This window comes from Phragmites australis, chromosome 1 (assembly GCF_958298935.1).
Source record: "Phragmites australis chromosome 1, lpPhrAust1.1, whole genome shotgun sequence".
Classification (NCBI taxonomy): Eukaryota; Viridiplantae; Streptophyta; class Magnoliopsida; order Poales; family Poaceae; genus Phragmites; species Phragmites australis.
In genome coordinates this window covers 55,387,960-55,459,130 of record NC_084921.1, presented here as the reverse complement: position 1 = coordinate 55,459,130, position 71,171 = coordinate 55,387,960, and the positions used below count along the sequence as shown (strand labels likewise).

General features: G+C 45.8%; 5 protein-coding genes and 1 pseudogene across 5 annotated transcripts in view; 3 read left to right on the top strand and 3 right to left on the bottom strand.

The window, feature by feature from the left end:
* Nucleotides 1-1,651, top strand: part of LOC133928986 (cell division protein FtsY homolog, chloroplastic) — a 2,985-nt gene extending 1,334 nt beyond the window's left edge. Inside the window, exons 6-11 of the mRNA XM_062375549.1 lie at nt 182-302; nt 399-467; nt 555-637; nt 814-882; nt 976-1,038; nt 1,123-1,651. Coding sequence (XP_062231533.1) covers nt 182-302; nt 399-467; nt 555-637; nt 814-882; nt 976-1,038; nt 1,123-1,236 — 519 coding nt within the window. The 3' untranslated portion in view covers nt 1,237-1,651. The remainder of the gene's footprint in view (nt 1-181; nt 303-398; nt 468-554; nt 638-813; nt 883-975; nt 1,039-1,122) is intronic.
* A 25,161-nt stretch (nt 1,652-26,812) lies between these two features.
* LOC133928970 (probably inactive leucine-rich repeat receptor-like protein kinase At3g28040) lies at nt 26,813-30,841 on the bottom strand. The gene is made up of 2 exons (XM_062375524.1): nt 28,582-30,841; nt 26,813-28,498 (listed from the first exon to the last, which is right to left on the bottom strand). The coding sequence occupies exons 1-2, from the start codon at nt 30,351-30,353 to the stop codon at nt 27,004-27,006; spliced, it is 3,267 nt and encodes a 1,088-aa protein (XP_062231508.1). The 5' UTR covers nt 30,354-30,841; the 3' UTR covers nt 26,813-27,003.
* An 83-nt stretch (nt 30,842-30,924) lies between these two features.
* On the bottom strand, nt 30,925-37,532 carry LOC133928978 (probable NAD kinase 1). Its single transcript, XM_062375537.1, has 10 exons — nt 37,357-37,532; nt 35,931-36,114; nt 35,684-35,803; nt 34,133-34,425; nt 33,917-34,011; nt 33,491-33,597; nt 33,297-33,370; nt 32,261-32,339; nt 31,776-32,083; nt 30,925-31,631 (listed from the first exon to the last, which is right to left on the bottom strand). The coding sequence occupies exons 1-10, from the start codon at nt 37,381-37,383 to the stop codon at nt 31,326-31,328; spliced, it is 1,593 nt and encodes a 530-aa protein (XP_062231521.1). The 5' UTR covers nt 37,384-37,532; the 3' UTR covers nt 30,925-31,325.
* Nucleotides 37,533-42,347: 4,815 nt separating this feature from the next.
* Nucleotides 42,348-45,324, bottom strand: LOC133886414 (disease resistance protein SUMM2-like; annotated as a pseudogene).
* A 3,177-nt stretch (nt 45,325-48,501) lies between these two features.
* Nucleotides 48,502-50,580, top strand: LOC133928964 (xylan glycosyltransferase MUCI21-like). Its single transcript, XM_062375512.1, has one exon. The coding sequence runs from the start codon at nt 48,700-48,702 to the stop codon at nt 50,197-50,199; it is 1,500 nt and encodes a 499-aa protein (XP_062231496.1). The 5' UTR covers nt 48,502-48,699; the 3' UTR covers nt 50,200-50,580.
* Nucleotides 50,581-52,074: 1,494 nt separating this feature from the next.
* LOC133891108 (U-box domain-containing protein 4-like) lies at nt 52,075-53,598 on the top strand. Its single transcript, XM_062331826.1, has one exon. The coding sequence runs from the start codon at nt 52,099-52,101 to the stop codon at nt 53,311-53,313; it is 1,215 nt and encodes a 404-aa protein (XP_062187810.1). The 5' UTR covers nt 52,075-52,098; the 3' UTR covers nt 53,314-53,598.
* The last annotated feature ends 17,573 nt before the right edge of the window (nt 53,599-71,171 follow it).

The window sequence follows — 71,171 nt, the reverse complement described above, 5'->3', positions numbered from 1 at the left end:
AGCACATTGTTGCTAGGGTGGAAAATCTAATTATAAACAGCGCTCTCTCAGATTTGTGCACTGTCATGTTTGATGATGTAATAATATACTGCTTGCCTTCTATTTATAGTTCTGGATCAACCATGGTTTCCCAACAAATAAAGTTAATGAGTTTACATTCCTGCCTTGAACCATAATATAGGTATTGATGGCAGCAGGTGATACCTTCAGAGCAGCGGCTCGTGACCAGCTAGAAGTTTGGGCTGAGAGAACTGGTTCAGAGATTGTCATTGATAATGATAAGAAGGCACAACCTCCAGCAGGTATGGCTTTATGGTCTGATGAGCACTATGAAAGTACTCTTCTCTCTCATACGGAGCTCTGCTCTTATGTTTCATCTAATTTGACTTGCATGGTAGTTCTTTCGCAGGCAGTGAAGCGTGGGAAGCGTGAAGGATTTGATGTGGTTCTATGTGATACGTCAGGACGTATGGTTATTTTAAAAGATTAGAGCAGAACATATCTAATTACTTGCTTGTTGTGAACACTAATTATGTTTCAACATTGTTCTGCAGGACTTCATACAAATTATGGTCTGATGGAAGAGTTGGTTTCTTGCAAAAAAGTCATAGCTAAAGCCCTTCCTGGTGCTCCTAATGTATGTTGTACTCTCAACTGTAAAAAAATAGTTTGATGATGATAAGGCCAACAACATTGTTGCTTATTACTTTGTTGGCAGGTTTAGTGATGCATAATTCTTACAAATATCCTGATACTTTATTCTTTCCACATGTTTTAGTTGATAACTACTATAATGTAGTCCATGATCTACAGGAGATTTTACTGGTTCTCGATGGCACAACTGGCTTAAACATGCTACAGCAAGCGAGGGAGTTCAATGATGTAATCACCATACCTGCTGTTTTGGAGCTGAATTTCATATTCTATTTATCAATAAGATTAGTGGTAATATGAACCTTCTTGGCTTAATACCAGGTTGTTGGAATCACTGGATTCATCCTGACTAAGCTAGATGGCACCGCACGGGGTGGTTGTGTGGTATGCACTACTTTCTTGCAATATGCAAAATTGAATAGTTGCCGTCACTGTCTAACCTGGATTTTTTGCTTGATGTCTTGGCAGGTCAGCGTTGTCGATGAACTTGGAATTCCAGTTAAGTTTATTGGGGTCGGTGAAGGGATGGAAGATCTACAACCTTTTGATGCCGAGGCATTTGTTGAAGCCATTTTCCCATGAGTTTGCATTTTGGAGAAATAAATATGCTTCCGCTGCAAAGTTTTTGACTCTTGTCATTATTTTGGCCTTCCATGTAAGAGATTTTTGTGGTGTCCGCCATGGCTACGAAGCTGCAAAAGCGAAGGAAGCAGAAGGCTGGAGTCAAGATGTACTGTCAAGGAGCTAAGATGGGAGACCGATAGCTGGGCTCGACATTAGTTCGATTTCGTGGAGCACGACTGTTGCCTGGACCATTCTGTGAGAGATTATCTTCCAGTCTGTTATGAGTAGAGTTGTTTGTTGATGGAGTATATATTACAGCGGACCCCTTCTGTAAGTCGCTGAGGCTGGGAGTTATGGACTTGTGAAACTGAAATGTATCGGGAGGATTCAGAGAAAGAAACGTGAAAGATATGTATCCATATCTGTTCTCTTCTCTGTCCCCCAATCCATTTTACTACCCCAGTTCTTACTGATTCTTGGGTCGCGATCTCATCACGGATGAGCCGTTACAATTTTGCAAACATGCTTGAAATTAGAAGCAAAATTTTCAAGCATCACAGTTTTGTTCAAACCTAGTGTAACTTCTGAACTTCTGGCTTCTTCCGCGCATCCTAATTGTCCACGCACAGCAGGAAGATAAGAGACGGTCTTGGACTTTTGAACTTAAGCAAGAATATACCAGCATAATAACGTTGATAATATTAGATACCCCTGTACAGAACACAATGAAAAAAAAAAGAAATTAACCCCTGGAACAATTGTACTAACCTTCCCTATGAAATGGTGCTTTGTAACTGATGACCATGGTAATATCCCACTCATGATATCTGCTTGCAAATTCAATAGTTTTTCTGATTGCAAAGAGGTTATCAATAATACCTTAACAAAGCCCAAAGATGCCGAAAACCACAAATCAGATATAACAAAACATCAGACCGTGAACAATAGATTTTTTTAAGATGGACACACAGTAACATAACTCACCTCAATTACTTCAATAGCTTTATGTTGCAGCAAAACTAAAACTGAAGGTACCAGGTTTGGAACTTCCATGCAAAAATTAGCATCATTATATATAAGCAATGATAGTGCACCTACTGCTCCACTCACTACGTGAGGAGATGTTCAATAAACTTCAACAATGAAACTTCCATGGTTGCATGGACGTTGTCTGCCTACCAAAGAGGGGGGGGGGGGGGGGGGCTTGAGCCCCCTACCACCTCGTGGCAACGGTGGTGTGTCCGCTTATATGGCGAAGGGGCCAACCGTGATCTTGGCGACCACCATTACCTGGACACCCCGGTTTGGCGCAGCCTTCTTGCCCTTCTACATTATTTCAGGAATGCCACCTCAGTTATCCTTGGCAATGGCGATTACACCTCCTTCTGGGAGGACCACTGGATCGGTCTTGCACCTCTGTCTCAGCTGATGCCAGTTGCCAGCCCTCTACTCTCATACCAAACGGAAGAACATCTCCGTTGCCACTGCTCACAGTGATGGCTCCTGGGACCTCCAGCTCCAGGCCCGACTCACCTCGGCGGCCACCTCGGAGCGCAACAGCTTGCTCACAGCCCTGCACCAAGTTCACATGCATCCCATGACACCGGATGTACACCGAATGAGGAATGTGGCCTCTCCTTTCTCTACCGCGCTCGCCTACAACACTGCCATGTCCGAGCACACCGATGACACTGCCATCGCTCAACTCTGTGGGCTTCCCTCGCGCCTCCAAAGTGTAAGCATTTCCTTTGGCTTATCCATCGCGCTCGCCTCCCCACGCGTGAGCTCCTCCACCGCCGGCACATCACTGAGGATCCAGACTGCCCTTTTTGCGGCAGTGTCGAAGATCAGGAGCACCTCCTCCTCCATTGCTCTCACGCGCGAGCAACCTGGTAGCGCGTTGGAGCAGCAGCCGTTACCCAGTGCGGCACCCTAAGCTAGCGGATCTTTGGAGTGCCCCGGTCATTTGGAACTCGGAGAAGGGGCGCATTCGAGACACGGCGATCACTGCCATCTTGTGGAATATTTGGAAGAACCGGAACAACAGGACATTTCATAATGAGGTGTGGACCGTAGTTCACAAACGGCCCGTCAAGCAGCCGCAGACGCCATGTGGGCTCACCGTGCTGCCAAGCCGCAAGTGAGGAACTCTCTTAGATTGTGGAGTGAAAACTTGTTTCATGTAATTAGCTCTTTTTGATGCTCTCTTCACCCCCCCCCCCCCTTCTTTTCACAAATCCTGGATGTACTGTACCTTCATCCGTTAATGGCAATGTTCAGGTCGGCCCTGCCTAGCGTGGTTTTCCTTAAAAAAAAGAAGAAGAAGATGGTCATCTTATGCACTTGCCATGTGGAACTACTTTGCTTCTTCACACCATAAATCAATATTGTGATGTGCCTTATAGATATTACAAGTTTACTAACATTTCTGAACTGAAAAAAACCAAGATCAGTTGATTAGCTACTGCTGTAGTCGCTTCATTGTGATGCTCTAAGGGCTTGAAGTTTCTTTATTCATATATAATTTATAATCAGATGTAAGCTCCATGTGTGGATTCTGCATATTCGTAAGCCTTCATAGTTTGGAATTTTTCTTGAGATTTATTCTTATAGACTTAATGCGATAAGCATCAAATCACACTTCATATCACCAACAAATATACTAACAGTTAAAATTAAAACTGGATAGAGCATGCCCCTAGATTTATTTCACGTAAAAAAAACAAATATTGAGTTGCAATGATTAGAAGAAAATGAAAAAAAAGTAATTTTTGCCTTTGGATAAGGCGACATCAAATTATTAGATTAAAGTGTAAAACAAAGGGCAGTATCTTGCGAGTAGAAAAAATTTCTAACACAAACCCTAGCCAAGAAAAGCTGTGTAGTCAAGAACACGATATATTCCTTTTTGACACAACACTGTTTTATTGATTTCCCGCGCAATTACGCTCTTAGATGGTAGTATATAAGAAATAAATGTTACTCATAATGTACATAGTGAATTAATGATTTCCGTTGCAACTAGCCTGGATTATTAATTTTCCAAATGTAGGCCCGCTTGAATAGGCTATGATTTCGGAGCTTCTAGCTAGCTGAGGAAGCGGCTGTGATTGTTGATTTTTGTTTATTAGCTTTTATAATAAACTTTTAGCTTTTCAATACGCCCAAAAGCCAAAAAAGCCAGTCAGAAAATATTGCTTCTCAGTTTAGTTTATTTCAATCACATCCATTATCCTCAGTTAGCCAAAAGTCACCAGAAGCCGGAACCAGAAGCCAGCTGTTTAGATATCTTCTGGCTTTTTTCAGAAAAAAGCTGAAAAAAGCATATCCAACCTGGGGGTAATTGGACAAACCTAACTAAAATTTAAGTGTGCGTGCACACACACATATATAATTGCATGGCATAATTTTTGACTATATAGAATAAAAAAACAAACACGAGCTAGTTGAATCCTCCACATATTTTTTAATTACCCTAGCTTGTCAAATACTAATAAAAACTCACAGTTTCCAATTTATAAATTGATAAATCAATATATTTATTTGAATTTGACCCGAATTTGTAGGTTCAATATATTTATACTAATTCCTTAAGGGTATACTTGCGTATGGAGCTTTTCGGCCCAGAAAATTGGACGGCTCCGTACTACCAATGAAGAATGCATGTTGTGTGTTATTGGGGAAATACAAGTCCATATGGACTTGTGGACGTTTGACTTATGTTAGCCGTTTATTTATCTCATCTAATATTTATTCATCATTTTTTTCATATATCTTATGATTTTTTCAACTACCTCTTCAGCACGAATATCAATACAAATAAATAATTTCGATAAACCATATGTGCATAAGAGCTAGTGGAAAATTCCCTTATGTGTTGCTGGCGACTTGTGGATAGACCTTTTTGCAGCGGTGCTGCATGCGTTCAAGACATACAAGTACACGAGACCAAAGCATGAATCTTACATTTCATTATTTTAAGTTCAAAGTTCTTGACTTATGAATGTGGTAAAGTATTTATATGCGTGTCAGCTGGGTTTGGTCTGTTCTAGTTAGGGTTCAGCAATATACAAGATGTAAACACAAAATAGTTTTCCCTGAAGAAATGTCTAAACACGAAGAGAACAACGACCTTGTCAATCAGAGCAAATTTACGGGTAACCTTCGGGCCTGTTTGAAAAGGTGGTTTGCGGATCCAAATCCATAGGATTTAGTACAAATGTGAACTAAATCTTAAAATCTCCTAGAGCAATCCAGATGCATGGAAAACTGCTGAAAATACCGAGGAATTTCCATCTCAACTTCATGATGATGTCATGTCTTATTCCCCAATTAGCTGGACTGCTAGCTTGTTGTACGCTGTTGCATTTCTCCAGCCCAAAATTCCATCTCAACTTCATGATGATGTCATGCCTTATTCCCCAATTAGCTGGACTGCTAGCTTGTTGTACGCTGTTGCATTTCTCCAGCCCTAAAGGAGTTGCTTCCAACCAAAGATCAGTTTTTCGACCGACCTGTCTCCAACTTGCCCATGCATTCACAAATCACTTTTTGTTCTCGTCGAGCCGTAGGAGCACGACGACAACCGCGCACACAACACGTACGTGCACCTACAAATCCAAAAGATTTGAAATTATCCTGTGTTTGTAAACGTGTGAGGTTCAACGAAATTAATCTGCCAAATAATACGGTGCACAGAAATTGCCAGCTCCACTAGAGGCCATTTCTGGAATCAGCTGAATGTACAGAGAACGTTGTTGGGTAGCTAATTAATCCTCTCCATGCATGCATGTACAGTACACTAGCCAGAGGCCACTTCATCATCACTTGCCAAACACAACCTGGTGCTCGCTATATATTTACTCCCCCACACACAGTGCACGACTCATGTCCCGATCGACCAGCGTCTGCAATGGCAGACTGGTCTTCACTCCCCAGCGACCTCATCTGCCGTGTAGCCGACCGTTTCCTTGCCGCCGACGACCTCGACTACTACGTGGAGTTTCGTGCCGTCTGCCGCAGCTGGCGGTCCGGCACCGGAGACCCCAGGGCGGACTGCACAAACCCCCGCTTCCATCCCAAAAGGTGGGCCATGCTCAAGAAATGCGACGACGATCTCAGCTGCAATGTCGTCGTCTCATTCGTTAACCTTGGCACCGGTCGCTTCCTGTGTAAGAACATTCCTCTGCTTCGCAAGTACTTCCTTGTCGCCACCACGGATGGAGGCCTCCTTGTCCTGGGAGAGCTAGAACCGCCCTACGGCGCTCGTGTGCTCAACCCCTTCACGGGCTCCGTGGCTCATTTCTCGGTGCCCATTTTGGAACATGACGTTAGGATGGTTGCTGTGACGACGTCGCCAATGATGCTTTTCATCTCCGGTGTACGTAACAACGTTGTGGGGTGGGCGGATCAGAACAGCACAAGGTTTCACGAGTTCTGGGTACAGTACCCGGACGACCTTCTCAGCATGACACCCTTCGCCGGCGATGTCTACGTGACCAATCGGCACGGATCCATCGTCTCCACCACGGATGTCGTTGTTGATGGAGGCAACCGGAGACGCTCGCCGGGGACTATCACGATGACCACCACTATTCCGTCGTCGTCGGAGGGTGTCGCTTCTTACTATCTTGTGGAGTCTGCAGGGGAGCTTCTGCTTGTGAGCAAGCGATGTACCGCTGCTGGTCGTGTTGTAGCTCTTCACAAGGTGGACACCGTGAGGAACATGCTTGAGCCGGTGACGAGCATCGGCAGCCATGCAATCTTCACCAGCCAAGTCAGGTCCTTCTCCATCGACGCCGACATGTTCCCGACCATCGAAGCTGGCTGCATCTACTTTGTGGAACCAACCATAGCTTCCATCACCGAGCACGGTATCGTCGTCTCCTCGCTTCGCCTCGCGGACCAAAGTCAAGAGAACATCATAGAGTGGGGGTCACCACTAGCAGGGCGTCGTTTTGGGCCTTCCACTCTTGTTCAAGTCCTTGGAGATTACTGCAGGCACATCCCAATATCTGAACTGGAGCTGATTCTTCACGGCAGGGATGATGACTCCGAAGGCTATGAATCGGATGGAAGCTCCTAATCAGATGGCTGAAAATGCATGGGCTCCTGCTAGCTTCTACTAGGCTTGATGTGTCTTGTTCTTGATGTCGCATTGTCGTGTGTACCCTTCTTTGTGATGTAGTCCGCAGGACACAATAAATGTTTAATTAAGTCCAAGGTTTTTGTCAGCTATATTTGTATTTTAAGTTTTAAGCGTAAGATGTCTAGATAAATTCGAATTAGCAATTTATATGTGTTGCGTACTGTTTGCTTCATTATTTATATGTGTTGCGTACAGTACAGAAAGGATGGCTGGTGTCTAAAAGTTATACGTCTTTCTTTATTTCTTTGGAAAACGGCTAAAGTTTGCAGCATCTTCACCTGAACTAATGTTCTAACGGATCATCAGGGACGAACTGCATATATGGTTAATAAGAAATCTTGTCCGGGCGGGGCACTCGACGAAAGGGGGGCACACTGAGCAAGTACGAAAAATTTGCAAAAATTCCTGTTGTAACATTAAAATTCATGTAGTCGATCAGTAGAAATGTTATCTTCAGGTACTAAAGATGATCTTAGACAAATGACAGAGGAACTGGACATTAAACATACTCCTGTTATACCCATCAGGTAGAAGTTTCTCTAGAAAAAAAGAGAAATAATACTATGCGTAGGATTGACCAGAGTCGAGCGAACAACAACTGCCATCAACAGTGCTTCAGTAGTGCGAGAGAACAAGCATATTCCTTCACAGAAAGGTATACTGTAATTTTTGTTAGATACTTTTTTTTCTCATACATGCATATGGAGCACTTCGAAACTTATGAAAACCTTTTGTTCAAAAATTTTAATTAACGAAAATATGAGCAATTATGAATTTACGTGTCTTAAAGAAAAAATATTAATTTCTAAAACAGCCCAGCCAAGAAAAACTTTGTAGCTAAGCACGCAATATATCCTCATTCGATTCTGTACTAGATGATTAATTTCCCACGCAATTACACACTTATATTAATTTTCCACGCAATTACCAATGCACATAGTAAATTAGTGATTTATGTTGCAACAAGTGCATACTATTAATTTCCCAAAAGTAGTTAGGGTGGGGGGGGGGTCTAACCAAAACACCATTCAACAAGGTTAATCATTGTATGGTGTAATTTTTAACTTAATAGAATCAACAAATTAAAACGACCATGAGTTCAATCCTCCACATATTTTGCAATTAACCTTGTTGATTCTTAATGAAAACTCTATGTTTCCGTTAAGTTTAAGATACTCTATGTTTCCGTTAAGTTTAAGATATAGATACATTAGTTTATATTTGGATTTCACCTAAATTCGTCAGTTTAATTGATTTGCTAATTAAAGTATTGCACCAGTTATTCATTAGAGTTATATTTATAATCCACACAATTGGGCTGGAAATTGGCCCCTCCGTATATATATTCTCCCAACAGGAGGAATGCGTGATTTGCATACACACACACACACACACACTTGTGCGGATTGAGCTTTTGGAGCGGTGCTGTGTTCAGCCTGTAGGGGAAGTTGCATTGTTTTTTCAAGACATACAAGTACATTACTCCTAAACATCTTGCCTTTTAATATTTTTTCGAGAACGTTACCTTTTAGTATTTAACTTCATATAGTTCTTGACGTATATACAGGGAAGAGAGAACGAAGTGTAAAATATCATGTGGTAAAGTATCATGTATGCGGTTGAGCTGGGTTTGATCTCTAGCGAGCTAAAGAACAATTAACCATATATAAGATCTAAGTTTCCCTAAAAAGATATATCTAAGCACAAAGATAACGACCATGTCAGTCAGAGAAATTTTCCTGCTAAGCCGTCCAGATGCATGGAATCCTGATGGGAAACCGAGGAACTGCATGCATCTCAACTTCACGATCATGTACGTCATGCCTTCTGCTAGTTGGCCGCTACCTTGTCTAAACTAATATATGCACCAGTCAAATATATCTACACCCAGAAGCTCTCTCTCTCTTTTCTTTTTTTTTTCTTTTTTTTTTTTACAATATGGCCTGGAGCTGCATCCTAACGGCTACTTTCTCTTTCTGGTCATTTCTTAGTCTAAGGTCAGAGAATATAAGATCACAGCTTATTTTTGCCTGACACTGTGTATGTCCTTGTACCAATTGACACATCCCTTTTACCAATTGACACGTGAAAACATCATCCCAAGTGAAGATATATGTACCAACGAAGTACTATAATTTAAATTCATGACATTTGAAAGCTAAGATTGCAATAATGAAGTAGCCGACACAAACATGATCGAGAGCTATATATTGAGCCAGTAGAGATCGACTTGGATGTTCCCCGGCCTCCTCTAGAGAGCAGAGACTTTTTCACTCGTCGTCGGATTCGGAGGAGGATCCTTCGTCAGATTCGGAGTTAGCCCAGAAATCTTCCTCGCCGTAGATTATTTGGCCTAGTTCAGGAGGATATTGGATGAACTTGCAGTAATCCGCGAGGACTTGGGCGAGGGTGAATGGGCGGAAACAACCTCCGACACTACCCAGACCCAACGACATGAGCTGTTGCACTCCGTCAGCGACGCGAACGCTGGTCATGGATGAACACCCGAAATAACCGCCTCCAGTTAGGATTTGATCCACAAAGTAGATGCAGCCACCTTCGACGGTCTTGAACTTGTCGGCGTCGACGGAGAGGCACCTGATATTACTGACGAAGAGGGCACGATTGCCGATGCTCTTCGCCGGCTCAAGCACATTCCTCATGGTGTCCACCCGATGGACTGCTAGCTGTTCGGGTATGCCGTACCTTGGTCTAGTCACAAGCAACAGCTCTCCCCCAGACTCTACGAGATAATAGGAACGACCACCCTCCACCGATGCTGGACCGAGACCAGGAATGGTGGTTGCCATGGAGATGGTTTGCGCAGAGCGTCGAGCTTGTGCGCCTTCCTCGACGGCAACATGGACAACAGTCGACAGGATGGACCCTTCCCTGTTGCAGAGGTACACGTTGCCGGCGAAGGGCATCATGCACACAGGATCGTTAGGGAAGTGGGCAACAAACTTCTGGAAATACTCGCTATTCTGATCCGTCCACATTATGGTGCCTTCAACTAGGCTGGAGATGAAGACCATCATCGGTGATGTCGTCACGGCAACCTCCCTAGCCTCTCCCACGGGTATGGGCGCCTTGAAACGGGCGATTGAGCCCGTGAAGGGGTTGAGCACGCGAGCCTGGTAGGGATATGCCGACTCCCCGAGGAGGATGAGGCCGCCGCTGGTGGCGCCGACGAAAAAGTACTTGCGGAGGAGCGGGATGTTCTTGACGAGGAAGCGGCCCGTCTCGACGTTCACGAGCGTGACACGGTCGTTCTTGACGATGAGATCCTGGTGCCGCTCGAGCAACGCCCACTTGCTGGGCTGGAACCGGCCGGGGACTGCGCAGTAGTCCGCCTTGGGGTCATCAGTGGCGGAGCGCCAGTCGCGACAGACGGCGCGGAAGTCCATGTAGTAGTCGAGGTCGTCTGCTGCCAGGAAGCAGTCGCCTACAAGGCGGACGACGTCGTGGTGGAGCGAGGACCAATCGGGCATTGCTGCAGCCGCCGCTCGGTGAGTGCGAAGCCTTTTCTGCGTGGACAGCATGGTGGCCATGCAAGCTTATGCTTGTGCAGATCTGCTTATTGTATGCGTGTGTGTGTGTGGAATTCGCAGCGGGTCTTAGTGGGTAACTGGGCGGGCATATATAGTCTCAGGGGCACCGCGTGTTTTAGCAAGTGTTTGTGTAGTTCCATATATAATCTGTGTGGAAACCTCATGATAGTTGCTGCCTGTATACATGTTCTCACTTGTCAACGTTTGTTCGCTCTCATTCCTCTCCAAAAATGGCGTTGGTGATTTTGGTACAGGTTAATTGGTATAGATCGAATGCGGTTTCACTTTCACACGCGTCATCTTTTGGATCTGGAGGTGGCGGTTAACGGATTTCTTGTTTGAGTTTTTTTTTTCTTTTTTGAGGGAAGATTGCTTGTTTCCTTTAAGTGAAACAAACACGCGGTTTGGTAAAAGAAAAAATCGAAACCCATCACAGGCCGGCTTGGTATGCTTAGGAGTTAGGCCCAGTATTATTCGAGCCCACTAAACTTGTCCGGCTCGCTACGTGTTTTCGGCGGCCGTGTTGCTTCAAAAAGAAAAGGAAAAAGAAAAAACACAGTGCCCTTTTTTTCCTTCTCGTCTGTGCAATGCAAGTACCCGCCAAAGCCAAATAAACCTCATGGCCGGTCCACCTACAAATCTACAAAATAGTACGAAATTAATTCGCAAAACAAAAAACAAGATAGTACGAAATTATCCCGCAAGTGTGCGCTTGTGAGACCGAGTCAAATCTGCCAATTAATATGGCGTACAAAAATCGCCAGCGTCGCAACAGGTCATTTTTGGAAACACTTTAAAGTACCAAAATTAATCCTCTCCATGCATGCATGTACAGCTCAACGAAACCAGGTTTCCACACACTAGCGAGGCCACTTCATCGTTACTTACCAATTAAAATAGCCTCGGACTGTAAAAATAGGTATCTTTTTTCTTCTGAGAAACCCCAGTATAAGTCGTGTACACACAGAAGCACAAACTCAAGTTCTCTCCACGGCGCTGTGACGACGAAGGCGCCGATGATCGATGCTCTTCGTCTCCCTCCGGCCTACGTAACAATTTTGTGGGGTGGGCAGATCGATCAGAAAGAGCTGCATGCGAGAGCTTTCAAGAATTTTGGGCACAATACCATGATGACCGGACCTTCTCAGCAGCATGACACCCTTCGCCGATGATGTCTATGTGACCAATCGGCACGGATCCATCGTCGGATGCCCTAGCTGTTCTGTCTCGCCGGGCGAGGTGCGAATGCCCTGGTTGTGGAGTTGAGGTGTGAGCCTGTATTGTCATGTTGCTCTATTCGGGTTAAAGGAGTAAAGGTCCAGGAGAGTAACTCCATGAGATTCTAAAATCTCCTACGTGCTCCACAAGCTGGATCCAGTGGACCGGAGGCGGCGGCGGCTCACCGTTGTTCAATACTCCACATATTTTGCAATTATTAATCTTTGATTCTTAATGAAAACTCTCAGTTCCTGTTTTAGACAGAGATAACTTAATTTATATATTTCGATTCACCTAAATTTGTCGGTTCAATCCATTAACTAATCAAATTATTGTGCCATTCATTCGTTAGAGGTATATTTATAACCCACGCAATTGCGCCGGAAATTGGGCAACTCCATAGTCCATACTACTGACAGGAGCAATGCGTGCATTGCAGACTTGTGGATTGTGAGCTTTTGCAGTGGTGTTGTGTTCAGCCTGGAGGGGAAATTACCATTGTTTTTCCAAGACATACAAGTGCACAGCACCAAAACTACTTTTGGTACGTTGTTGCATTGCTCCAGCAGTCCAGCCCATAAGATATTCAGATGATACAAAACCTTGATCACAGTTCTATTCCTTTTTTTTGGTCTAAATTAAGCACCACGCAATATTTCTACACCCAGAAGCTCTGTTATTTTAAACAGCATGGGCTAGACCTGCATCCCATCAGGTTCACGTTAAAGAGGCTTATATTGGCTTCCAACTCCTCACAGACTGCATGCTAATGCAACAATGGGCCAACGGCTACATTCTCTTCGTCATTTCTTTGTTTAAGTTCAGAGAATATAAGATCACAGCTTAATTTTGCATGACACTGTGTATGCGCACTTCTCCCAATTGACAAGTGAAAACATCATTCCAAGTGAAGATATATGACGCTTAGACACCATAGTTTCAGCAATCGATGTACTACATATAATTTGAGAATTCATGACATATATGAAAGATATGATTGAAACAATGAAAACACATGGCCGAGGCCCCAGTATATTGAGCCATGACTACATCCCAAAGAGGATTACACAAGCTGCAACATTGAAGAATGACCGACTACAGATTAAAGAGAGATAGCTAGCTAGCTGGAAAAACCGAATAACTTAACAGCATATGAAATGTAGAAATAGTAGTAGTATATATAGCAGACTTGGAGCGGTTCCCTCCTCTAGACAGTAGAGGCTATATATGCATCTTGCATGTAGCCTTTTTCCCATCGTCAGATTCAGAATCATCCGAGAAATATCCCTCGGTGTAGAACATTTGGCTTAGTTCAGAATATTGGATGGACTTGCAGTAATCTGCCAAAACTTGGGCGAGGGTGAATGGGCGGAAACAACCTCCTATAGTACCCAGATCCAACACGAGCTCTTGCGCTCCATCAGCGACGCGAAAATGGTCATGAATGGAGGCTCGTGATCGCCGTGTCCAGTTATGACTGGATCCACAAAGTAGATGCAGCCACCTTTGACGGTCTTGAACTTGTCAGCGTCGACGGAGAGGCACCTGATATGGCTGACGAAGAGGACACGGCCGGTCGCCCATGCTCGTCACCGGCTCAAGCACCTTCCTCATGGTGTCCACCCTACGGACTACTAATTGTTCGGGTAAACCGTAGAATGGTCTAGTCACATGCAGCAACTCTCCCCCAGACTCCACCAGATAATAACTGCCACTCTCCATCGATGCTGGGTGACTTGTGTCAGGACTAGGAATGGTGGTGGCCATCGAGATGGTTTTCACAGAGCGACCTTGCTGGGCGGCGACATCGACAACACTCGAGAGGATGGATCCTTGCCGGTTGATGAGGTACACATTACCAGCGAAGGGCATCATGCACATAGGATAGTTAGGGTAATTGACCCAAAACTTTCGGAAATCCTCGCTATTCTGATCTGTCCACATGATGCTGCCTTCAACTTTGCCGGAGACGAAGACCATCATCGGCAATGTCATCGTCACGGCAACAGCCCTAACCCCTCCCATGGGTATGCGCGCCTTGAAACGGGCGATCGATCCCGTGAAGGGGTTGAGCACGCGAGCCTGGTGGGGACATACTGTCTCCCCGAGGAGGATGAGGCCGCCCCCCGTGGCGCCGACGAAGCAGTACTTGCGCAGCAGTGGCATGTTCTTGACGAGGAAGCGGCCGGTCTGGATGTTCACAAGCGTGAGAACGTCATCCTTGACGACGAGATCCTGGCGTCGCTCGAGCAACGGCCACTTGTTGGGCTGGAAGCGGCGATCAGTGAAGCCACCCTTCTTGGGGTCGTCGGTGGCGGAGCGCCAGGTGCGGCAGACAGCGCGGATGTCCATGTAGTAGTTGATGTCGTTGTTGGCCAGGAAGCAGTCGCCTACAACGCGGACGATGTCGAAGTGAAGCGAGGACCGGTAGGGCATCGCCTGAGCAGGATGAGCCCTCTTTTGCTTGGAGAGAGTGCAAGGCATGGTGGGCTAGCTCTACGCGGCTCCTGCTTCTGCTTCTTCGATCTGTTTATGTGTGCGGAATTCGCAATGGGCGTTGGTGGCTAGCTGTATATGTTATCTTTTGGATTTAATTCTGGTTGTGGGTCTTGGAGACTCGTTTTACGCGGCTCGGAAGCAAGGAGTCGTAATCAAGTTAGAGTTTTAGTTCGTATGTGTTTAGGACTTCGTAATATGCGGTGTGCACGGGTCTAGTTCAAGTTGTAATTAGAGTCCCGAATCAAAGATCGTGAGTCTAGTTTTCTAAACAAGACATGGAGTGGTACAAGTCATAAGTTATTAGAGTCGTAAATTTCCTCCAGAGAGAGTTTTTGTTTGAGGTTGTTCTCATCGAATATTGGTCTTTGTGTTCTCGCCGGGAGGCTCGCGTGGTCGAGCAAGGTGTTGGTTGTGAGACTGGTCACTCTCTCTACGTAGTCGTGCCCGACTGGTTGCTCGTGCGGTTGAGACGCGTATACTAATCGGAGGCGTGGTCGCTCTCTCGTACTCGTGGATCACCGGACTGCTCGTGGTTGGATTTTGCTGGTTGCTCGCGTGATCAGCAATCACGGGTTGGTTGTCCGTGTGGTCATGCGTGTGATCCTGTGGGTTGGTGAGACCCAACATCTGGTATCAGAGCCGGTAGGGTGCAGCACTAACTCGTGAAGATGTTGATCGTTCCTTAGGGCAAGGCGGCGCGGGAGAGTGGCGGTGGGCCGTTCCTGTACCCGCAGTTGATGGTGACAAACTACACGAGCTGGGTGATTCGCGTGCAGGCGATGATGGAGGATCAAGGCATCTGGGAGGCAGTTAAGCCAGTGGCCAGTGCGGCCGTCGAAGAGAATAAGGACAAGAAGGCGAGGTCGCATCTCTTCCAAACGCTCCCAGAGGATCTCCTGATGCAAGTGGCAAGGAAGAAAACTGCAAAGGAGGTCTGAGACTGTCTCAAGACAAGGTTAGTAGGCGCGGATCGCGTCAAGAACGTGCGATTGCAGACGCTGAAGAGCGACTTCAACAGCCTACTGTCATGAATACTTGTTTACTTAGTTCGAGATTGAAGTTTGTTAGTTTTAATGCCTGTATTTCCTCGGCACAAGTGGATGTTTATGTGGTGATTGCTTTTAACATGATTCGGCTTTATGAACTTAAATGCGCCAATAATTTTTGAGGATTAGCTTGCATAGCTTCATGCGCTTGTGACACTGTATCTTTTTGAGCCTTTGTGCGATTGTGAACTCCACATTCTACTTTCCATAGCCCTTTGATGTTTCTAGCATTTGCAAATACTTTGTGGTATACTTGTGAAAGTTCATTATGATTGCATATTCATACATTGCAAGGTGTTTTTGTCCTTGATGTTTGTATTGCCAAAAGGGGAGAAAATATACACTAAATCACAAAGAACAATGTTGCGTAAAGAAAAATGCGCATTCATCAAGGGGGAGTTTTTGCATTTTTAGCTTGTCTTTGCTTTTCCTTGGGCTTATGTAATCTTCTTATACCAAGTGACATCAATTTGCTCTTTCTTTAGCTTTTGGTTACTTGGATGAGCTTCTCTTGTTATAATTTTTTTCAAACTAAAATCTTTGTACTTTGAGAGTTGTCAATACACTCAACAAGGGGGAAATTAAGAAATCAAGTTGAAATGTGTCTTGTTTTATTTGTGATGAGTAATTGACAAGGTTGATTGATTTGGTTTGATGATTTTGAGATTGTATGAGTATGTCTATATATTGTAATTATGATCATAACTAATCAAAGTTGCGGAGAAAATGGAGTTGGTGTTTTTTTTTATCTCTGGTCCCCTCAAAGAGCGGCAAGGGTGCTAACCGCCCTCTTTGGGGCGAGTAGGGCTTGTGAGGACGGTTAGCAGCCTAGCCACTCTGAGGGGTGATAATAGCATATTTTTTGCTGAAAATTATAAAATTTTGTGTTTTTTTGTCAAAATTTAAAATAGGGAATTTACAAAATTTGGAATTAAAAAGGTTAAAGAGTAGTGCAAACAGTATACTGAGGATGCGAGAATTTGGAGTAGGTTACGTAATTGTCGGAGAATAAAAAATCAGTATTTGTGAACAAATTGTATATGTGAAGCACTCGCAGCATATTACGCGGGTATGAGGTTGCGAACAGCGACAAACATAATATTAAACATATGATGAAAAATATTACATGAGACTGTAACCACGACGACACGACGAGGAAAAGAAGGTGGCATGCACGGTTCGCACTAAGACCTACTTATTAGTGCGCCGCTCCTAATCATAACATGCTTTAGGGAGTGAAAGTATGTCGAGTTACATTAGATACTCTCTACTAAGTGCATTTAGGATATTTTCCTTTTTCAGGGGCATCGGGACCTGCCGCCTTAGCACAGCGGGCTCTCTCCCGCTTCCTTGCCCTCTTAGGCTCCCAAGCTTGAGCCACGGTATGGTCGTGCGCCTCTTTCCTCATGCGCTCTTTTTCTTGCCGCTTTAGGCGAAGTTCCTTTTGCTGTTGCTCGTACTCCTGACGTGCGTAAGCTTTTCTTCTCCACCTCATATTCATATCGACCTACTGCTTTTATTCCTCATTTTGCTCATTATCGAGCCATTGAATAAAATCACAGAGCGGTGGAGGGGACTGAACAAATAGAACAAGATGAGCGGTTAGTAAAACAGGGTGCGAAATCGGCAAAGATGTGACTGATATTTGTTGCTATACCGATGTATACTCATATGTTCCATGTTGAGACTTGTAATATTGGTAGTTGGCACACATGAAGAAGCGCAACCCATAGGTGTATGAGATGTCCTACGGCTCGCGGAGCCTGCAACGGTCACCACAGAAGCACATCGGTGGTTGGATACCTTGAGGGATGAAAATCCCCCAATGTTTCTTTGGTGGGCTTGGTGGAGCTGAGGAAGACATTGCATTTGAGAGATCTGAGAAATGAGTGATGCATCAACGTATGGAGGTTCGACTATTTATGGTGGGGGAAGGCAGGAGCATTGGATTCGCTCTTAAAGAAATGAGTGAGTGGAAGGGCTTAGAGGGTGGTAGGAGCATTGGATTCCATCTTAAAGAATAGGAAAGTTGTGGCATTGATGATGGACAAAGATTCTATGTGTATTGATACATGTGTTGTCATTTAGTGTGTGGTAAAAGCTGTTCGGTGTTGTCACTTCTCGTCTAAAGCCTGTGCAAGAAGACATGTGTTGTCATTTCATAGTTAAAGTTCAGTAGTGTGGTCACTTCGTGATTAAAGTTACACTCCTGACAGAATAAGCGAGCAGTCACTTCGTGATTAAAGTTACACTCCTGACAGAATAAGCGAGCAGTCACTTCGTGTATCTGTGTCTACCCAAATGCCGACAGTCTTATCAGCTATCAACTGGACCGACACCCATATCTGTGTTTACCCAGATGCCTGTCGGCACGTGTAATGACATACTTTAAGCATTTCGTGTGCTGACAAATCCCTAGGCCCAGTGACATATAGACTGTTGACATACAGAGTACCGATAGATTCTTTGTCAGTATTTCGTATATCGATAGGTAGTTATTTTTGTAATTTATTTTTCTCACAATTATTTTTACAATTTTTTAATAAAATAATATTATTAGAAAAATTCCTGCTACTGCATGTGGACGTGAAACCAGAGGACGGGCCATAGAAAGAGACAAGCCGCCTCGCCTCGTTCATTGCCACTAACCGGTGGAGTAGCACTTTGATATGGCGTTACTCCGTTGTCTGCATTTCAGTCAGAAATTCTGTCATTCTGTGACTCCCCCGAGTTTCGAGATGTGATCACCCTCGCTGCCTTTGAAATACCCTCGCGCCACAGATCACTCCATTACCAACAAGACAGGAACCAATGCCTGACAGGCCTCTGCCATTTCTGCTGTCGGTCTCTGCCTTCTTGCGAGCGAACATGCATACATCCTCGCATTTACCAGTTTAAACCGGCCTTCAACGTTACTTTGCCTCTAGTTTCGATTCAATCTGCTCCAGTACAGACGGTAAAACGATTTCAGCGCTTCTTCACAAAACCTGTAAATGATTCAGGTGTAGTACTAAACTGACATACCACTGTACAACACTTGTTTGTCAGTACTGAAATTAAGTCCGAAATCATATGCATCTCGACTCTCGATGCGACTGTGATTTGGATATCCTAAAACTACGGTATGGGACTAGACTGTTTGCCGACTTGAATAGAAAACGCTACCAAAAATAGATAAATGCACGCCATGCTCATGAAGCAGTGCAGATGCTGATCGGACGCTTTCAGTACTAGATCAATGTTGCACCCTGTTGCATACGCGCAGCTGAGTATGGCAACTATTTGCAACTAATCGCACAGGTACGGGGTCAATGATAAGATACTAAAACACTGGCAGGCATGTCAAAAAGGGTAAACTGACAGGTCAAAAAAAAAAAGGTGAAGTGGGATCGGATCAAATGGCACAGTGATCTGAGTATGGCGCCCACTAAAAACAGGTCCACCGGTGTCTTGGGTTACATGAGATTAACCCAATAAAAATACAAGTACCAAAGGATCAGACAACCCTCAGAACATAGTGTACAACTATAGCAAAACTATTGCCCATGTAGTTAGGAAGTACTGATAACTCTGTTCTCGGCAAAACGCATGCAAAAGCTCAAACTGTGCATTCACGTGATTGTTATAGGAGAGTTTAGGCGTATAGTGCCACGTTGTTTGGATTTGAGATTATCTGCTGTTTTTCGGTTGGAACTGTTCACCATCCAATAGCATGCATCAGTGTATATATAGACATGTAAAGTCTGGAGTTGAACATATATAGAGCAATATACCAAAATTCCTTGTTATCTTTGCATGATATCAAAGCCTCTCTTCTATATCCAACTCAATGTCATCCTTCACCTCCTCCTCCGGCGCGCTCGCTGTCAATGGCTCTACCACGACTAGAATCATCTTCTCTGGCTTCACCACTGTGTCATCGATCGGGCAGATGATCACCGTCAAGCTCGCCCAAGAAAACTATCTTCTTTGGAAGATGCGGATCGTCCCCATTCTCCGCGGCCATCAACTCCTTGGCTATGTCGATGGGACAAACCCCGCCCCACCAAAGCTCGCTCCGACCTCTACGTAGGAAGGAGCCAAGATGGTAGTCAATGCAACATACACGACCTGGTATACTTAGGATCAGCTCATCCTTGTTGTCATTCTATGCACGCTCTCGCCAGAGGTGCTAGCGCATGTCCATGGCCTATCATCATCGGTCGCGGTTGGACAGCCCTTGAACGCATGTTCTCGTCACAACCCTGTGCGAGAGTCATGCAGATCAGGAGGCAACTTGCCTTCACTCAGAAGGACCTGAGCATGGCCAAATACTTCGGCCGTGTGAAGTCCATAGCGGACCAATTTGTCATCATTAGGCACCTCATGGCTGATGAAGATGTGATGATCTACATGCTCACCGGCCTTGACAGCTCGTACGACGCTCTTGTCACCTCCATCAATCTCAAAGGTGGAGACATGACTCTCAACGATCTGTATGCCCACATGCTCAACAATGAGGTTCTGTGCGACACTGCCAACAAATTACCAGATCACCGCGAATGTTGTGAGTCGCGGCAATGGAGGGAGTCATGGGTGCAGCCGCGGCGGAGGCTGTCGCGGTGGAAAAGGAAATCAGTCCGATCAAGGAGGAGGGCGCGGACAAAACTACAACAATGCTGGCAACAACAACAAGAAGAACACTGGGAATCACCCAGTGTGTCAGATCTGCAACAAGGCTGTGCACGTAGCATGCAAGTGCTATAGCCAGTTCGACCACAACCTCCAACCTGAAGAAGCTCGGTTCATCAACACAGTGTCCACTGGACATCCAAGCTTCGACGCGGCATGGTACACTAACTCCAGTGCCACTAACCACATCACTGGTGAACTTGATAAACCACATGTACGGGAACAATATGCCAGGAAGGATCAGGTGCACACGACTAATGGTATTGGTATGTCAATTGCTCACATTGGACAGTCTTACCTTCATACACCACACAAGTCTCTCACTCTGAACAATGTTCTTCATGTACCAAACACACACAAAAATCTTCTTTCCGTTCATCGACTCACAAATGATAACGATGTCTTTCTTAAATTTCACCATGATTGCTTTCTTATCAAGGATCGAACCACGAAGAGGATTCTGGCTCGGGGACCCAGTGAAGGGGGTCTTTATCCCATCTCCAGCAACCAGTTCGGCCAAGATAGGATAGCTCTTTCTGTCACTAGCGAGCCTAGTCACACTCGGATGTTGGTTTCATCTCAGTTTCATCAACGATTTCAGCAAGTTTACTTGGATCTTTTGTCCCAGACACAAAAGTGATGTTGAGCTTGTCTTCCTTCATTTTCAAGCTCATGTGGAGCGGCTCCTTAATAGGAAAATCTTGCAGGTACAAACCTATTGGGGTGGTGAGTACGAGAAGCTCAACTCATTCTTCCACAAGATAGGCATAGAACACCACGTTTCATGTCCATACACTTACTAGCAAAATGGATCTGCAAAACGGAAACACCGCCATATAGTTGAGACTAGACTCACACTCCTAGCTCAATCCTCCATGCCCAATCGGTTCTGGGATGAAGCATTTCAGACCACGTGTTTTCTCATCAACCGAATACCCAGTAGAACCATTAACATGTATAGTCCACTCACACGACTTTTCGGTGTTCAACCCGACTACTCTTTCCTTAAAGTATTCGGGTGCGCATGTTGGTCGTGCTTACGTCCATACAACAACAAGAAACTTCAATTTAGATCCAAAAGGTGTGTGTTTCTTGGGTACAATAGTCTTCATAAGGGATACAAATGTCTCCATGTCTCCTCCGGGCGGGTGTATATCTCACGAGACATGGTCTTTGACGAACAAATTTTTCCATATTCTAATAATCCTTCATCATCCGCACCAGTTGTGATACATGAACAGTTGTTGCTCCTTCCTACTTCGTTTTCATATGTCCAACCAAATCATGTGAGAATTGAAAGAACTGGCCAATGATGACCAGCCTAACCATGTCTCACTTGATCCGATCATGTTTGCTCCTGTGCAGGATACCATTGCAGAATCGATGCCTCCCTTAGCTTGTGTGCCAAATAGATCGACATCCACATCCTTTGATGTCGCACCTCCAGAACCGGTCGTGGAATCATCCGCAATCGACCCCACTACTGAAAGTGCATCTAGGCCCCCTAAGTGGGTTTTGGCTTATTAATGACAAAACGATTAAAGAACTAACATGCTTTGTGAGTATTGAACAGGTATGAGCATTAGTTGTGAAGGTAAATGACGTTTGACGCCCGTCGAAACAATTGAAGAATCAACGAAGGATATAAGATAGGGCTTAAATTCTTTTTACTTTTGCAATTGAGTCTAGGATAGATTTTTTCTTAGATGGATGAATTTATTTGCTTGATTAGTGTCTCAATGCTCAAGAGATCCTTTAGAATCACCCAATTGAGAGACACATTCACTCACGGACACGAAACTCTTTCTGAAAATCTTCTGAGTCCGGAGTCTCCGGTGTTCACCGGATACTCCGGTACTCAGCGTTCAGCCGGAGTCTCCGAGCTAGCCTCCGGCAGAGAGTCTCGGTTACGGGTTAATCTTTTCAAGAAAAAGACCGGAGTCTCCGGTGTTCACCGGATACTCCGGTAAAATATTTTGTGTGCAGTCGGAGTCTCCGAGGTTGACTCCGGCAGAGGCTCTCGGTTAGCTTTTAATCTTTTTGATAAAAAATAGTAAAGACCGGAGTCTCCGGTGTTCACCGGATACTCCGGTACCTGGAGATGCCGGAGGATCCGGCTAGTCTCCGGACTTAGTCTGTTTTGGAAAATCTGTCAGGACCGGAGACTCCGGTGTTCACCGGAGACTCCAGTAATTAAACAGAACTGTAACGGCTAGTTCTGACACGTTCGTGAACGTTCTGACGCCGTTTTTGGAATTAGGACCGGAGACTCCGGTGTTCACCGGATACTCCGGTAAGCTCTGACAAAAACAGTAACGGCTAGTCTGTGAGAGAGGGCTATAAATGCCTCCTCTCTCCATATCATTTAGAGCTTGCTGTGGCTGGTTTCCTTGAGACCTCTTGAGCACTTTAAGAGCATTCAAAGCCTCTCCAATCATCTCTAGAGCCAAATTTGCACAAATTTGAGAGTGTGTGTTTGGAGAGGGTTCAAGCCACTTGAGCATTGATTTCTTTATTGAGCATTTACTGCGATCATCTCCTTTGAAGCTTTGGGTTTCTAGAAGGAAAGGAGTCGCCCGAAGAGCACCCAAATCTTGTGGTGTGCCTCGGGAAGTTTGTAAGCATCTTCATAATTGAGTAAGAATTTCTAGCTTGATCTTTGTGGTCGCTAGAAGAGGATAGGGTTGGAGAAGACCCGGCTCTTTGTGAGCTCCTCAACGGAGACGTAGGCACTTCTTTGTGAGGTGGCCGAACTCCGGGATATTTTCTCGTGTTCTTACTTGTGAAATTTACTTGATCGTATGCATTTGATGACTTGTCATTTAAATTGCTATAGTATCAATCTTGCTAGTTTTAATTGTTATTCTAGCTTAGTAATATCTACTTGATCTAGTGAATCTCATAGAATCTAGCTGTGATCTTTAGTTCAAATTTATTCTAAAATTTCCTGTCAGGCCGAAGACTCCGGACTAGACCGGATACTCCGGACCATACCGGAGTATCCGATCTTCACCGGAATATCCGGCAGTTTAATCCGCTGTTTTTAGTTTTAAATTTCAGAAAAGCCTATTCACCCCCCCTCTAGGCACTTTCAACTACCTCAGCAGACACACCAGCATCGATGTTGACCCCGGCACATCCAATGTGCATGCGGACGCGTGATAACACCTAGCGCACTAAGGTGTTCACAAATGGGATAGTTCCTTATGATCCTGTGCGACGGCGTGTGTTGGTGACACAGGAACGGGGGGTCCCCGAGTCCCGAGGCCAAAACAGCAGAGTGACACGTGGCACCCTCCCTTGAGGGTTATCTCCCCGAGGTCCAAGAAGACCAAGTTCCGGGAGAGGGTGTTCGGGGCCATGAACAGTGGTCCTCGAGTGCCCGAGTCCCCCGATGACCCGAGAAGACCAAATGCCGAGAAGAGGGTGCTCGGGGCTGCGAACAGTGGCCCCCGAGCACCCAAGTTCCCCGATGATAAGAAAAGTCAAGTTCCGGGAGAGAGTGCTCGGGGCCGCGAACAGTGCCCCCCGAGCACTCGGTTCCCCGAGGACCCAAACAGTCAGTTCCGAGAGAGAGTGCTCGGGGCCATGAACAGTGTCTCCCGAGCACTCGATTCCTCGAGGACCAAGAAAGGGCATATCCGGGAGAGAGTGCTCAGGGCTGCGAACAGTGGCCCCCGAGCACTCGGTTCCCCGAGGGCCTGAGAGGTCCTTCGCCGGTGGTCCCTATAGAGGCCCAGCGGTGAGGTGTCAACTGGTGAGAGGCCCGACGCTGCATTTAAGAGGGCGCGTGGCCTGTCACCTCCAACTGCTCCCCCCACGCTTGCTGTCAGTCCCTGCCACGGCCTAGTAGGGTAGCGTGGGACATTTAATGCACGGATCCCATCGCGCGTCATCCGGCGCGCCTCGGGATAGCGTCGTAGAGCTCGAGGCACCCCGCCTGCCGCGCTGCTGTGTCAGACCTGCTTTAACCGAGCGGGCACGCCGGGCTGCTCGGTGGCTGCCCGGTGGGCCCTCACCGCGGCACCTGTTGAAAAGCGGCATGATGACGAACCAGACTAGACGAGGGCGCGTTTTCAACCCTCTCCGTCACCTCGCGCAGCAGCCCATGATGGTTGCTTTCCATTTATGGCGCCTTAGAACTCGCGTCATCCTTTCTGGGTACGCTACCGCCCTGACGGGTATATTAGCGGGGCGGGCTCCCCGGAGAAAGATAGTTGAGTTGAGTAAAGACCAAGATAACGCCGAAGCACGGAGCACATCAACGAGTCCCGAAGAACAAGGAGCACGAAGCTCTAGACTTAGACAAATATTTTTGTAACCCAGTAGATCCTCAGAGAGACATTCTCAGAGCATTTATAGCATACACACAGGAGTAGGGTGTTACGCTCGGTGCGGCCCGAACCTGTCTAAAAATCCCCTGAGCATTTACTCCTTCCTGCATCCGATCATTCCACCTCCAACTGCATCTCATTTACTCCTATTTATTTCACCTACGAAGCGGGTTCAGAATCATCCCCCGGCCGAATCTCAAAGGGGGTCCCTCCGGATCCCCGCTTAAGGAGTTCACCCTCCGACAGCATGCACATCTTGTTGTCTTTGAGCCGATTGAGTTGACCAACTATTCAGAAGCTGCACGCAACATTCACTGGCGCCAAGCTATGGATGATGAGTATCAATCTCTACTCAAGAATCGAATGTGGCATTTGGTACCTCCTCCACACAGGTGCAATCTTATTGACTGCAAATGGGTGTTCAAGCTCAAGCGTCAACTAGATGGATCTATTGACAGATACAAGGCTCGCTTGGTTGCTAAGGATTTCAAACAACGGTATGGTGTTGATTATGATGAGACGTTTAGCTCTGTTATCAAGCATGCCACAATCCAGCTTGTCTTGTCTCTTGCAATCTCCAAAGGATGGTGTCTTCAACAGTTGGACATACAAAATGTGTTTCTCCATGGCATTCTAGAAGAGGAAGTGTTCATGCGTCAACCTCCTAGGTATGTTGATCCTAAGCTTCCGCACTATGTTTGCAAGCTGGATAAATCTCTCTACGGGCTCAAACAGTCTCCAAGGGCGTGGTATGCTCGTCTCTGCTCCAAACTTCTTGAGCTAGGATTTCAGGCATCTGAAGCCGACACATCTCTTTTCATCTATCAACAAGGGGGTGTCGCCATCTAAAAGTTGATATATGTGGACGATATTATTGTGGCCAGCTCTTCTTCTCAGGCATCTTATTCAGGCATTGTAGGATTCATTTGCGCTGAAAGATCTTGGTAATCTCAATTTCTTTCTTGGTATTGAAGTCACCCGACAACGAGATGGAGCTATTCTTTGTCAGGCGAAGTATGTCAATGACCTGTTACTGCAAGCCAGAATGAAGGATTGCAGGCTACCTCCAAGTCCTATGTCTACTTCTGAAAAACTCTCACGAGATGCTAGCCATGCCCTCTCTGAAGCAGATGCTACTAGGTACCGAAGTATCATCGGTGCGCTACAATACTTGACCCTCACACGCCTGGACATCTATTTCGCTGTGAACAAGGTCAGTCAATACCTGCATGCGCTAACCGATACTCAATTGACAGCGGTAAAGCGAATTTTGCGCTATCTAAAGAGAATATCTGACATAGGATTGAAGATTTGTAAGTCTGATTCGACTCTTCTCAGTGCGTTCTCAGACGTAGATTGGGCTGGCTCAACTGATGGAAATCTAGTTGCAGCAGGCATCGATGTATATATAGACATGTAAAGGCTGACGTTGAACATAGAGAACCATATACCGAAATTCCCTGCTATCATTACAGTGATAAGAAAAGAGTGACTGTCACAGAATTCTGCTGATTGACTTGGACTTTTATGTGGACCTGACTTTTTGAAAGGGTGCATTCGATTCGACCAATTCTTTGATTAACCAACCGCATAAGATGCAGTACGGAACATAAAAATATCACGTCCCGAAAAACTCACATGATCTATTCGTTTTCTGAAGGCACTTGTGCTAGCATTCAATCAGTTTGTCACATGTAACGTAACTTTCACAAAAGAAAAGGAAAAAGAAAGTGCCAAGGCTGCATAGTTGACCCGAGATCCTTCCTCTTCCTGTATATCCAGGACCCAGTTGCAGGAAAAGGCTAATTTATCCATGCACGAATCGATCTGTTCATATGATACCCTGATGCCGCCGGCGGTGGACCCCGAGTTTCGCTCACGCTTTCGCTGTGCGCTCACATGCCTCATGGAGCTCAAGTTATGGGGGCCGCGAGAACCGAGCAACGCAACGCCGGAACCATCCATCGGTGGTCACAGTCGCAGAGCAACGCGCCAACTCTGCTACAACTCATAGGTGGAGGTGGCCTGCGTCGATGCATACAGACGCGCAAGTGTGATAACGGTTGAAATCGAAGCAGAGCATGATGAATCGATCATTTCCAGCAGAAAACTGCATGCATGTGGTAGTGGTACAAGGAGGCGTCACCATTTTACATTCAAAAGTGAAACAAAAGCTGAAAAGAATCAGCACGCTGGAGTACAGTACTGGGACCTTTCACTAGAGAACACATGATCAAGGGAAGGAAGCATCAATGCATGCACCTAGTACTCGCGGGCTGCTGGATGCTGGTCGAGCCAGATGCCAATGGACGACGGTGTCAGAAGGCTTCCATTCTGCCGCCCACGGGTGCCTTGATGACCTGCAGTATCTGGACCACCTCCGCCATGGACGGCCGGTTCGACGGGATCTGCGACGTGCACACCATGCCCAGCTTCAGCACTGGCAGCACCTCCTCCTCCGGGAACTCGCTGCCCATGCCCGGGTCCACGCACTCCAGCGCGTTGCCGTGCTCCAGCAGCACCCGGACCTGGTCGATCAGGATCACCACGTCGTCGTCGCTGTACTCCACGGCCTTCCGCCCCGTCACCAGCTCCAGGATCAGAACGCCGAACCCGTAGATGTCGCACTTCTCGTTCACCCGCAGGCTCTGGCACGCCAGCTCCGGCGCCACGTACCCCATGCCGCCCTGGAACCGGCTGCTCAGCACGTGCTTGTCCAGCTTCGGCAGCAGCCGCGCCAGCCCGAAGTCGGACACCATCGGGTTGCACTGCTCGTCCAGGAGGATGTTGCTCGGCTTCACGTTGTAGTGGATCATCGGCGGCCGGAACGCCTGGTGCAGGTGCGCCAGGCCCCTGGCCGTGCCGGACACCACCCTGAACCGCTCGGCCCACGTCAACGGCGGGAACGCGCCGGCGTCGTTGCCCTGGAGCCGCGCCTCGAGGCTGCCGTGCGGCGCGTAGTCCGTGATCAGGAGCTGCAGCTGCGGCGTCCAGTAGTAGCCCTTGAGCGGCATCAGATTGGGGTGCTTCGCCTTGCCCAGGATGCGCACCTCGCGGTCGAAGTCGTCGCTTGACTGGACGATGTTCACCGTCACGAGCTTTTTGATGGCGACCACCCTACCTTCTCTGACCGACGCCCGGTACACCGTGCCGAACACGCCGCGGCCGATCTCCGTCGCCTTGCTCAGCAACGTGTCGGCACCGCCGACCAAGTCCTCCGAACGAAGGCTGCTTCCTGGCCCGAACGTCACCATCTTGCCGGCGGTGAGCTTGCCGGACTTTGTCGAGCTGGTGACGATGCTCTCCAGCTCCTTCTCCGTGACCGCAGCCTCAGCCCTCCGCCGTGCCGACATGTTGAGCAAGGTGACCACGATGACTCCGAGGATGATGGCGATCGCCGCACAGATGGCCACCATTGCGGACACGCTCAAGAACCGCCGTTTCCTCGGTACTCCCGCGCCGCCGCCGCTCGTCACAAGGTTGTTGTCGCCGCCGCCGTGCGTGTACTCGTTGGGGTCGAGCACGAGCGGCTTGGGCACGTTCATCCTGCACGGTTCTGTGACAAGCGGGCTGCAGATACCGAGGTTGCCCTCCAGCGCGCTCGCGTCGAGGCTCTGGAACACGCCCGACGCCGGCAGACGCCCGACGAGGCGGTTGTGCGAGATGTTCACCGCAAGGAGGTTCTCCAGCCCGCCCAGCTGCTGCGGTATCTCGCCGCTCAGGTTGTTGTACTCCAGCCGCAAAATCTCCAGCTTCTCGAGCTCCGCAATGCCCGCCGGTATCGGCCCGGTCAAGCCGTTGTGCCCCAAGCTCCTGCATGTTCATTGCAAAACCGTCAGACGTGACACATGCAAATGCAACGCAACACGAGAAACAAGGTTAAATTTTGGACTTACAGTAGGTACAGAGCAGAACAGTTCCCGATGCTGTCGGGGATGGGACCAGCAAGGGAGTTGCCGTCGAGTTGGAGCACGGCGAGGCTTCCGGACTCACACAAGTCGCCGGGCATCGATCCGTACAATCCGGTGCTGCGGAGGTCGAGCACCGTCAAGTTGCGGAGCAGGCCCAGCTCCGGCGGCAGCTGCGTGCGGAGGTCGTTCTGGGACAGGTTGAGGTATCGGAGCTTGAAGAAGAGCACCATCTCGGCGGGGATGACGCCGTTCAGCTGGTTGCTGGAGAGGTCGAGCCACTGCAGGGTCTCCGCCAGCCTCGTCGAACCCGACGGCAGGACGCCCGAGAGCGCGTTCGACGACATGTCGAGCGTCTCGAGCCCGACGTCGAACAGAGTATCCGGGATGCTGCCGTTGAGGTTGTTGTCCCTCAGGTGCAGCTCGGCGAGCTTGGTGCACCCGGACATCGAGTCAGGAACGGAGCCGGAGAGCTGGTTCTTGGACAGGCTCAGGTACTTGAGGGCCTTGAGCTCGCCGAGAGAGTCCGGCAAACTGCCAGTGAGCTCGTTGTCGGATAAATCCATGTGCTGCACCGCGGTCAGCTGGCCAAGCCAAGCAGGGACGTCGCCAGAGAGCCGGTTGCCGGACGCAGAGAGGTGCACCAGCGAGCCGAGCTGTCCGATGGAGTCAGGGAGGTGGCCGTCGAATGCGTTGGAGCTCAGATCAATGCTGCTCAGGTGCGGGCACAGGCCGATGTCTTCCGGAACGGCGCCGAAGAACATGTTGCCTCTGAGGTTGACGGTCTTGAGGTTGTGGAGCCTGGCAATGCCGTCGGTGACGGGGCCAGAGAGCTGGTTGCGGGATAGGTCGAGCGTGCGCAGCCGCTCGAGCGGCCAGAGCGCGCCCGCGAAGTCCGGCGAGCCGGAGAGCTGGTTGCCGGACATGTTCAGGTGAAGCAGGAGCGGGCTCTTGGCCAGTCCCTGCGGTATCGGGCCGGAGAACTGGTTGTCGGACAGCATCAAGAACCGGATGATCGGAGGGAAGGAGGCCGGAAGCGGGCCAGAGAATGCATTGCCTGTGAGGTCAAGGTACCGCAGTGAGCCGAGCAGCCCGACGTCGTCGGGAAGCGGGCCGGAGAAGGAGTTGTAGGAGAGGTCGAGCGAGCGGAGCGACTTGAGCAGGGAGAGACCCGGCGGGAGCGGGCCAGAGAGGTTGTTTCGCGCGAGGGAGAGCTCCTGGAGTGCAGGCAGGCGGTCGAGGCCCCGCGGCATGGGGCCGGAGAGCGCGAGCCCGTCGAGCGCGAGGCGGAGCACGCGGGAGGTGGCCGGATCGCACTCGACGCACGCCCAGCCGCACGGCGTGGCGTCGGACTCCCTCCACGTGGCCAACGCGCCGGACGGATCGGAGAGCGCCGACTTGAAGACCACCAGCCCCAGCACCTCCTCGTTGACCGGCACAGGCATGTCGGCCGCGCGGCCCGGCCGCATTGCCGCCCCAATGAACAGCAGCATCAACGTGAACAGCTGCTGGAGCAGAAGGACAGGGGTAGGGGCTGCCATTTCTGCAGCTGCTGCTAGCTGCCGCGTGCAGAATGTTTCCGAGACGGGATAAATATGGTGGCACTGGCAGAGTGGTGAGGTGGTAGATCTAGTGGCGAGGAGGAGGAGGTACAGTAGCCGAGCTGTGCTTTTAGTCTGTGCATGGTGGAGGCGCTCGGAGATGGAGGGCGTCGTTGGATTGGCGTGGAAAGAGAGTTCCAGCCCGTGACTCGTGATCATGAGCGGGGATAGGTTGGACAGATAGAAAGCAACAAAATACTTCACGTTCTCCGGTCCTCGGGTTGGCCATGGCTGCCTTGCTGCCCCTCTCTCTCTGCCGCTGGACGGTGGGGTCGCCGGAGGAATCCAACTCGCCGGAACCCGACACCGCACGGCAATCGAGGCGAAGACGCGCGCACTCGCTAGCTAGCAGAGCAGCAGTGGAATGGTTAAAGAATCATTGCACCGGTCGTTTTTATACTCGGCTTTACGCACCGTGGCCAAAGCAGCCGAGAATCACATCGAAAGCTACTCAACTTTTATTGCACCCCTAAATCCTAATCACGGATTCAAAACACATCATCGCCCCCAAGTGGACAGGTACCCATTCTCTGGCCATCACAACTTCACGAGAGCAACAGACCAGCCCTCAACCGGGAAAAAAAGAAGTAATCTGAGCAACAGATCATGCCCACTCCATGACCCCATTCATCAGTTCTACGTATGGATCGAAGCTCGGAAAGCATCAAGCTGCCATTTCACAGATTGATGATCAATATATATATATAGAACTGTTGATAAAAGCCTGATGTTTCACGAGGAACCAATTATTTCATTTCAGATCATGGGGGCACATAACACACATACATAAGGTGTATTCTACATTTTAAGTTGTTCCCATCCATAGCTACTCCCCCATGCTTTATCCGAATCAGTGTATCGTCCGGCACATGTGCTGTTATCAAGTTCAAAAACCTGTACACGCTCATGGCCATCATATTTGGAACTGCTCTACACCCCACATCTAAACGCAACCTTCTATATGTATGGAATGGTAAAGGAAACGACGTATTAAGAACAAACTCGCTTAGGTACAGTTATCCTCTCCATGCTGGCCGGACCTGGAGGAAATCTTCTGAGAGAACAAATCCATCAGCGACCTGACCAGCTCGAATTATGGCACAAGACTGATATAACTTAAAAACTGTTGCATCAATCACGCGGGCCATCAAATGACTGGGTCTTCCTCAAGTTCCAGTGGAGACCCTCATGGATGCTGCGGAGGAAATCGGTTGTTGAATCCACCAGGCAAGCTGTGGGCACAGGCCAAGGTGAGATGCTGCAGATCAGAGCATCGCCAGGTGAAAGCTGCTTTCGATCTTTGCCATCGAAAGATGCCCAAGCTTGCCCCCTGCTATTAAACGGCACTTGTATGCGCAGAGTCACATATTCAGGCAGTATCAAAGGTCTGAATGACAGGGAATGCGGACAGATAGGTGTGAAAAGGATCCCTGGGACCTGCATACACAAGCAAAACATTAGATGCCACAGCCATATAGCAGGGTGGACAAGTAATGTTGAGCCGCTGATCACTCCAGCAATCCGAACAAATGACTGTAATGTAACAGAAAGTAAATATATTTGATAGCAATTAGGGCATGCCTGTGGATGAACCATGGATCCTCCAGCTGCTAATGAATATGCTGTGCTTCCAGATGTAGTTGATATGATTAGTCCATCCCCTTGTACACAAGTAACAAAAGAACTGTCACAGTAGCATTCCAGGTAGGTAAGGTAAGATGATATTCCACGGTCGATTGTAACTTCGTTTAACACTAAGATTGGCTCCTCAGTCACGAGTTCATCCTTTGCTGCATCACGGATTACATGACACTGTAGACGGTTTCTCAGTGTGATGCTAAATGGTCCATTCAGCACATTGTCCAAGCACTCACGATATTGCTCGCTTGCTGAAAAACATGTCAAGGACAACGGAATAGATAAAAATGGCACTGTCAATAGGAGAGAAGAAAGCTTCATGTGTGATTTATTTCCCAACAGAAATGGGTTTTCTGAGACCAAGAAAAATCCAGCCATTCTATGCTATACATGGTATAGAGCATTTTGGTAATTATGGTAAAGGATACGGAAAGGCGTCATGAAGCCCAGTGATCCAAGGGAGAATGCAACAACTGGAGGAACTGGTCCTTTGAACAATGATGCAGCCTGTTAAGAGGGACCCAATCAATACCTAGTGTCAGTAGCAGAGCAACAGACCAAATTATGTTACTGAAATTACAAATTCAAATCAGAATATGAGAAGCAACTACTTTTAAGCAGAATAAGCATTGTCTGGGCCAGAAGACACAAGTGGTTGAGACAGGCAGACATCATACAGAATATTCAGATTAAAACATTTAAAACATGAAGGAACAAAGCAATACACATCAGGTAAGCTACTAAGGTGGTTGTTATAGTGATCCTCCTAAGACTCCGAATATTCAAAAACTCACCACAGGAGTAATCATTTGTATTCGAGAATTAAACTACGTAGGCTGAAGCTCCACAATGCCTGACCAGGAAACCAATATCAACCTCAAAGAAAGAAATGGTGGTTGCTTGTATCACCTATGAACTTATGTGGCTGAAAGCTGAATTACTTGTCATCAACATCAGTTGTAATTGGAAGCATTACTCTCCAACATTGTTTGCATCTGAGTTTGTCGGTTATCCATGATTGTTCAGCATCTCTTACTTTGAAGTTCACGTTACACGGATAGGCAAGGGCAGTCAGGGGACAGGGAAGATTCAGCATAAACAACTCTTGCTCGCAAGGATGCATAAGATAGATGCATGGACAAAACAGGTACCAGATTATTTCTTAGCTGAGTTATTAAACCTATATGATGCAGGGTCCAACTAGTTCCGAACAACTGATGGACAAAACAGGTACCGGAATATTTCTTATAATTTATAAATCTCGGTGACTGCAGATAGTCAGTATATTTACAGGTAATGTAGTATGAATGTAAGTTATCATCTAGCTAATCTGGACTAACTACCGCATAACTGAAGGTGTCACTATATCAAAATGGATATTAAAGAAAAACTTTTAGAGTCTATATAACATTCTGTAAGGATGCATCACAATCAAATTATTTAAGCAATGGAGGATTTGCGTACCCACAAAACAGTTCCATCACCGCCAAGAGTTACAATGAGATCAATCTTCGTGTGTAACAGCTTCATGTCTTCATCTATAAGCATTTTCTAATTAGTTGGGTAGAAATGGGGACTGCTAGGCGAATAAACTAATTATAACAAAGATATAAATAGAACCCAAACATGATGTGCATCACTTCAGTAAAATCTCTTACCATTATCCCATGTTTGGATGAAGTCGTAGTAGGAATCCTCTGTTAGAAGTCCCTTGCTAACACGTGGCTCCACAAAGACATTTATATTTTTATGCTCCTTAAGCCATCTGCAGAAAAATAATTGACACTTTATAGCGGTGCAAGTACAATACATATATTACCCTGTATGATGGCATATAATCCATGTAAGTTGTGACTGCATCAGTCTCAACAAAATACTCACTGTATCTAAAAATGTTAAATTGTACTATTTATGACAAGTGGCTCCTTCTCATACTGGTAAATGCATGGCAGCATGACCTTGCGATTAAGAAAGATGGAAAAGTTACATATTCTTCCTAAGTACGTTCATGGATAAGGCCCACATAATTAAAGCAAGACTCTTGTAACAAGTCGTGGCAGTGCAAAGAAGGGAAGAGAACACACCTGACCATTTCAGCACAAAGAACACGCACAGAGTTGGAATTAGGTTTGGTTATAAAAAGCACTGTTTGTGGTGGTGATTCCCATTTCAGTAAGATCTGAAAGCAAAGTTGTCGTCAGCATCAAAAGAAAGAAGGGAGAAAGAGTAATAACTGTTTCGTCAAGTGATTTCAGCTACTGGCTATCCCAAAACGGATCAAACAGAACAAGAAGACCAACCTGCTTATTGCTGCGCTCTGCTGTTGTTATATCTCCTTTTTCAAAGGACACAAAATCATGCTTATGTTGGCCATTTTTATCCCCATTACATCCCCATGAAAGTTTAAATGATGCCTTTCTCCCCACTATCTTGTGACTAGATCTTGGGTTAGGTCTGGGAACTTCGTCCTGGAGAACTTCATGTGAACATATACCATGTTTTCCACAACATCCTGTTTGATCAGAAACTGACGTGTCCAGTGTTAGTTGGCTGGCCAGTTTGGCTAAGTCATTACTGGTACAACTGCTGCAGCCTGCACAAATTGATGGGTAGCGGGTTGCTCATGAGGAACAAATAGTAAAGATTGGGAAACCACAGTAATACAGCATTCCACAATGCAATATTTGTACGAAAACTTTGGGTCCATCCAATGATGTTATGAGACCCCTCCCTCCAGTCACAAAAGGCACCCCTATGCTACATGTTGTAACAACCCAGGGGCCAGGGCCCAAAAGTGGCTAACCCTGCACCATGCGCGGTGGGCCTATGCACATGTAGAAACTGATTTGGGCTTTTGTGCTCGCTTCACCCAAAGGGTTAACCTGGAGTTGCTGCGTATAGATTTTGAAGCATTATATGATACTATTTACACTTTAAACTCCAAATGTGAAAATAAACCTGACACTACCGCAGCTTGTGCCTGGGGGTTAAATGTGCTGTCAATTATTAGCAACTTTGACCATCAATGTCTTCGGCAACTAGATTAACCAAATATTTGCAACATTAGATTTGGCATTAATAACGTATCCAAAATCATAATTCTATAGCCTTACAAATATATGATGGTAAAGAGTAAATAATAATGGGAAGGTACAATGCAATGAATTTGGAAAGTAAAAAATTGACCCTTCCTTTGTGACTAGAGCTAGTATGCATTCTTCTTTTACTATTTGATGACTTAGGAGTGAAAAATGGTTATTTTTATTTGATCTTATAAGATTCTAAGAAGAGACATCCCAACATCTTCCAAAAGTGTGCCTAGCTCATTTAGGGTGTGCTACCTTTTACAAGACTCGTTATCTTTGTCCATGGGTCACTATGGGTGGTTAACGAGACAAATGAATTTGATGAATTAGAAAGGAACACAACTTCAATGGGAACATGTGGTCACCTTGTGTTTTTTTTCCTAATTAGGGTGTACATGTCTAAAATATTAAACAACAAGCGTAGATAGTATTCCTGTTTGGTTCGCGCCTAAATTTGCCACGCCTAAGTGTGGCTTACCACAAAAAGTATGGCTAACAAATTCTTAGCCACAAATGTGGTAAAATTATAAAAAATCTGTGTATGATGTGTGGGCCAGGGGGCTAACAAAGTGTGACTTGCCACAGTTGTGGCAGTCAACCAAACAGTTGCTAAAAATCTATGGCATGACTAATCTTAGGCCTGACAAACTTAGACACGAACCAAACAAGCCATATGTTTGCAAATTTGCAATACTAAACTAACTGCCTAAGTTATGAGATTATTCAATAAAAGTAAAACCATCAATAAAAATGTATAAATCTGACCTTCAATTTTACTCTGTTGTTTGTGTGCCATCTCTAATTCATATTTGTACTTCCACCCTGTCGCTTCTGCTTGAGCAGCAGCCTTCCCTTCTGCTACTCGTCGCAATGCTTTTGCAACAGCTTCAAATTCACATAATTATACCAAATATTATTTTGATAGCAAGTAGAAAACTCCACATATGTATGTATTTCTGTTGCACATTTAGCCTTCATTTAAAGTATATCTATGTCTATACTCTATCCTTACTTCTCATAGCCTCTGAAAACTCAACAAGGTGTGCATCGGTTGACTTGATAGGAGTTTGAGGAAGGAGTTCATAGGCTGCTTTATCTGATTCTACTGAACTAAATGTAGAACTGACTGTAGAGATGGATCCGTTTTCACTTTGAAGTGAAGCCATGACATCTACATTTACTCCCTCATCAGAAACCTGAAGTACAAGCATGGTTTGTCAATAAGACAATGGGTAGTATGATAGGGGTAACAAAGTCAACATTTCTGCTTTTATTTCCAAAGCAAACAAAAGGAATGTATCCAGAGTTTTAAGATTATAATGACATATTTAGCTTACTTTAGCCACTCAAAGTTGGCTTAATGTGTTAACATAGCTTAACCACAATTAATCAAATTACAAGATGAAGCCCTGAGAAAAAATTCAGATAAACTCAAGATTTAGACCCATATAAACTTTTAAGCTCCATAACACACCCCCTACTGGCTTGAAGTTTCCTTTGAAAGGGTTGCTTGAGGTTAAAGTTTAACCCAACAAAAATGCTGATCGGGATTATTTAACAACTCAAAGCAGAAATGTGCTGATTTTTTTTTTTTTTTTGAGCTGTAAATGTGCTGAATTGGCTCAAACAGCAAAATGGTCCAATGTTAAATTTGGAAAGTTCTCCGAGAAGATGTTAGCTTTTCAACATGTGACCAAGTGGTTTAGCCTCAAGCACTTGCACTTTTCAGGAGCCTGATTGGGATTTGCACTCGGTGCAGACATTAGCTTTCATCAACTAGAAATCAAGTCATCAATTCAAGAATCAAAGTGTCCTCTGATGGAAATGTTAACACTTAACACAGTATAATAGGGGGAAAGCAGCTCATGTTCATTTGCATTTTTTTGTACCAAAAATTCTCCAACTTGCAAGATAAGTTAGTTACTAAAAAAACTTATAAGACAAGACTTTTAACTGAGTCCTTAAAAAGCAAGACGTTTAACTCAAGATAAGTTGGTTATCGTGCTGCCCTTACATATTATTACGTAATCGAGAGAGGAACAACGAGGCGACCTCTAAATGGGCACACAGTCTAGCTATCTACTTGTCCGCACGTACCGACTCGACCAATGATCTGAAGCTTGGTGCGGTTGGAATCGGAATCGGCCCTGGGTTAAGGCTCCGGAACCTGGAATCCGACTGCGCGAACTGAATTGCCTCGGTGGATGGCAAGCTCCTGGCACAGAGAAACGGCGCATTCATCGGCACCAGCAGCCAACCAAAAACACTTGGCAGAGTTCGAAAGTTCAAAACTAGCTGCGCAATTCGAAGCAATCACGAAGCATACAGCATACCCAAAACAAATTGAGCCCCAGTCGGGCAGAATTCGGGCGCCCAGCTGCCCGAACCCCAACTGGACACGCCCCAACTAGCTCGGCGGATCGGGCGCGCGCGCATACCTTCTCGGGGAGCTCGTCGAGCGACATGGCGCCGCGATCCAGCCCGCTCCGCCTCCTCGCCGTCGCAGGAAACCCGTACTTGTTCTGCTCCTGGTCTGGGTGGGTAGTGTACGTGGTCTCGGATTTGCGTGGGGGAGAAGGTGGGTGGGTGGGTGAGAGGCGACGAAGGCGAAGCCGGTGAGGAGGAGCACCACCTCCGGCCCGCCCGGCTCGGGTATTTATCGGCCGGCCCCAGGGACCAGGGTTGACGCCGACGGGCGCTGAGCGGTGGGGAATGGGAAGGGGAAGGTGGGGCTCTGTTGCAGTGAGACGCTCCGCTTCAACCTCATGGCGGTTTGCCTTTTCAACCTGCTTTTGGGAATTAATTAATCAATTAACCCCAACATTTGGGAGAAAATTAAGTATCTGTAGGGGAAAAAAAGAAGCGTGCATAGCTGCACGGAGGGCATTTCACTGAAATTCTGGGTTAATGTTAGTCCAAAATAGATCTGAAGCTCTTGTCTGTGTATATTTATAGGCTACTCCCTTCGAACATAAGTGCATATCGTTTAGTCTCCTCTACTATTTATTAAATGTATGTTGCTCTAGAATTTCAAAGTAATTTTTCTCTTTTTCCATGTGTTTTTTTCTCCTCTTTTGTTTCTTCGTTGAATGTGCTCTTTTCTTTTCTTTGCTCGGTAACCTTGTAGTCATCAATTAATATTATTTCTCCATTGGTGTGTGGTGTATAGGAGAAGAGAGATACTACTTTTATTTTCTTTTACTTGTTATTTAGAATATCGACATACTCTTCAATAAGCACGTTTAATCATTACTTTTAATAACCATCTATTGGTAAAAGTTAGTAAAAATTAGATGATGTCAAAGTATTTTTTATGACATATTCGCTACTATCATTTAAATATGATAAATCCTAATAGTTTTGTATATATCAGGGATCAAAGTTTCTAAAATTTAACAGCACGTATTTTAGAACGATATCTGTTTAAGAACAAAGGTAGTAGTATTTTTACACCATTAATTGCACACTTTGCATTATAGTAATTGAGGGTAGCTTGGTTATTTCATGAACCTACTTATTCTTGTGTTCAACTTTAAATGACATACATGTGTGATATGAGGGAGTCTGAAAGGCATAAATTTTATAGAAAATTATCCACTCCTATGGAACACAATAAATTGATGATTTGCAACTCAAAAATTGACTTTTTTATTATAATGTTACTCATGTAAAAAAAATACAAAAACATCTGAATCAATAATTATATTTTAAAATAATAATAGGCGAAATCATTTCTTAGTGGTGGAAAAAAATCAATTAGCTCTCGGAGATGGTCGATCGTGCAGCCACGGCTCCTCTGACTTTTTTTTTGGCAGAAAAACGCCGCAACAGGTGGTGGTTGGCTGGTTGCCACCTGCGTCAAAGCGTTCGTCGCCCGCCGGACGGCGTCAAAGTCAGCGGCAGCACGAGGGGGAGGCACGCATCATCGCGCCGGAGACCCGAGGTCGGATGAGACGAGCGGCGCACGCGGAGGGCGTGCTTTGGCTTCCGCCGCGATGGCTTGGCGTCCCGTCCCGTCCCGTCCCGTCCCGCGACAACGGCTGGTTGACACGAGCCGTCTCGTGGGGTAGGTAGCGGGTGGACTCCCAACCACTTCCGGTCAGAAGTGGCTAAATACTGGCTCCGGAACGGTACAGTTTTATCGGGGCATGACTTGTATAGATCCGCTAGCTAAATGGGTGGTATTATATTGATTCATGTGTCACGACTCTAGTTTAGGTACGATCTGTTTAAGATCGGATCGTACTATATCGATATATGGTATGATAAATTTGATAACTTTTTTTTCAGCTTGTGAAAAATTAAAAAACTTACTTTCACCTGAAATTAAACACACAAACTTCTGTTTACGAGTCAAATACATTAACATTGTACCACACGTTTGTATGAATTTCATTGCTACGGGTATCCTATATGATATTAGATCTAAATAAATTATACAAGTCGTACCGTGCCGACTCATTGTGCCGTAGCTCCGGCCTAGGCACGGCTCAAGCCGTCGTGCCGTGCTGATCTAGCTCATTAGCTGTTGTGTCATGTCGTTCCTAGGCAAGGCCGAAATAGTCGTGCCTCGTACTGGCTCATTTAGCTCGGTCCACTTGGTCACCTTTACTTCCGGTTCTCATCGCGAGGGAGATAGGTGCACAAGATGGTGATAAGATGTGGCTAGGGATGATAACTGTCATAGTTTATCTCGTAGATAAAAACTTTAATGGTATAGATTTGTAATGTACTTTTTACTTATGAGTCTGGATATATGTTTGATATTAAACTCAATAGATAGAGAGTATCGACTATAAAATAGTTATATCGGTTATCTGCTTCAAGTATCTAACATGTGAACTCAAATTATTTAGTGATATATAAATTGTCATCCGCCTCCTATGCCCCACCACGCTGCCCACCCTCATCTGCCCCACCTCATATACGACGCTAGTATCAATTCTTACTTGTGGTAGGTAATAGGTGCAGACACAGGTTTAATAATCAGCTCTTAGATATAGATTTATATAGTCTTTACGTGCTGATATTGTGACTGTTACATTTACCCTAGATGCGATGCAGATTGTGCAGTCACGAGGACGACCCGTTTCCTCTTGTAGCGACGCAACATCGTTACGTATTCCATCGCGGTAAGTGAAGTGAAGAGATTACGACGGAAAGAGACGTGATAGAGATCTTCAAGCACTGTAGTGATTGCGAGAGAAGTAAAGCCCGGAGGGCCTGCCTGCTAATGACAGCACAACTGATCAACAGGCCCGTGTTACAGTCAGAACAGCAGCATTGCTTCTCGCCAACCCAACTGATGTAGGTTGTCTGAAACATCAGCCACACTGATAGCGATGTGCATTATCTAAAGGTCGCTGAGAGTTTTTGGCTGTACCCTCTTACACAGGTAAGCACAGGAAAGAGCTCTGCTCCAGGCAGACCGCTGGTGGTTCCTTGTCAGATTCGGTGGTGGTTGGCTCCCGCAAGCCTCGGTCGCATCCTCATGAGATTACAATTCTGGAGCTCGTGGAGAATAACACTGAATTAGTCAAGGGCCAGTGAAGTCCAGCGAGTAACATCGGCTCTCTAAACTGAGGATGACCAATGCAGATCCAATGCACTGTCGTTACTTCCCACCTGCACATGTAAATCAAGAAGCCCTCCTCTGTGTTACATACAATTTAGAATTGCTGCCAGTTGATTTCTCTGTTTGACTAGATATCGCATAGTTGGTCAAAGATTAGCTTAGATTAAATTATTATACTAGTTATTTGCGAGCGCCTTGCTGGTACATTCGTTAGTATGCAGTATGCACTCACCGGATTAAGCAAGTCAGAGAAAACATAATGGGTGCTCATTATATTGCTGGGATTAAAATGCTATTTGTTTGACCGAATTTACCATCAGACGACGAGTACTAGGAATTATTCACTTCTGGGTCCAACCACTATAACAATTCACTATGGCCAAGGAAGCAAGAACAAATTGTCTCGGACACCTACCAATACTTGAAAGGGATGAAGACAAAAAAAGCAACAAGATCAAACACACCTAAGTTGTACCAAAAGAATGCTGTGTTAGAGACCCGTAGTACGAAAATCTTTTGATGAAGATTGCGGCAACTAAGGGGACAAAAAGTTCACCTTGCATTTCTGCAAGTATTTTTTTTTTTTAAAAAGCTTTATTGTGCAGAATGAAAGAGTCAATTCAAACTGTCAGACATTTTTTTTCCTTAAAAGGAAAAGGTTAGTAAGAAAACCCTGTCAATACCGGAAAAAGGAAAAAAGAAGGGAAAAATGCAAACCCCCCCCCCCTCCCCCAAAGTCACTTGGATTTTGACTCCCCCCCAAAAGTTGTTTTGTTGCAAAAAAAAACCCCCAAAATTTTGATTTTGTTGCAAAAAAATCCCAAAAATTCAAAACAAATAAAAAAATCACAAAAATTCTAAAAAAAACTAGAGACAATTCTAAGACCTTCTGTGAAATTTGTTATAATATTCTTTTCATCATATTTCATGGAGAGAAAGTTTGGAAAAAAAAAAGAAAAATGTGCAGCTCATTTATTAACTCATGTTATTTTAACTTTTTCATGTCTACCATTATTTTTCCTACACAAATTATTATTTAAGTAAACTAATAAAAGTGGTTTCACTAATTTTGGGGGTGTTATGGATTAGTTATGAATTAATCTATCTGCAGCACATTTACTCGATCCTGCACGTTACAATAACTATTTCAAAATTTTATGTATTTTTAGAAGATAGAGGATCATGTAAGAAGACTAAAAAAATTTGTTTCATGATTCTTGGATTAGTAAATAATTAACTATGCATTTAACTCGAATTAATAAATGAGTTGCACTTTTTCTTTTTTTTTCAAACTTACTCTCCATGAAATATGATGAAAAGTATATTATTTTTGAAAAAAAAATTCACAAAAGGTCTTAGAATTGTCTCTAGTTTTTTTAGAATTTTTTGTGATTTTGTTTAATTTTTTTTGAATGTTTGGGGGTGTTGTTGTAACAAAATCAAACCTTTAGGGGTGTTTTTGCAAAAAACAACTTTTGGGGGGAAAAGTCAAAATTCAAGTGACTTTTGGGGGGGGGGGGGGGATTGCATTTTTCCCAAAAAAGAAAGGTGCACATGCGCACCGCAAACTGTCAGACTTAACTCATCAAATCAAAATATCTAGCCCTGCAACTAACTTCAGCAGAAGAAAGAGATGGAAGAGCAGGATTGTTGAGGTCCTATGACATGTATAATCAGAATGGGTTGACCTGTTACTGAATAGTGGTGGTAGTGAAGCAACATGTACAAGTAAATCAACATGCAAGTGAACCATCATAAACATACCTCGAGGCCTTGAGCACCACTTGAAAGTTAAGAACCACCTCTTCTAGCAAAATCTTGATAGCCCAATATTCGTGAAATCCCTCCCAATTTCTAAGGGCTATCATACTCCTGTTTTTCAAATATTCGCTGTAGATAAGATGTGAACCTAACTGATGAATGCAACAGTGGCTGCCTCTTGGTGAAGAAAGCTTCTGGTGATGATATCACATTACTATCCAACTCTGGCCTAAAGGATGCCAAAAAAGTTTCTGATTGTTTAAACAATGGAAATAGGGACAAAGAACTGCTTTTGTCGTCCCACTCAAGATTATCCCACCATGTCCTCTCCCCGCTAATCCTCTTCAATTTACCCATGCCATGCCCAAAGGCAGCTTCTTCAGTGGACGGATGACGCACCCATCTACGTGTTTGAGTTCCTGTCAGATCCGCGAGGGCCCACAAAGAAGTGGATCCTCCACTTTTAGGTACCTTGCAATTTGGTGAAGAAAACACATCAATGTATTCCAGAGAACGGACGTCCAATCTAGAATTACAGAAGCAAACCAAGCTTGGCAACGAATTCAATTGCAAAATTCTTAGTCGTCGAAATCCCTGGACTGCAACTTTATCTCCTACTTCCATAGTACTAGCATTCTCCATGTCAACTAGCTGTTTCATTTTATTGCAGAAGGACACATCCAAATGCTCCATGTACGTTAGCTTTATGATGCAGGATAGGTCCTTCAGTTGACAAGTTTTCCCCACTGTTAGAACACGAAGGTTCTAAACATGCTCCATACTAATCTTCTCAAGTCTAGGAAGATCCCAAAAGGTAAGAAACTCCAGCCTCAGAGGATGATATCCATAACAATGGTGCTTACTAATAGCAGAGAACTCCTTCAAGTCTGAACAGTCCATTACATTAAGAACAAAGATACTTTCTGGTACAGTGAGAGCAAGAGATGTATCTCCATTCAATTTATATAAACCAAGAAATCTCACTTGGATTCCACTTATGTCAAAAAGCCTCTGTAGGGTACTCACCTTATTTATTGTTATTCCCAGAGCTTTTAGTTCTCTAGTTAAGCAAGACAACTCTTCGACTCTAAACTCATCATAATCCATGTGGTTTGTTGAATCAAATTCTACTTCACAGCCTGCGTACCTGCTACCATATAGGTTTAACACCTGTAGCATTGATAAATTTGAAAGAACACCATAGGGTATCTTCTCCAAGAAATCAATATAGTTCAAATGCAAGTACTTTAACTTTCTTAATTGCCTGATCGATTCAGGCAATAATTTAACATGTGTTTGCTTCAGTTTGAGATACTGTAGTTCAACTAGTGTGCAAATTTCTCCTGGAAGTTCTTTGATGGGAACCCAAGACAAATCCAAGTAGGTAACAGATGATATGCTTTGAAAAAAAGAAGCTGGTATCACCTTCAATTGAATGTTCTACTGTAGTGACAGAGATCGGACGTTGGGGCAGTTGATGGCCTGAGGAAGTTCATTGATATAATTGCACATGAGTGATATCTTACTGGCTGACCTCCAATGCTTAATGTCTCTGTTAGAAATGTTATGAAGTCCAACCCCTGCTTGAACAATCCATTCCATGCTGTCTTCACCACAATCTGAAGATATCCACAGTGCCATGTCTCAAATGATGTCATGTACCCTCACCTCAGTATCCTCTAAATAGCTAGTCTCCAACAAACATGCATTCTTTAAGTACTCAATAATAGAATAGCCCTTGTCGTATGCTTCCTCTATAGTATCATACTCTATTAAACCCATCCCCATCCAGCAGTCTATGAGTTTGACTTTCCATATTGAGTAATCTTCAGGCCATAGAGAATAACATAAGAAGCATTCTTTGATCCATCTATCCTGCAGATAATCATAACTTAATTTTAGTCTACTGTAAATGTGACCAACATTGTCCATAGTTGGAACCTCATGAATGCGAGACTTCTTCAGATATGATAATGCAAGCGCCCATTCATGACAAGTCTTCTTTGTAGACATTGCACGGCCAAGAGTTGCTAGAGCAAGGGGCAAACCCCCACATTCTTCCACGACATCCTTCGCTAGTTTTCCAATCCTAGCATCCGAATTAATAACTTCCTCTATTGCTTTTTCTTTGAATAGTTGTCAAGCTTTCTCTTGGTCCAAGCATTCCACACAGATAGCCTTGTGAGCTCCCATATGCCTGCAAACATTCTCATAACGTGTTGCCAGAACAACCTTTTGCTTAGTTAGGCCATTAGGATATGGAATGCCAGCTTCTGCCAAATCCAAATAATCCCATAAATCATCTAACAGGAGTAAGAATTTCTTTGTCCTTAAGAAACTTAACATGAATGAAGTCCGCACTTCAGTGCTAGAACCTGGTTTCAGGAACATTCCAATCTTGTCAGCAATGTCTGCTTGCACCTGCCCTATTCCACAGGCCATAGATGCCACAACATAAATAACAAGGTCAAGTCCATAATTTTCTTTGATCCCACCTAAGAAGTGATTGTTGATTTTTCTGAGCAAAGTTGTTTTACCAACTCCTCCCATTCCCCATATCCCTACAATTCCAACTGTTTCATCTTCTAGGTACTGAAGAGCTTTGCTTAAATTACACTCTGTTCCTTTTGTTAAAGGCGCAGTGGGCAATTCTTGCATGAAATATGGTGGAATCTCAATCGATACCTGCTTGAATGCTCCCTTTTCATGCAACATTTCAGCTTCCTTGAGTTTCTTGACAGCCCGCATGCCAATTTCATACTTTGACCAATAACTGAAAGAATTTGTTCTCTTCTTCTGAATATTTCTCATTTCATTCACTTCATGTTCTATTGCTGCTACCTTTTCCATCCATTATGTAACTTCGGGATTACATATTTCTTGTTTCCTTTCACAGTTCTTCAGCCGAATTTGGATTCCATGTTTCCTAGCTTCCAGAGTTTTATAGTGTTGCCCAACTTACCAAATTCTCTTCCATTTCTATTAAATAGTTCATGTGTTTAATCATAGGATCCCATAAGTGGGATGCCACAGTACTAGTTATGAAATTGATCAGCGTAAAAATAGACATGTATAAGCACAAAAAGAGGTGGTGAACAAGATAACAGTTTCACCAGCTGCTACTTCTCCAATGGCCGGCTCCAACGGCTCCCGTATCTATCTGGCAAAATACTGTGCCGACTGTTGGCTTGCACTTTTGCCAATCTGAATGTTTCGCAACGCTCTCCAACAGTTCCTGTTTTTAGCGGCATAGTAATACGGACGGAGGAAGGCATCGGCAAATTTGTGGACGGATCGAGCACCCTGTATCACTATTCATTGAGTATGCGTGTGGGTTCCGAGGAAAGAAGGAGAATAATGTAAGGTAGGAAATAGGGTAACTGCTGAAGATGAAAAAAATAGAGGATATTGTAATAGTATTAAATGATGTTGTAATAGTGTTATAGGGGATAAAATTTTAGAGTATCTGCTGGAGACAGCCTAACGCCGTTAGTATTGGGAGCTTGGGATCTGCAGGTGAGAACTAGAATATACCTTAAACATATGTATTCAGTAGAAAAGATAAACAATCAATTATCAAACAACTGAAACCTTGCAATGTACACTGGTCTTGTGTTTCTATCATGTAAAGACGAAATAAACATAGATGTAAAGCCCATCATACTTTGTGTTTCTATCATGTAAAGACATTGAATATATTTATAAGATGTATGGAATGTAAATATTGGACATCTCGATATGGAAAATAATTAATATGAGATTAAATATATTTTTGAAATAATTAATGGAGAGAATCTTTGCAGTGACTGTTTGATCAACTCGAGTGAATGATAAAAATCATTCGTAACTTATGTATTTTATAAGAGTATAGATATTTTTTCAAAATTAAAAAAAATGGTTCTATTTTTGGTACCTAATGGGCGAGGGTTTCTGTAAATTTTTAAAATAAGTGTACATTTTTCAAATTCCTAATATATATATAGATAAATAAAAAGTCGAAGCACAAACGTGAAACGACCCGTTCGCCATGGCCCATGGGCACGTACGCCTACCACGAACCAGTGTATTTGGGCCCCTTTTTTTTTTGGGACGGGCCAGTAGGATTGCTGGGCTGGCTCGTTATTTTTCTTTCTTTTTTGAGGGAAAAGAAATCACCTCCCTAGTATGAAAAAGGACTTTCCCTCAAACAAACAAACAAAAAAAGAAAGGTATGAAAAGGACTCAGACAGACAGATGCATGAGAGACAACCTGACCTGAGAAGAAAACGGGGACTAGAGAAAGAGACTGGCCTGCCAAGATGCCTGGACGCTTGACACCTGCAACAATTCAAGAAATTGCTTCTTGCTGGATCTTGTCAATGATCTGATTGAGCTTGGCGCATTGTCAATCGAATACCCTGGCGTTCCATGCCACTAGCTAGGATGATAACTGTGTCGATTCCTTCTTCTTCTTCTTCTTCTCGTTGAGAGATTTCGAGCTCTTGATTAGGCAGGCATCAGATTGTTCCAGGTTGAGTGCCTCTTAACCACTGCTACTTGACTTCCTCCTTCATTTTTGGCACTAGCTGGCTCGAATAAGACGAGTCATTGAAGTAAGCCTGTGTGGCTACGACTCTGAAGTACCGGGCGACAACAACTTTTCCACTGTTTGGACATGACACTTATCTTTCATTTCGAGCGTGATTCATAGCACTTGGTACAGACAGGTTGCTTTCTTTCTCATTTGTCTTCTTCGACCAAGTAGCTGGCCCCATGCCGCTTGTGCGCGCTGATCGCTTCTCAGTTTTGGCCATCGCGTGGTTGGGATGAAATAGTGCTCTGCTAAACTACGGAAGACGATCTGATCTGCACATCGATGGTCTGTTTGCCGTCTCAAATGGAGCTCATATTACTACTAAAAGGGCTTTGATCAATTCGGAAGGCTATACTTAAATAGATGTGGGGTACTGGTTTTAGCTAGAGCCGTGGGATTTGTGCACTGATCGTGTAGAGGTTTCTATGTTAAGTGCAACGTCTGGGCCCTTGTGTTTGCTGGTGCAACGTCTTCAGTAGAGAGCTTGGACTTGTCTGAATACGGCATCGCGTCACCCGAATGATAGGCTTACTTTATGAGGTTATATGTATTTGTATCATGATTACATCTGGTAATAATGCAGCATACCACATGTAGGCCGCCGGAAACGATCGAATCGAATCATCAGACGCAACCGCGGTGCCGCGTGCATCGGCATGGCGTCCATCCGCCGACGAGCTACCGAGTTGGCAGGCAATCCGCCGAACCACGATGCAGTTTGCCTGTCAAGCCGGCAGTAAAAGCAGCTAGGCAGCGTTCGGCGGCAACCTGATAGATCGATCGCCCGTCATTTTCGGTGCATCCTTCCATTTCATGCGTTGGACGGCGGCAGAATGTGGCGATATAAGTTGCCAATCGTCCAGTCTGTTCGTCTAACTCAAAACGTTTTTCTTTTTGGAACTTCGAAGGAAATTTTGCTTGCACTAGCATTGGAGGAAGTCCCCCTCACTTTGGCAAAATACTACCGAACTGTACTGCTTCACTTCCTCTTCTACGCTACTACCACCCCTGTCAACGATATTTGGTCTCTTTTTTTCCATTTATCCGGAAATGAATATGGTGGAAAATGACTGTATTTGCATATTAATTGTACAAGGATGCTTCTATAGCATACTAGTATATGCATGAATCCTGGCAACCCAGGAGGCACTGGCAGTTGTACTGTGAAGGCTATGCATTTAAGAGGAAGGAATCAAAGGAGGGGCCGGTAACATGGAGAGATGAGCTTGACAGACAGAGACCATGCACCAACCATTGCACTTGTAGCTCTACTTCGTACTACATAGTATAGTCGATCATCTAATTCTTTCCTGTCTTATCTGTCACTCTCAGATAGTAGCAGGTGTAGTATACATTCACCGTCCATTTCATGGATGCCATTCGAGCAACGGCATGCAGAAGTAAACCTAGCTACTCATTAACTGCTACCTCTTTTTTCTTTGTCGTCATTCCATAGAACTCAAGAAGCGTTGGTTTAGCAAACACTTATCCCTGCTTGTGGAGACTACTAAGATCAATAAACTTGTGCTAAATCAGCGACTTATGGACAAGCACCAGTTCAAGGAAGAAATTATATATGGGCCAAATTAGTTCACACATTTAATTGACTTATGGATACGAATTCTGTGGACGATGGAAGTGTAAAGTTCTCGGTCCCGGTAGACAGCTGCAGATGCCAAAACGATGCACGTCTGCGAACAGAAGCGGGAACTGACGCTAGCGGTCCTGGAAATTGGCGTACGCGTCTCTGCGATATCAATGGCCGCGACGGCCGGTGAGACTCGTCTCGCTAGTGCATAAAACCCCGACGCGAGAGTGAGACGCCGGCCACAAACTGCTCGGTCGTCCACACTGCCCAAAGCCCCGAACGGCATGGCGGCCTCCAAGCTCCACGACCTCAAGGGCCTCAGCGCCACGGAAGACGTCGGGGCGGGCGTCAAGAAGCGCAACTGGGGCTTCGTCCAGTTCTTCTTCGTGCTCTCCGTCGTCCTCTGCGTGCTCCTCTACGCCTCGCGCGTCTTCGTGCTCGCCCCGTACGGCGTCGACATGGACTTCTTCGCGCCGGATTCTTCGCAAGGAACGTCGAGTAGATCAGAACTGGGACCGCGCGTTGGCGGCAATGCAGGAGCCGACGATCTGATTCTCGACAACCAGGTGCACTCCCCGTGCTCGACGATGCGCAACAACACCATCTGCTGCGACCGCTCGGATTTCAATACCGACGTCTGCTTCATGGCCGGCGACGTGCGCATGGACGCCGCGTCCCTGTCGCTTCTGCTGTTCCCGCCGCACCAGCCCGCGCCAAACGTTACAGCGGAGGAGAGGGTACGTCCCTACACGCGCAAGTGGGAGCGCTTCATCATGGAGAAGGTCCAGGAGGTGCGGCTCCGGGTGGCCCGACCCGACGAGGCAGCGGAGCACTGGTGCGACGTCCGGCACGACGCGCCGGTCCTCGTCATGACGGCGGGGGGCTACACCGGCAACTTCTTCCACGCGTTCAGCGACGGGTTCTTGCCGTCGTGGCTGACGGTGCAGCACCTTCGGCGCCGCGTCGTGCTGGCCGTCCTCGCGTACAACCCGTGGTGGGCCGGCACGTTCAGCGAGATCATCTCCGGCCTCTCGGACTACCACGTGGTCGACCTCCTCAACGACAAGAGAACACATTGCTTCCCCGGTGCCATCGTCGGAACCCGCTTCCACGGCATCCTCAACGTCGATCCCGCCAGGCTGCGGGACAACAAGACCGCCGTAGACTTCCACCAGCTTCTGGCCGATGTGTACGAGGCGGCCGATGACCGCAAGTCGCAGATACAGAAACCGGCGCGGCGGCCAAGGCTCGGGATCGTGTCGCGCAAGGGGACGCGCGTGATCGAGAACCAGGCGGCCGTGGCGCAGGTCGCGTCATCGGTAGGGTTCGACGTGGACATCCTGGAGACGGCCAACGGGATGCCGCTCTCGGCCGTGTACGCGTCGGTGAGCGCATGCGATGTGCTGATGGGCGTGCACGGCGCAGACCTGACCAAGTTTCTGTTCCTGCGGCCTGGCCGCGCTGCGCTCATCCAGATCGCCCCGCTCGGCGTCTCCCCTATCGCGCGCGACTGCTTCGGCGGGCCGTCCGCGAGGATGGGGCTGCACTACGAGCAGTACGACGTGCGCGGGCAGGAGAGCTCGCTGAGCCGCAAGTACGCGCTAGACGACGTTGTCGTGGCCGATCCGGAGACGGCGAAGCGGGACAGGGGTTGGGACTTCGTGGCGCGGGTGTACCTGGGCGGGCAGAACGTGAGCCTGGACCTGGGCAGGTTCGGGGAGACGCTGGCCAGGTTGCACTCGCGGGCGCTGCTGCTGCAGCCACAAGAGCAGCCGCGACGTTGATGGCGTAGTCGACGGCCGGCCGGTTTGACGTTTTCCGTGGTCGAGGGTGCTGTTTCGGTAGGGCGCCGAGGCCGGCCGCGGTCGCAGAGGTTGGCGATCAGCAGCCATCAGTAACTTTTGTTAGATGATGACAATCATTATATTTTTGCATTCTTGTTCGTCACAAATGGCCGTATGCGTATATATATTCTTGTACTATCGTTGTACCGAGCGGTGTACATGTCGGGAAATAATTAAGCCGGTTAATGTGACAACAGCACACTCGGAAGCTGTGGCCGGCACAGTCCTGGAGCAGTTTTATACAGTTAAGTATGATGCCATGTATGTGTTCAGACCTTTCAAGGGCGAAGTGTGATAAATAAAAAATTCTTGCTCATCTGCTATTTCGAAGTTTCAGGGCATTCGGATGCATATATCCTTGGACGTAGACTCGGGAATATGAATTTATTCTATTGTTAAAAAATAATGGCACAAGAGTAAATCCCTTGGTTTTTAGTAGTGAACGTAGAGTACATGAACCAGGGCATGGGCTCTGTCTGACGAGAACGGAGTCGCCTGATAACAGTTGCCGAGTTGCACCTGCAGGGAGAATGGCATGAACAGTGCGCACGATCACGACGGTGCAACAAATTGGATGTGTAAGCGTCTGGCCTGGATATATTGCAGTTCTGGCCGCCGCCCTCTAGCTTACGATCCCGGCGGCGCTAAATACAGGCAGCCATATACATCGTTGTAGTCACTTCGAGAAATACAGGCATCCATATACAACCATGCCAATCACCAATGCTCGGAAATGGTCATTTGCTTGTTACGGGCTGTGTGGCCTGTAGGCCAGAAGATTAAAAACGGCCTCTATTTCTCGGCAATGAGTTTGGGATTCAGCCGGATCGACCACGGATGCATAGCAGGAGTTTGGTCCACGGCCTACAGGCCCGATAAGAAAGTGTCAGTTGCGTGACCCATCGAGGCAGATCGGACGAGAGAGTACCGCTGGTAAGGCCCATCAATCACAGCAAGATGAAATGCAAGAACTCCCCTCAAAAAAGAAAAAGAAAAAGCTGCAATGCAAGAACGATGTTCAAATATCAATTCTGAAACCCTGTGCATGAATTCAAATTCAAATAATAAATAATTATATGAATTTCTAACAAAAATATTGATTATTATGAAGACCGCATAGTCGTTTCGAAAAAAAGCGACAAGATCGAATAGAGACGCCGCAGAAAAATTTACAGATATGCATGAGCTCTGGCATGGTCGCACACGAATCAAAAAGGTTATTTTTCAATAAAAATAGTTTTATTAACTTTATTGTTATAACAAAGAGATATAATGGTATAAGATTTTGTTTCTGGCTTTTGCACGAAGAAAATAGATCAACGAAAGACTATGTGAACGGACATAAGGTGGAAGCAAACTTTGTTACTTGGATCAATGAAAGACTATGTTTTCCTCCTTGCAGTTGATCGAACGAACCCTGTGTTTCTTTCAGCACAGAAAGTTAGGATCGGAACTGCAGCAATATGTGATCGTTTTCGTGTCCGCACCTAAACTACCCACGCTCAAAATCACCGAAATTCAAACGCAGATATCCAGGCACTCGATATGGATATGATACATGGATACTGACGTTGCTTAAGATTTTTGCAATGGATTGTTATAATCTGATGAATTATATAGAAGTATGTTTTTATTGGATTACAAATTGTAAAATTTAATAATACAATTTGATTTATAGATCGTGAGAATCAATTTGTAGATTGTGATCGTTTGCTTTTGCTTTTAGGCCAGGTTCAATCCATAATCCGAATAAAAATCAATAGTACCCATTTTGTGTTGGGAAAACCAAATGTCCAACCCATTAGCATTTGCAAAAGAAAGTAAAAAGTAGCTTGAAAGATGAAGAAGCGTTCAACAACACCTTCCTTAAGCCACCAGCGTTGTCGGAAGCTTCAAAAGCACGCAGAAATTACGTCCAACTCGATGACATCGCCGCCTTCCTCCCGCTCGCAGTTTTCCCCCGTCGTTCCTACCTGCCGCCACCGACCAACCATCAGAACGAACCCAAGTTTCTCCAAAATCGCATCCGCCGCTCCCGCGGACACGCAGCGCAACCCCCGATCCTACCAAGCGACTGCGATGGAAGTGAAGCTGCACACGGTACGGACCCTCGTCGGACGACTGCGCGGCGCCGCCGCCGCGCAAGACGGGGCCGCCACGGCCGCCGCGGTGGCCGAGCTCCGCCTCGTCTCTAAGGACGACCCGGAGATCCGCGCGCCGCTCGCGGACGCGGGCGCCGTGCCCTTCCTCGTCGCGCAGCTCGCGACCGCGGCCTCCGTGGACGCCGCGGCCGCGCTCCTCAACATCTCCATCTCCGCGCGGGAGCAGCTCATGTCCACCCCGGGCCTACTTGACGCGCTCACGGCCGCGCTCCGCACCGACGCCGCCCACCACACCGCGGCCACCATCCACAGCCTCCTCTGCGTAGAGGCCTACCGGGCCACCATAGGCGCGAAGCGGCCGCTCCTCGCGGCGCTCGTCTCCCTCCTCCGCGCCGCGCCCAGCACCCGCGCGACCAAGGACGCCCTCAAGGCGCTCTTCGGCGTCGCGCTCTACCCGCCCAACCGCGCCACGCTCGTAGGGCTCGGCGCTGTGCAGGAGCTCTTCGCGCTCGTCATGACGGACGGCCGTAGCGGGATCATCGAGGACGTCACCGCCGTCATCGCGCAGGTGGCCGGGTGTGCCGAGACCCTGGAGGCGTTCAGGTTGGTGTCCGGGGTGCGGATCCTCCTCGACCTTGTCGAGCCCGGGGGCGCAGCGACAGCGAGGGCGAGGGAGAACGCGGTGGCCGCGCTGCTTAACCTCGTCGTGGCCGGCGGGGAGCCGGCGGTGACCGAGGTGATCGCGGTCGGTGGCGCCGAGGATGCCGTGCGGGAGCTGGCCGAGGACGCCGCGGCGAGCCCGAGAGGGAAGGCGAAGGCGGAAGCGCTGCTGCGGGCGCTGGAGGGCGCCGGCGCGAGGAGGCCGGAGCACCGGCTCGCCGATTTCTTGAACGGGCTGGTGCAATCCGATCCGTACATCTCGTCGCCGGCGTCGGCGTCGACCCACGGGTAAAACGCTGACGTGTTGCGTCCACGTGCCCTGTACAAATCTTGTACCGTATGTAGATTGGCTAAAAATACATTTGTTGGTTAATGTGAATATTCTAGCACAATATATATCGAGACTTTTAAGGGGATTTCTGCGTGTAGTTTTGCACCCGAACTTCAGTTTGCATCCAAATGAAACAAATTGCCAGGACTGCTCTGCTAAATTCTGGATCTCATCATTGTCGCTGGAGCATTCCCTCTACTATGCTCTCCTTAGTCACATATATATAATTTTTAGGTGATTTGTCCATATTTTTTATATTATATATATATATGATCACTGATTTTATATTTTATGTATGTGTAAATGTTAATAAATTATAAAAAGAATTGCTGCATTCGAATAAGACGATGAATCTTTGAAAAAATGATTGACGGGCACCCTTCGGTCTCGGAATGACGACTACGATACGTTGACTAGTAATGACGATGAAGGAAGCTAGGAGGATCCTCGGATTGATCGTGTTAAACCATGGATACTGACATGCTGTTTTTTTATAACTAGAAGTAAATGTATTAAGTGAAAAATGTAAAAAACCCTGAAAAGTCATTTGAATTTTGACTTTCCCTTAAAAAAAATTTATTAAAAAAACCTCAAAATTTGACTTTGTTGAAAAAAAACCTCCAAAAATTCAAAAACAAATCACAAGAATATACTAAAAAAAACTAGAGATAATTCTGAGACCTTATGTGATTTTTTTTTTCAAAAATAATATCCTTTGCATCATATTTCATGGAGATGAAGTTTAGAAAAAAAGGAAAAATGTGCAGCTCATTTATTAACTCATGATATTTTAACTTTGTCATGTCTACCATTATTTTTCCTACACAAATAGCTGTTTAAGTAAACTAATAAAAGTAGTTTCACTAATTTTAGAGGTGTTATGGATTAGTTATGAATTAATCTATCTATAACACATTTACTCAATCCTTCACGTTAGAATAACTATTTCAAGATTTCATGTATTTTTAGAAGATAAAGGATCATGTAAAAAGACTAAAAAATTGGTTTCATGATTTTTTAAGTAAATAATTAACTATGCATTTAACTCGAATTAATAAATGAGTTGCATATTTTTCTCTTTTTTTTAATTTCTCTCCGTGAAGTATGATGTAAATGATATTATTTTTGAAAAAAAATTGCAAAAGGTCTTAGAATTGTCTCTAGTTTGTTTTAGAATTTTTTGTGTGTTTTTTTAAAATTTTTGAATTTTTGTGGTGTTTTTGCAACAAAACAATTTTTCGGGGGAAAAATCAAAATCCAAATGACTTTTGGAGTGGTTTTTGCATTTTTCAAATTACAAGAGTAGCACCTCCTAAAAAGGTACAGAAGTACCAGCTGTCCCAGCCAAATCGCAAAAGAGGTGCCAAGAAAGAAACAAATTACAGAAGACCCCTTGATACCACTGTGCATCTTGAAAACACCGAGCTCCATCAGAGTCCAACACACCAAATGGACCTGGAAGAACACAATCCCACAAAGGCTTTGATATGAGTTACCAGTGCCATCAATCACATGATCACAGGGTTGGAGGCCCAACAGACTAGATCGGCTTTGTCAACCAAAGAGTTGATGACCCGAAAATACAAAAGGAGCAAGGGGACCCGAGGAAACCCCTCCAAACACATTTACACCAAAACAACAACTATCACATATAAGTTGTCGCCAGAATGCACGTCAACAACGACGAACCCACCATGAACAACCTTGATGACCAAAAGCTAGATCAGTGCAATCGTAACGAAAAGCACCATCCAGAAGACATAACACTACCTTATCAAACTACAATTATGTCGGAATCGCTGTTGTTGAAACAAATCTTTGAGATGGCCCGACGAGTACCAACAACATGTCAATATTGCGAGAAGTCTTCTCCAGTTAGAGGAGTCATTCATTAGCTACAGTAGTCCGAGACGAACTCAAAGCGATTTTGCGTCAATATTGAAAGGTGTCCGGTCTTCAGTAGGATAAAGAACAATGTGGTAACTCAAAGCTAGATCACGTGTTTCCGGCGTGGATCTGATCTTTCCCCTTCCTTTGACAGGCTTTCAGGCAAACGGGCGAATCAACATCCGGTCTAGGTAGTTTTGTGGCACTGCCTGGGCTAGAAATTGAAAGAGACAACCGAACATACTATTCCACATTGTTCTTTATCCACGTCGGTACACACGAAATTCCACTCTCCTCTGTCTCACTCAAGTGAATTGGTTTCAAGAGCATTCCGCCATTTTTGGGCAACTTTCACATCAGACGCCTACATTGTTCAAGTCGACTTGCCATACAATCCTTTACACGGAGAGGGACAAAGCACGAAGGCCTCATTAGGGGGAAAAGCTTGGGAGAACGGAAAAAAAATATTTAATGCAAACTAGTAATCGGGTGTAAATGTGCAAAAAATAAATACTATCCATATGATCTTATCTGAAGAGTACGTTTGATTCTACTATCCCACTAGTAAAGAAATTATTTCGCGATGTTTTGTGACCGCACAAAAGTTTTTATACACATTAACCTCTCCACTGGTAAAATGTTATGATCAAATACAGCTTTTGGATAGGGATAAAATGGATATTATTTGTTGTTTGCACCCATTTGTTTATTTGTATCGTGTATTTTCCAAAAAAGGGAGGGAACGCTAGTAAATAGCGGCAGACAACAGCAATATGCTAGTCGTGCCGTTCCCGTGCTGTGCCGGCCCGACACTTTCGATGTGTGTCATGCCGTGCAATGGGTCGGAGTTTTTTTTAATATTTTTTCTATTAAATATTTAAATAAATAGAAATATGCGACTACCGTCCTTTGAAAGGGCTGCAACCCTTTCAGAGGACGGTAAGGATGCCATAGTGGCACTGCCACTCTTTACCGTCCTCTCAAAGGGCGGGTAAGGCCCCCGCCGTCCTAACGGCCCTCTCAGATGGCGATTAGGGACTAACCGCCCTTTCAGATGGCAGGTAGGCTTACCGCCCTATGACAGGGCGGGTAGCCCCTGCCCAGCTTTAGTGAAATTTATTTTTTTAATTTAACATTTATATAGCTAAATCTGAAAAATAATGTATATTCATTTGGTGAAAAATATTTGAAATTGATATGCTGGAAATTTTGGATTGAAACGGTCAAAAGTGGCCAATACGGCATCACGGAGTAGTGATATTTTGGAAATTATGGATCGTTGTAAATTTGTTGATATTTATTTATGTATTTGATGTAAAATTGTATCAATAATTTTTTAGTGACGTATTGTTGGAAGGATATAAAATCTAATTTTGTGAACAATAATAGATATAAAACACTCTTAGCATATTACCCGACACGGAGGTTACAAACGGAAACAAATATTACATGGGACATACGGTGGCAAACATTAAATAGGACTCTAACCATGAAGAAACAACGACAAAAAATGGTGGCATGTACGGTACATCTAAAGACGTACCTAATAGCGTGCCGCTGCTAATCCTAACATGCCTTAGTGAGTGAAAAGTTACATTAGATGCTCTCTGTTGAGTATACCTAGGATATTTGCCCTTTCTCAGGGTATCGGGGCCAGCCACATTAGCGTGACGGGTCCTCTCCCGCTTCTTTGCCCTCTCAGCTTCGCGGGCTTGAGCCGCAGTATGGTCTTGCGCTGCCTTCTTCATGCACTCCTGTTCCTGTCGCTCCTCTTTCTGATTATCGAAACTCTAACAAAATAACCGACACCGATGATCGCCTAACAATAAGTTTATTTAATATTATCCGTAAGCAAACTAACCAAATTAAACTAATGAACCCTCCGTCTATTTAATAAAGTTCCTAATTAGCTATAATTATTACTTACATCATTATTCTGTAAAATCTAGATATTCGAAACTACCATACTCTAAATACTACTATATATCTGATAGTTATCATACCATGTCGTAATTAATATTTACAATATACTACAAAATACAGCATATTCTACATTTCTAAACCCTATGTCGTAACTAATATAGCTATTGTTATACCGCTAAACCCTAGATCTAGTGGTACTTTAATTACTAATAAAAACATAAGTATAAAATAATTACCGGAAAGCGAGATCCAAAATCCGCAGATCGAAAATAGTAAGACTTCACCGCGCTGTCTCCCTTTCCTCTTCTCTCCTCTTCTCTTCCTCCTCCCCTCTCCTCTTCCTTTTTTCAGATTAAAATGAGCATTTTCCATCAATTTTACCGTTTATATAGGGGTGGAGAGGAGAGCGGGACGGGGCCGGCCACTAACCGACCCTGAGAGCGCAACAAAGAGGCTAACCGCCATTTTAGAGGACGGTAAGGGTGGTAGGCGCGAGGGAGGTCCCTACCCGCCTTCTAAGAGGACGGTAAGGGTTGATAGTGCCACTGCGGTATCCTTACCGTCCTCTGAAAGAATTGTAGCCATTTCAGAAGGTATTAGATGTCTATTTATACAAATATTGCTATCAAAAGTCTATTTATTTAAATATTTGATAAAAATATATAAAAATAAAAAACTCCGATGGGTCATGCCCCCAGACACAACCGTGGGCCGTCCGGAACTAGACCGGCCCAAAAATCCCAGCTCTCGTTGGGCCAACGCAGCAGCGGACCATCCCGCAACGACGGTGAAAAACGTAAATTTGTTTCACCGTCAGAACACAAGTGTTGAGAAAACCGGCGTCCTCACTCGAGCAAATCCACAGCTGCACCGATCGTCGCGATGGTTTGCTCACGACTCACGCGTGTGCTGCTTGCTCTTGGATTTTGCGCCTACTTGAACCGTACTGATCCTTCTCGAAATGTAGAAACAAATCGCCCTACTTGCACCTCAAGATATATACTACTAATCAGCATACTGATATTAATCTAAGACTACCACTTGATCAAGGTTTGTATTTAGCGATGCAAGGTTCATTGCATCCAGCTGATGAGATGACAAGATCCAGAAGCCAAAACACCTTTGTGGCGAATGCTTCGAGGGCATCAGATCAAAAGACGGGCGCCCTGACACATGCATGAGTTAGCCAGAGTTCTCAGATCTTACTAAAATAATACAGGACTGCAGCTTCGTAGATCGTAACTTGCTCTGGAATGTCCTTTCAAAAGCGACGACACTAGCAGCTTTGCTGGTGGTTTGGCTGGCTGCAATCCACGGCGCGCTAGTTGGCCAACAGGCACCTGATCAGAGGTGAATCTGTCTCTTTTTCCCCTCTCCCGAGGCAGCTGGTGAAGTGAATCGGGCTCCATGCATCCACATTTATATATTGCATTGTTAATGCATACTCCCTCCAAACGGAAATATTAGACATATTTAAAAAAAATCAAATTTTATATATTTAATTAAATTATAAGAATATCTAATATATCAAAATTATATAGCTAGTTGTGTTTTTCTTTCTCAGACACCTTTTCAACGGATGAAATCGTGAGCAGGTGTAGAGATGGAGTGACCTATCCTGTAGCATTTACGGGACAGCATGACAGACGAGCATGGCGAGCTTGCAGACAGGTGTGACGGCGTTTGGCGGATGGGACAGGGCGTACAGCACGACTAGGGTAGGCGGGACGTGTCCACTCCCTGTAATAGACCTAGGACTAGTTGTTTTCGTCAAGTAAAGGGAAGCCACCGTATTTTGCACGGACTGCTTGTATGTACATCTCGCCTCCTATTATATAAAGGGGGAAAGACCGAGTTTGTAAAGGAGGACACTCTGAATAAGTTCATCCAACTTGCAAGAAAATACACATGACTTAGGATTGTTATCTCATAGGAGGTCTGAACCTAGATAAATCCTGGTGTTATTGAGTTCTTTTAAGACACACACCCCCACCAACAACCACTGGAAATGTTGATCACGCACAGATCGTCCAGCATACCCTGGATACATTGCTAGGAATTAACTCGATTGGGCTACCCGTGGTTGGATCCATGATAACCGCTGAGTCCTGTTCCGAGAACCTTGGTCGTCGCGAGGTGTTTGCCATGGGATACAACCGAGATTAGCCTAGCGTGCTCCAAGTTTGGGACACTAAATCAGAGTCTGGGGCTCCGAGACTCAACGTGAAGTTTGCATGGTTGACCATGCAGTAGGGGCAGTGGAGGCCCTCATGTCCCGAACACCGTTGGTGAGCCCCAGGCCGACTCGATACCGAATAGGGAGGTACTCCGATATAGCCCCCTCCACTACAGTACCGCCCAGAAGGTCCCCTGCATAGGGCATTGTCCTTGATGGCATCGTCATATAAGCCATCACATGACACGAGCACTAGGGGCTCTCCTCTTCGTGATATGTGGCCACTCCGCGCTTAGTAGCTCGACACGGAGGGTTAGTAGTAGCACCATGGCTATGTGACCTTGCCTTGTTGGTAGAGACCACGTCTGTCGCAAGGATTGGTGAAGGTCGCGGTCGCTAAGAAATGCACTAGGCCATTCTTTAAGAAAAATCTAGTGCTCCCTTTGTGACACAAAGTGCTCAGAGATCCCCACCGCGCTGGGATAACACCCTACTAACATGCGTGACTCTCTTCGCCAAAGCGACCTCTGCGGCATGATCCAGGGCTAGAGGGCTGGTTAGGAGTAGGAAGATCGTGCTCGGCGAGAGCAGAAAAAAGGCAAGCAGCCATACAACTCACCTACCGATCGTCGGGAGGCATCGGACTCCTCCACACCAATCGCTAGGGCCGCAAGACCGTTGTCTCTCTCCCCGAGCACGTGCCACCGTCCATCAGTGAGCGACTCCTGTTACGGGATGGGGTGCAACACCTTGTCCGTTTGATAGCGAGAGGTGCATTGGTTGGACAAATTCCAGCTGGTCCTTATCAAAAAATACGATGACTCGACCAACTCTGAGGAGTTCCTATAGATTTACACTACCATGGTGCAGTCTTTGAAAGGCCAAGGGAAAGTCATGACCAACTATTTCCCAACCACCCTGGCCGATTCAGCATGATCCTAGCTTATGAACCTCTCCTCCGAGTTGGTTCACTCTTGAGAGGACTTGTGCGATCAGTTTGTCACCAACTTCTAGGGACCTACGCCCGACCAGGGGTCGAGGATGACCTATACCAGGTCATGCAGCGACATGGCGAGTCATTGTGAGACTATATCCAGCGTTTCACCGAATGTCGGAATACCATTCCAAGGATCACGGGTGAGTCCATAGTCATAGCGTTCCAGAGGGGGGGGGGGGTCAGAGACCAGAAAATGGTTGAAAAGCTGGCCACCAAGGAAATCTGGAGTACCGCCAAGCTCTTCGAGCTCGCGGACAAGTACACGCAGGTCGCTAAGGCCCGATAGCGCCAGAGTAGCCTAAAGCTGCAGCCGACCTCCAACCAACCCGCCTCTTTCAAAGGGGTTGGCCTTAAGGAGAAAAAAAAGCAAATGCAATGCAGGGCCGCTCGACGTCATGATGGTCGAGCAGACTGACCAACCGCGCCAGCGCTTCGAGAAAAAAGACAGAAAGAAGGGTCGGGGCTACTGCCTGATCCACCAGACAAATGCCCACGATCTAAACGAATGCAAGGTTGTATGGTGCATCATCGACAAGGAGATTGGAGAACATAAACACAAGCACGATGACAATGGTGAGGATAGAGCCGACCCCAACCAGTCAGCGCTGGGTTTCTAGCAGGTCGATCACATGGTCCATCATATCTTTGGGGCCGCCATGTCACATCCCGAAGCTGTAATTACGTAATTAAGCCTAATCATGCTTTATAAACATTAGGTTTCATTTTGTGTAATTTGTTTCTAAGTATTAGAGCACTTGGTTTTAAGTCAATTGAATGAGAGAAAGAAATTTAGGAGAGAATGAATTCACAGTCAAAACAAACTTCTTTCTCTAGCATGTGAGGCCCACATGGGTGACCAACTACTCCATCTCCTCTTCGGGCAGTAGCTCCCACCAAATCCCTCTCTCTTCCTCACTCTCCCAGTTCTCTCTTTCTCCCATCGTGCAGCCTGAGCTCCCCCCCCTCTCTCAAGCTCTTTCTCTTTCTCCCCCGATTCCTCCCTCTAGAAGCGGAATTGAGGTACGCATGTGGTATTCATGCGATCGCTAGCTCATAAGCTTCTCATCCATCTAATTCATTTGCATTTTCCCAGAAGATTCGAGCCATTCTTGACGTTCTTGGTGTTCTTGCTTGAAGCGCGAGGAACCGTGGTTGGACTCCTCTTCCCAGACAGTTTATTAGTTTCCTTCACGACCCGGTGGTCACCAACCTCCACAAGCACCATAGATAAGTACCTTAGGCTTCCCTCGGTAAGAATACGTAAATTGGTGGACCAATTTTGAGTTTGAAGCTAAGTTTGCGGAGTTCTTGAGTTCTTGAGCTTTGAAGCAAAAAAAGAGTATTTAGATGAGATTTGTGTTAGGAATCATGTTGCTAGGTTAGTGAGCGAGTTCTATGCTCTATGAACTATCTCAAACATGTTTCCATTTGGTTTGGAGAGGCTTGCAAATGAAATCGGACGAGTTTTCTCCCTCAAAGCAACCTGTCTGGATAACCTGGATAGTCTGGTATTGCCCGGATGTTCCGGGTAGAACTGGAATATTCCGATGAATTGTGCTAAAAAAATCGTTAGAGTTTAGGGTGCAATTTGAGTTTATAACCTTTTTGTGTAGTGTATATCCATGTTTAGGTGGAATGGATTTAACATGCAAATCAAATCTATCGAGGAAGATCATCGAGAAGTGCAAGTCTGCCCAACACGGATAGTCCGAGTTAAACCCAGAGGGTCCGTGTTAATTCAGTTTAGATTTAGCAGAGAACCCTCGCTCGGAGCCTCACCCAGACATTCCGGCCTAACCCGGAGGTTCCGGACTCAGCCCTGACCTTCTGAGTTAATTCAAATGGCTAACCAAGAACCCCCATCATGAGTACAACCTGAAGGTTCTGAGTTCGACTTGGAGTCTCTGGTCTCTTGTTTGCTTTCCGAAGTAGTTTAGATCATAAAGTTTGCTATTATTTTGCATATCTTTCACTTTTAGCTTGTTGTTATGCTATTGTAGCATACATTATTTCACTTCATTCATACTCATCATTACACACATTCTTCTTTAGTGAACGAGGATCCGGAGCATGACACGGATGTGATTGAAGGTGACATCGAGCCACATTGGTTATGTGAATTCTGTGTGGGTAGCATCAGGCAGTCACCTGAGCAGCAAGACAAGTATCTAAGCATGTTTCTCCTATTAATTTGGATCATATGTGTCTATGATAAAATATGCTTTATGTTCGTTATGCATGTTGTTGAGTCAATGTCAGGTGTTGTATTGGTAGAACCTATATCGATGCATTACACTTCGTCTTTAGTTATTGGTGATCTATATCCTTGTAATCGGGGTTTAACTTGATGATGTTCTAGTTTAAAAGTTAATCGAAATGCTTAGCCATACATAGATTCTTCGGTAGAAGTTGAGAGGTGGTTCAACCCCCGTTCACGAGCTATAGGCTTTAATTACTGTCACTTTGATGACAATATTGGGTTGATGGTGTTGGTCGGTTGAGTAGTGAGGGTGAGACGAGATATGGACGGTGTTAGGGGTATTTCTCCTGCCTCGATGTGGAGTTCACCGGGGTAGGCTAGGAGAGGAATCCGATCATCGTAGATCGCTTGCGTTGCTTAAGCACATATCGTTGTTGCAGTTGGCTCTAACACTTACCGTAGTTACTACATGTTGATCTAATGATAAGATAAGCCAAATATCTCTGTAGCTATGATCATGATTTATTAAATAAGCGATTTAATGATTAATTAGAATATTGTTTGGACAGTTCCTTACAGTGTGGCATCAGAGCTTGGTTTAATGAAGTAGCCTAAAAATAGGTTAGCAAGTGTGTCAAACCTACTAAGCAACCCACTAAAATTTCTTTTTTACCTCTTCATGCTAATATGTACAAACTTTTATACTATGCCACTAAGGGTAACATATGCTTGGTTGTTGCATTTAGAGTGTTTCTTTATGAATTGTGTAGTTTCCTATTATGGTGCATTCATTAATCATGTGACGATTACATGAGGTGTCCCGTAAGACGATGGTATAAGACGTGAATACGTTGGCAACAACGTATGAGACGTCATTTGTGCAGCGAGTTGCACAAGCACCGTTCACACAAATACTTATTCTTGTTGTGCAAAGGGTGATGAATGTCATTGTGATGATTGTTTGAGAGAGTTGTACTTGTTAAAGAAACGTGTAGATAAGGATCGAGCAAATTTTCATACTGCATTGTTTATTTCGTACCATACATTTGAGCATGCAATGTCATCAACAAATTGTATATGGGTCCAAGCAAACAATTTCTGACATAGCGAAAATAGCACTTGCTTGATATATGTCAGAGTTTGACTTTTGCTTCTTTTTATCTTATCATCACAATAGGACAAGGACTCGCGATAGTGATCTTCCTGAGGGTTCTAATGAGAACAACCCAGTGCCGCCTCCTCCCCTGAGTATGACGGGTGTCCTAATGCAGATAGAGCAAAACTGCCAAACTTAGACTACTCTCCTTGAGGCCCTCGTGTGTAACATGGCCCCTCTGGAAGAGGTGGGGCCAGACATCGAGACGATTTCTTGGATTTTCTTCGAACTCAGCTGCCCACCTTCATGTGAGCTGAGGATCCTCTTGACGCCGACCATTTGCTTTGTACCATCGAGCAGAAGTTCGCTCTTCTTCGGAGCGAGGACGATGAGAATGCTCTCTTCATTGTCCATTAACTCTAAAACACGACCGGTGCATGGTGGACCAACTACTTGGCCATGCACGCCACCGGTCATCGCATCTCTTGGGCGGAATTCCGCCAAGTCTTCCGTGACTTCCATATTCCCAAGGGGCTAATGGAGATCAAGAGGTGTGAGTTCTTGGACCTCTAGGAGAGGGGCAAGTTGGTAATGGAGTGCGTGCAAGTGTTCAATCACTTGGCACAGTATGCTCCGGAAGAGGTTAGCACAGATGAGAAGAAACAATATCGCTTCGTGAACGGCCTCACTTCTAAGATGCAAGACCGCCTTTCGATGCATGAGTTCACTGACTTTAACAAGTTGGTGAGCACCTCCCTCATGGTGGAGTAAAAGATGTAGAACCACAAAGAAGAGAATAAGCACAAGAGGACTCAGTCACCTTCTATGGGCAGGAGCTCTCAGCGCCTACATGCGGAGAGTCAACCTCCTCAATCCCACTTGATGGCTTCAGCTGCTCCATAGCCAATGTGGATAGTGCGGCGTTCAACTTCCTTCGCTCCGCAAGGATAACCTCCATGACCTATGGGATCTCAAGAGAGTGTGACAGGTGGCCCTGACGGCTCATGTTATAACTACAGGCACGTCGAACACTTTCCGCGGGAATGCCCTTTCTTGAATCCAGGAGCCACGGTGAATCCTCTATGGCCACCACCACGCACGCAATCCTCTCATCAAACCTCGAAGACTATGTAACTCCCTAAGCGCGGTCGTGTCAACTACACCACTGCCGAAGAAGCTCACGAGGGTGCCAATATGTTGATGGGTATGTTGTTTATGAATTCTAATTGTATCGTTATTCTTGCAGTCATTCTTTTTGATTTGGGAGCTTCTCATTCTTTTATAACGAGTAGTTACACTCGACGTCTTGAACTAAAGATTAGCACTGCTCGTGCACCTTATGTTATAGAAGCACCCAGAGCCAATATCCTTACCGATAAATATGTGTCCAACGCATCAATCATCATCAATGAGATGGCCTTTTTTTAAATCTGCTAGTGATTGACTCCAAAGGAATATATATCATTCTAGGAATGAATTGGTTCACCAAGAATAAGGCTGTTATTGATTGTGCTCACATGACTATCACTCTTAATGATCTATCTGGCACTCAAGTCCATCTTAAGCTTAAGGACGTTGATCCTTATCTTTATGCCCTGAAGGTTGTGGCCACCACGGATCTTCTGGATATTCCTGTGGTATGCGAGTTTCCTGATGTCTTCACGGAAGAGCTGCCAGACATCCCGCCTGACCGAGCGATGGAATTCTCTATTGATCTTTTGCCCGGTATGGCTCCGATATCAAAAGGGTCTTATCAGATGTCGTCAAATGAATTGGTAGAGTTGAAGAAGTAAATTCAGAAGCTACTTGCAATGGGTTTCATTCGTCCGAGCTTCCCATTGGGGATGCCCAACACTCTTTGTGAAGAAGAAGGACGACACTTTACGGATGTGTGTGGATTATTGTTCGCTCAATACTATCACAATCAACTAACCGGTGCCTAGGTTTTCTCTAAGATTGACTTGAGGCTGGGCTATCACCAAATAAAAATCCGACCAGAAAATATTCTAAAGACGACATTCTCCACCCGTTACGGGTTTTATGAGTTTACCATCATGTCTTTCGGTTTGACAAATGCACCGGCATGCTTCATGTACTTGAGCGATGTCTAATTCAAATGGTTGGGTTTTATTGAGAAAAGTTAGCACAAGTACCCTCTTGGGTGGACCTGTGTGGTCACTCGAGCTGTATGGTCCTTGAGTCTTGTGGGTAAAGTTACACTCTCCTGCAAGGTGTAAAAACATTTTGAAATGCCGTGCTCTCGGTCATGAGCATGCTTTTATCCATTTGCAGCAGTCGTAGAATTACGAGTTTGGTTTGAGGTGGTTGTTGGGTTGAGGTAGTTCTTTATAGATGTTATTACTATGGTTCCTTTTACATATATGTTCAGTTGATAGTTATATGTTAGATATTTGTGTTGGTTAATTCTAGATGCTCACACATGTTTTTATCAAATTTTGCTTTCGCATATAAATTTACTTAACCATGTGGTCTTATTCTTGCTAACATCCCAATTCATAATCCTTAGAGTTGGGTTATCTATAAGTACCCAATACGTATTAAGTCTTGTGAGTACCTTCGTACTCACGCTGCTCTTTTAGGTGCTACTGGCGAGGAAGAGCCGGTCTTTGGCTACTTCACGCCCGCCGAGGCTGGTGGCGAGTATGAGTAGGCAACAGACATGTCAAAAGGGCAAATGAGATGATACCGCAATGGATCAAAATCCGAATCTTTGATCGGCTTAAGAGCTATTCAAGACACTGGGTGGAGGAGCTCTCTATAGTACTCTAGTCGCTGCGAATGGCCCCTAGCAGGGCTAAGACTAGAACTCCTTTTTCTTGGTCTTTGGTGCAAGAGCAGTTCTCCCCTCCGAAATCGCACTTTAGTCTCCCCGAGTGACCAGCTACTCGGACGACAACCAGGTGGCACGACAAGTGGATGATATAAACTTGATCGAAGAGTTCTGTGATCGTGCTCTAATTCGAGTAGCCTGATATTAGCAAAGCCTCAGATGCTATCACGATCGCAAGGTGCGGGAGCAGACACTAGTCGTATGCAACCTCGTCCTAAGGCAAATCCAAAATAAGGCAGATCGAAATAAGTTCTCCCCCCAAGTGGGAGGGGTCCTACAAGGTGGTTGATGTTATCCGACCTGGTGCGGTCAAGTTAGCCATGGAGGATAGCCGTGAATTGCACAACTCCTGGAACATACACAAGTTGCACAAGTTCTATGTGTAGGGTTACTTGAAGATGAGCCTATTTCTTTATTTTGCAGGATCTTATGGACGAGCGTGGAACATGACTATTAAGTTTTTTCAATTAAAAAACCAGACTCTCTGTTCTGCAGGATTTCCTAGAAAGGAATAGTCTCCCACCAACTTGTAAGCTTTTCAGTTTTAAGGCTTGACCACCTGGTCGGTAGCTTTTTTGCCAACCAGGTGATCGGAGGCTAGAGAAGTTTAGATTAGTAGTCCTTTTTCTTGTTTTTCCATGCTACTAGTTATTTTGCTTGTTCACTCATATGGTGATTACCAAATTGTTTGAGTGGAGATTCAAATTGCCACTCGTGCAGTTTCAAGGATATGGGCGGCTAGGGAGTAACGACCACAAAGGCATAATCCCTAACTCGGGTCGACATTGGTTGCAACCGAAGGGCGTGTCATGCCAAGGTTGTCCTAGGCACCATAGACCTAACTAGCGAGCAGTACGGAAAGCCTGCCCCCCCCCCCCTAAATGTAACATGCACTCAGAACCTACTTACCACATGAACACATGGAAAGTTTACATAAAAGGATGTCCTTGCGTTACAAAATAACCATTCTGGAAATGTCCAGGGCCTGTTTCTAACGGCTTTATTCAATATCCCTAGAATCTGAAGATACCTATTTGCGGGTCAAACCGGACGGACCAAAATAGAGATTGAGCCGTAGAAAGAAATGACCCCGTAAGGTCGTGAAGCTCCTCTGTGGTCTTCCGAACGCTGATGAAACATTCAGAGATTATCGAAACAAGGTCCAGATCGGGGAATTGCTCGCTGACACAAAAAAAGGCAAGGCAGACACCGTGGATTGCGGTTGCAAAAAAGTGGTCGCTGGTATTCTCATGCAGCCTCTGCTCGAGCTTACCCGCCTCCTCGGAGGCTGACAAGAACAAGTCGACATAACTAGTTACGGTTCTCCAGGAGTGTGGCGCATCTGAATGTTGCCAGCCCGGAGTAGTTAGTTGAAGGGAGTGAACACCTGACTGAGGCAGTTGTAGAAACACGCCATCCTATGGTCGTCCTCCCTTATCACTCACTCCAAGTCTCTCTTCATTGCCAACAGCTCCTCCTGACAAGCTGGTCACGGAAACAAGACGCAAACCACGCAGGACTTAGCTGGTCGAGTCTCACTTGGCTAGCCTAGGACTAAACATGGCTTAATGGTGATAGGGACAATTCACCTTGAAGATCTCTTTGTGAAATCTCTCGCTCGACTGCAAACCTAATCCCGCACTCGGCCACTGCTTCCAGACTGCACTAGTCATCGGCGTTGTCAACAACCATGGTTGGGAGCTCAGAGTGAGCAGGAGGAACAGTCAGTTCTAGGAGTCTACAACCATAGCAGCGACACAAGCTTATCAGAGAAATTGAAGGCTTCACTCATGCATAATACAAGCCTATATTACAATTTGATGTTTACTCTTCTTGTACGGCCTCCTCGATGGTCTCCACCTGGAAGATAGACCCTATGAAATCCGCTAACCCTTGACACTCTGCCTCTAGCCTCTCTATGGCTACAGGATCGGCGGTCAAGATCCCTTCTAGGATGGTCTTGAGGTTGAAGTTGGGATCGTGGCAGGGGTAGCACTTGAGAACGTACGTCGTCGTGGCCACCAAGATGCCTAGGAGGTGGAAAACTTCTACATTAGGATGTGGATGGTATAGGCCCAGCCCTGAGCGGCTCTTTTGTCCTTCGGGTCAGTGGCGTCCAGTCCGACGCTCCTCAGGGGTCGCCGGATTTCCTTAAAGGCTTCCTCAAAAATACCGTGGGTCTTTCGCTCACCCTTCTTGAGATGAAAATGTTTAGTAGTGAGTGCGACATTTTCCTGTTAAAGCTTGGCATTTTCCCGCTAAAGTAAGCGACTCGCCTCCTTTTCTTTGGCCACCAGCCGCTACAGCTCGATGCACCTGCTGTCTATCGCCTCATTCTCGGTGATCAATATTTGAATGAATGTAGGAAGGCTAGTGACCAATGAAAGCAGGCTAGAGGCCAGAGCAAGCTACACGATCGGCTCCACTGGCGCGAAAGTCACGTCCAGTGCTCTCGGCGTCGGAGCTACTGGAAGCTGGGAGGCTAGAGCATCTTGCTGATGCGCCAGAGGAGTTATGCTCGGGGCTTGTGGCGGGCTTGATGACTTGCAATGACAATAGATCATCTTTCACCTAACCAGGAGCCCCGAGCACGAGCCTTGTCCTCGTGAAGCAATCGATGACCAGTGTCCCACGAGCGCGTTTGGATGCCTCTGCGGAATCCAAGTCCTCTGCCACTCTCTTCCCCGCCAGCGTAGATCCTTGGCTAGCAGCAGCCTGATCGTTCTCGGCTTGGTCAGGGCGAGTCTGGTTGGAGTGGACCTTGTCAGAGCGGGTCTGAACTGTGTGAGTCTCATTGGGGAGGACCTAGTTAGAGCGGGTCTAGTCAGTGCAGGACTGGTCAGAGTGCATCTGGTCCGTGCGTGCCTGGTTGACGCATGGTTGGTCAACCCTCTGTTGATCGGCACCACTCGCAGGGCCTCCACCAGTGGTCGATATCCGTCTCTGTGCAGCTTGATCATCACTGCCACCAGATTAACATCCGACCAGAGCGGTACTGAGCGATAGAGGAGTCGGGTGGGTGTCGAAGTTGATTTTCTAGATGACACCCAAGACCTCATCAATCACCGGGCATAGGACGTCAACCTTGGGAAGACCCTGTAGCTAGGAGAAGGCTTGGTGGTGAAAATTCCAAGAAAATGCTAAACATATCAGTCTAATCCAAGCCCTCTCTGATGAAAGGAGATCACATAGTGGAGGGGCACGGCCGCCTCCATTAGGAATTTGACCTGTGAGTCAATGGCTTCATCAAGAATTCAGAGAAGGGTGGCACGAGGCCAACCAAGAAAAAGGAAACAAACATCACGATTTCCCCCTGATGGGGGGTCGACACGCTCTTACCAGCATAGTACCCCGAGGACAGGCGACGAGGGAGTTAGTGGTTGTCATGCATTTTCATCATCCTCACCACATTGCAATTGGATTTGGGGAAATCTGGCTCGTTGCTGGTGTGCGGCGCCATTGTGGGTGCAAGAGTGGGGACAAAGAAGAAGGGCTTTGAGCGCAAAGGCTTGGAAGCTATGGGAGGTGGCAAAAGGATTTGTGGTGAACCTCTGACTTTCTAATTTGTAGGGTCGGCATGATATCCCAACCATCACAGAGTCCAGCCGGTTTGAAATTCGAAAGGCCACCCATGAGGAACTAAACCACCGAGTCTGGCGACATTTAATGTTTTTCTCTCTCACGGTTCTCTCTCATTCACATTTTTCTCTCCCCCATGATTTCTCTCTCTATCAAGACGTTTAATCTCCCTCGGGATGAGGTTTCCCGAGTTGACCACAAAAGTAGGCTGCGTCGACGACCACTCCCTGGGTGAACTTATGTTCACACAAGGCCAAAGTGATTTGACTAGGCCTGACCACGGCTTAATGGTGTTCGGCAACCTTGGAACCATGAAGTGAACAACTCAATCCACCCCATCTACGATGGAGCTTGGGAGCTACTATCGATGTAAAAAATAAGGGGTCCCCTGTCAGAAGGGTCCACATCGGCAGATGTCAACTGACAGTTGATAATTTCAAAATCATGGCCTCACCACGCGATCAGGCAAGGCTCGTGCGACCAGTCCCTTGATCTTAGATAGAAACCCCGCGACCAGCCCTTGCTGGTCCCGTGGCAGATACACTCATAACCAGTCTAGTCGCATTTATTGACATCCACTTATGTGTTTTCTTTCCCTAGGCACCCTTTCGGCGGAGGAAGTCGTGGGCCGGCACAGAGATGGAGTGACCTGTCCCGTAACATTTAATGCTATGGGATGACTTGGCAGGCGAGTGTGACGGGCTTGCAGGTAGGTGTGACGATGTTTGGCGGGATGGGACAGGGCATGCAGAACGATCAGGAAGGGCTAGGCATGCTCACTCCCTATAATGATAACATAAGAGTAGCTATTTTCGTCAGGTATAGGACAGTCAATAGCCACCAAATTTGACACGGTATGCTTGTATGTCACCTCGCCTCCTGTTATATAAATGGGGAATGATCGGGCTTGTAAAGGAGGACACTATGGATAAGTTCATCTAACCCATAAAAAAATACACAAGACGTAGGGTTGTTATCCCACGAAAGGTTTAAACCTGGATAAACCTGATATTGTGTTCCTTTGACACACACTCACCAACAGCCACTAAAAACGTTAATAACACATCCATCATTCAGCTTACCCTGGATACATTGTCGAAAATTAACCCT

What these genes read in the sequence shown, in the direction of transcription:
- LOC133928964 (XM_062375512.1), top strand. Translation starts at nt 48,700, where the DNA reads ATGGCGGCCTCCAAGCTCCACGACCTCAAGGGCCTCAGCGCCACGGAA.
- LOC133928970 (XM_062375524.1), bottom strand. Translation starts at nt 30,353, where the DNA reads ATGATCACGAGTCACGGGCTGGAACTCTCTTTCCACGCCAATCCAACG. An exon ending in TGTTCTGCTCTGTACCTACT is followed by an intron (nt 28,499 to 28,581) that starts GTAAGTCCAAAA and finishes ATGAACATGCAG; the next exon opens with GAGCTTGGGGCACAACGGCT.
- LOC133891108 (XM_062331826.1), top strand. Translation starts at nt 52,099, where the DNA reads ATGAAGAAGCGTTCAACAACACCTTCCTTAAGCCACCAGCGTTGTCGG.
- LOC133928978 (XM_062375537.1), bottom strand. Translation starts at nt 37,383, where the DNA reads ATGTCGCTCGACGAGCTCCCCGAGAAG. An exon ending in GTTTTCAGAGGCTATGAGAA is followed by an intron (nt 35,804 to 35,930) that starts GTAAGGATAGAG and finishes GTGAATTTGAAG; the next exon opens with CTGTTGCAAAAGCATTGCGA. An exon ending in CAGAGCGCAGCAATAAGCAG is followed by an intron (nt 34,012 to 34,132) that starts GTTGGTCTTCTT and finishes CTTTGCTTTCAG; the next exon opens with ATCTTACTGAAATGGGAATC.